This window comes from Emys orbicularis, chromosome 13 (assembly GCF_028017835.1).
Source record: "Emys orbicularis isolate rEmyOrb1 chromosome 13, rEmyOrb1.hap1, whole genome shotgun sequence".
NCBI classification, from domain to species: domain Eukaryota; kingdom Metazoa; phylum Chordata; order Testudines; family Emydidae; genus Emys; species Emys orbicularis.
In genome coordinates, this window is record NC_088695.1 from 19,992,113 (window position 1) to 20,063,804 (window position 71,692).

Consider the following 71,692-nt stretch of genomic DNA (forward strand, 5'->3'; position numbering starts at 1 on the left):
ATGGAGTGCATGGGGCGGAGCTTTGGGGAAGGGGCAGGTTAGATTCTGGGTTGCCCTTACATTCAAAAAGTGATCTTGGGCATAAAAAGGTTGGAGACCACTGATCTAGTCTGACCTCCTACACCATGCAGGCCAGGGACCCTCCCTGGTAATCAAGCTCAGTTACTTGTGGTTGAACCACAGCAGGATTTTTTGGAAGCGACTGTGACACCCTGGGTATCGGTGTCTCTGTTCCCATCTGTACAGTGGGGGCAGTGGCAGGGGCCTACCTCACGGGGTTATGTGAGGGGAAATACATTAAAGAGTTGAGGTGCTGAGATACTGCAGTGATGAGGGCCATATAAATACCTAGCTAAACTGCCAGAGGCAACACAAATTAGTGGCATGGGGGCTGGTTCCTTTCTCTGTTCCCCCCCCCCCATCCTTTTGTCTTGTCTATTTAGATGAAGCTTTTGGGGGCAGGGACTGTCTCTCTCTGTGTGTCTGTGGAGTGCCTGGCACAATGGGGCCCTGATCTCAGCGAAAATCTGTAGGCACTGCTGGGATATGAATTTATTTTTATTAATCAGGGCTTTATTATACAGGGTCTCAGGACCAACCAAGAGTGGGGTCCATCATGCTGGGTGCTGTACAAACACAAAGCAGTAGACAGTCCCTGCCCTGAAGTAATGGCTCATGCCTGGGCTCTCTCTCTGTTCCAGCAGATGACAGCGCTGTGAGTGAGCACAAGGAGGCGAATATTTCTGCGCAGGCCCCAGGGGTCGAGTGAAAGTAGCAACCTGAAATGTCACCCAAAAAGTCCAAGGGGAATGTGGCCAAGACCCTGGAGAAGAAGAAGCCCAAGAACAAGCGTAAGTCAGAGAAGCCAAAGCGCAGCCCCCCGGAGGAGGAGACCCTGGTCTACCAGCCGCTGCCCAAGGGTGACAGACCCAACCTGTGCTCCGAGTGTGGGAAGAGCTTCCTGCACAGCTCGGATCTGGTGAACCACCAGCGCATCCACACGGGTGACAAGCCTTTCATCTGCACTGACTGCGGCAAGAGCTTCCGGCAGAGCTCCACACTCATCACCCACCAGCGCATCCACACCGGCGAGACCCCCTACGAGTGCAGCTACTGCGGGAAGAGCTTCCGCGTCAGCTCCAACTTCGTGCGGCACCAGCGCATCCACACGGGCGAGAAGCCCTACAAGTGCCCCATCTGCGGGAAGAGCTTCACGGACAAGTCGACCCTGACCCAGCACCAGCGCACCCACACCGGCGAGAAGCCCTACAAATGCGCTGACTGTGGGAAGAGCTTCAGCCGCAGCTCCCACCGCAAGCGGCACCTGCGGAACCCGCCCGCCAAAGGCCGGAGCAAGTGCTCCCACCGGAGCGGGGAGGCCGCCGTGGCCAAGGCCAAGGAGATCAAGGTCAAGAAGCGGACGCCGACCATCGAGATTCCCAACACGTGCGCTGAGTGCTGGCAGAGCTTCAGCCAGAACTCGGACCTGGTCAAACACATGCGGATTCACACAGGAGAGAAACCCTTCAAATGCACTCACTGCGGGAAGCGCTTCAGCGTCAGCTCCAACCTGACCCGGCACCAACGCATCCACACCGGGGAGAAACCCTACAAGTGCCCCGACTGCGGGAAGAGCTTCACTGACAAATCCACCCTGACCCAGCACCAGCGCATCCATACGGGCGAGAAGCCCTACATCTGCATCTACTGTGGGAAGAGCTTCAGCCGCAGCTCCCACCACAAGAGACACGAGAGAACCCACTCCGGCGAGAACCCTGACACCTTCCTGCCCTTGTGGCACTACCCCAGCCAGAACTTCTAGAGTCGCCGACCCCTCTGGCAGGGCCCCCAGAGACAGGGGTGGGGTGGGGAGGGTTGTATGATTGGCTGGGTTATGGGGACAGGGGAGTGTTGGGGGACAGCTGGCTTGTAGGATAACTGATTGTTCGGGACCCTGGGGACATGGAAATTTGGTGGCTTAAGAAAGAGGTGTGTGTGTGCATCTGTGATTGTATGTGTTTTGTGTATGTGCTTCATGTGTGCTTTATAGAATTGTAACAATGTAGGGTTAGAAGGGATCTCAAGAGGCCATCTAGTCTATCTCCCTGTGCTGAGGCCTAGACCATTCCTGACAGGTGTTTGTCTGACCTCTTCTTTAAAGCCTCCAGTGACAGGAACTCCACAGTCTCTTAGTAACCTGTTCCAATACTGAACTAGCCTTATAGTTACAAAGTTTTTCCTAATATGCGACCTAAATCTCCATTGCTGCAAACAGCCTATTCTTATTCCACCTACAGTGGGCATGGAGAACAATGGATGGCCTTCCTCTTTAAAATAGCCATTAAAATATTTGAAGACTGTTATCAGGTCCCCCCTTGGTCTTCTGATCTCTGGGTTAAACATGCCCAGTTCTTGCAACCTATCTTCACAGGCCAAGTTTTCTAAGCCTCTTACCACTTGTTGCTCTCCTCTCGACTCTCTCCAATTTGATCCCCTCTTTTTCAAAGTGTGGTACCCAAAACTGGACACAGTATTCCAGCTGAGGCCTCACCAGTGCTGAATAGAGCAGGACAAACACCCCCTGTGTCTTTCATATGATGCTCCTGTTAATACATCCCAGAGTGAAATTTCCCCTTTTTTCAACTGCATCACGTTGACTCTTATTCAATTTGTGATCCAGCATAAGCCCCAGATCCTTTCTTGCTGTACGGTTGCCTAGACAGTTATTCCTCATTTTGTCTTTGTGCATTTCATTTTTTTTCTTCCTAAGTGTAGTTCTTTGCACTTGTTTTTACTGAATTTCATCTTATTGATTTTGGACCAATTTTCTAATTTGTCAAGGTCATTTTGAAGTCTAATCCTGTCTTCCGTAGTGCTTGCAACCCCTCCCAGCTTGGTGTCATCCAGAGATTTTAGATTTTATAAGTCATCATACAAGGCATTAACAGAAACATTGAATAGTACTGGACTGAGGACAGACCTGTGGGACCCCGCTGGATACATATTCCTAGTCTGATATCAAATCATTGATAACTACTCTTTGAATAACGGTTTAACCAGTTGTGCACTCACTTTGTAGTAATTTCCTCTAGACCCCATTTTCCTAGTTTGCTTATGAGAATGTCATGTGGCAATGTGTCAAAAGCTTCGCTAGTCAAGATTTATTATGTCTACTTCCTCCCCCAGCCACTAGGCCAGTAACCCTATCAAAAAGGGAAATTAGGTTGGGGTTTGGCATGATTTATTGTTGACAAATCCATGCTGGCTGTCACTTATCATCCTATTATCCTCTAGGTGCTTACAAATTGTTTGTTTAATAATTTGTTCTATATCTTTCTGGATATTGAAGATAGGCTGATTAGTCTGTAATTTCCTTTCCCCTTTTTAAAGATAAGTGCTATGTTCACCCTTCTCCAGTCCTCTGGGATCTCACCCATCCTCCATGAGTTCTCAAAGATAATTCTAACGGTTCAGAGATTGCTTCAGCTTGTTCCTTAAATTACTTCAGCTATTTCCTTAAGTACCCCAGGGTGAATTTCACCAGGCCCTGGCAACTTGAATACTTCATCTATCTTATCTAAATATTCTTTAACCCATTTTCCCTTATTCTGGCTTGTGTTCCTTCCCCCTTGTTAATGTTAACAGTGTTAATCACCTGGTCACAGTCCACCATTTTAGTGAAGACTGAAGCAAAAATGGCCTTAAACACTTCAGACTTCTATGTGTCATCCATTATTGCTCTTTTTTCTCCATTGAATACTGGACCTGCACTTTCTACCTTCTTACTCTTCTAATGTATTTACAGAACCTCGTCTTATTGCCCTTTATGTCTCTTGCTAGGTGTAACTCATTTTGTGTCTTAGCCTTTCTGATTTTGTCCCTACATGCTTTGTGCTATTCTTTTGTATTAATCCCTAGCAATTTGTCCTTGTTTCTACTTTTTGTACCATTCCCTTTTGATTTTCAGGTTATTAAAGAACTCCTGATGCAGCTATATTGGTATCTTACTATTCTACCTTGAGGTTGCTGTTGAGTCTTTAATGTTGTCTCTTTTAGAAACTGCCTCTATAACTCCTTTTTCCCTTAGATTTCCTTCCAATGGGACCTTACCTATCAATTCTCTGAGTTATTGAAATTTGCTTTTTTGAAGTGCATTGTCTGTATTCTGTTGCTCTCACTCCTTCCTGCCCTTAGAATCACAAAATCTGTCATGCTCACTTTCACACAAGTTGCTGAACTTCAGATTCTAACCAGTTCCTCCCTGAACATAAAGACATAAGAATGGCCATATCAGGTCAGGCCAATTGTCCATCTAGCCCAGTATTTTGTCTTCTGACAGTGGCCTGTGCCAGATGCTTCAGAGGGAATGAACAGAACAGAGCAGTTTTCGAGGGATCCACCCCCTGTCGTCCGGCCACAGCATCTAGCAGTTAGAGTTTTAGGGACACCCAAAGCATGGGGTTTCTGTCCCTGCCCATCTTGGCTAATGGCCATTGATGGACCTATCCTCCAGGAACTTATCTAGTTCTTTATTGAACCCAGTTATAGTTTTGGCCTTCACAACATCGTCTGGCAAAGAGTTCTACATGCTCACTGTGCGTTGTCTGAAGAATTACTTCCTTATGTTTGTTTTCAACCCGTTGCCTATTAATTTCATTGGGTGACCCCTGGTTCTTGTGTTATGTGAAGACGTAAATAACACTTCCTGATTCATTTTCTCCACACCAGTCATCATTTTATTTACATCTATCACATCTCCCCTCAGTCGTCTCTTTTCCAAACTGCACTATCCCAGTCTTTTTAATCTCTCCTCGAATGGAAGCTGTTCCATTCCCCTAATAATTTTTATTGCCCTTCTCTGTACTTCTTTCAATTCTAATATATCTTTTTTGAGATGGGGTGATCTGAACTGCACAGGGTATTGAAGGTGTGGGTGTACCATGGATTTATATAGTGGCATTACGATATTTTCTGTCTTATTATCTATCCCTTTCCCGATGGTTCCTAACATTCTGTTAGCTTTTAAAGCTCCTTCCCATTGCCTGAGCTATGTACAGAGGCTTTGGTCTCTGTGAGACTCAGACCTTTTGTTTTAACGCATCATTGGCCTGTATGATATTAGTTCCAGGGTCTCAGCCCTGTCTCCAGCAGCTCAGGTATCTACATAAAAAAAACACCCCCAGCATCAAGATCAGGACTGACTGGGCCCCTGGGGACAGTGTCATCTGGGAGGTGAAGGCTTTTATGGGGCAGAAACTGAACTTCTGTCTTCTCCCTGGAACCGATTCCTGCAGACCAGGAGAGAAGAGAGCGCATGAGTGGTTGTGTGTGTGTGTGAGCGCAAGTGTGTGTATACATGCATGTGTGTGCGCACTGTGTACATGCATGAGTGTGTGTGTGTGGTTTGTGTGTGTGCATGTGTGTGTACATGTATGTGTGTGTGCATATACATGTGTATGTGCAGTGCATATGTGTGAGTGGTTGTGTGCCTGCTTGTGAGTGTGCAGGTGTGTGCATGTATGTGTGGGTGTGAGAGAGAGAGTGTAGGGGGGGGTGTGTGTGTGCACAGTTTGGACTGCACTGCCAGTGCTGTGCATCACACAGGGCCGCTGAGCCTGGCTCCTCTCCCGAGCACTAATCCCCGTCTCTCTCTCGTGCAGTTTGTCGAATCCGACACGGATCCAGCGGATCCCCCTGGGCTGATACATTTAGAAAAGGGGGGTTGTCACTCCTGCTTTCCTGTGTAAATAGCCCCTCCCCCCAGTCATTAATGTCACTGTCTCTCTGCGCTGGCCCGCGCAGCTGTGGCTGTGAGAGAATCCCCCCAGCTCATCCGTGACACATGGGGCCGAGCTGCACCCACAGGGAACACGGATTGTCATTAACAAAACCTTTGAACCAAACACCAGCCCCAGGTCCAGTTTGTCTTGGTGTCGGAGCTGAGCTGATGAGAGGCCAGAGCCGGGGGCTGGAGATTCCCCGATTCTGCAGCTGGAGGCAAAGTGCCCTGGGGTGGGTTACATTCCCTTCAGTCCATCCCTTGTTACCCTGCTCCCTATATCACAACCAGCCCATTAATTGATATCTCTGCCTCAGAACAGGGAGCTGGGTGCTGCCGTGGTTCTGCTCCCCTGGCTCCGACTACCTGGGTCTCAGTCTCCAGAGTTTGTTCCTCCCCTGGAACTCGGGTCAGTTCAGGGGACTCACAGCTGCACCAGCAGAGTCCTGGAGCCCAGGGTGTGTGTGGGAGGCTGCTCAGAGGTGGAGCAACTTCTCCCAGGGAGGCTGGGCACATGGACCCTCACAGCTGGGATGCAGCATGTCTCCTCCCTGGCAGTGTCTCCAGAGCAGAGGGACAAAGACAAATCAAGGCTTCCCCGACATCATGCAGCCTTAGAAGCCTGGTCATGTCCTAGCCAGACTCTGGCCCTGGCTTTTGACTGGGCATTTGTAGCCCCTTCGGGAGCATTTGCTTTTCTTCATAAGAAACCTGCAGCACTGCAAGATGAGTGGTGTCAGACAGTACCTGTGATGGTCCCTCTCTGGGCTTGCCCAGTACATCTGTATTGGCCTAGGCTAAGAGCAGCTACAGCCGAGCTCTTTTTGGCCTAAGCAGATCCACCGACACATGGCAGGGCCAGTCTGAGGAGGGCAGAGCCGCAGGGAGTCCATTTGCTGAGACCGTGTGGCGCCTAGAGCCTCAGCATGCAGGAAGGGGCGCTGTGCATCCGGAGCTCACTGGGCTGCAGAATGACCCTGGTGAGCAGCACTCATGGAAGGATTGGCACTATCAGCTTCTGTCCCCTGAAAACGCCTGCAGCATTTCCAGCTGGATACAGGGTTCTCCTCTGTGTCCTGTCCAAAGTGCTGGGCTTTGTGGCTGTGCAGCGTTCAGCAGAACTGCTGGCCAGCAGTGCGGGAAGGAGGCTGATACTTCACAGGACTGTCTGAAAGCAGCGTTACGCAGAGTTAGCTGTTTTCTCTGTGAGTGACTTCTGTGCCACCGGGTGACAATTTCTAAGAAAATGTTTATTATTTGAAATGGATTGAATAGTTTTTATGAACATATTTGAAATTGGGATTGTTCGCAACATTTAGAAGTTTTCCATCAGTTATGCAGTAGTTGTGATTTTCTGCTTTGAGCTGTGCCGTTTGTCTGTCTGGATCAGCTATCTATCTATGGCCCCTGTCACCAGGGCCGGCTCCAGGCACCAGCTTGTCAAGCAGGTGCTTGGGGCGGCAGCTCCGGAGAGGGGCGGCACGTCCAGGTATTCGGCGGCAATTCGGCGGATGGTCCCTCACTCCGCCTGGGAGCGAAGGACCTCCCGCCGAATTGCCGCCGCAGATCGCGATTGCGGCTTTTTTTTTTTTTTTTTTTTTTTGGCTGCTTGGGGCGGCCAAAACCCTGGAGCCGGCCCTGCCTGTCCCCATATTGTATGAGTACCTCCACAGTGTTTCAATATAGAGGTAAGGAATATCACATGGTACAGATTCTGTTCCCTGATTGGCGGACTGACCTGACCTTTATAAACTGCTTCCATCCACAATTCATTTTCTTTTGCTGCAAAACAAATTTTGTTCATTCCTCGAACAAATCTCAGCTAAAGGCTTCTGGCCATGAACACTGGTTTGGGCAAAGCTCTATTTGGAGAACTGTTCACAAATAACAGGGCACGAACAAAACAATTTGAAAGCTGGTCTTCAGTTCAAGGAACTATTCGCCTGGTTTTTACACTACTCAGTCTGCTTTAGTCTAATTAAAGATGCTGTTCATTATTTTGGGTCAAAACAAAATACACAGGAAAAGTATAGCTGAATGCACTGGAAAGGCACAAGTGTCTAATGAAACTTGGCCTATATTGCAACAAAACTCTAGCTTGTGGAGGCTGCAAGAGCTACTGAGCTGAAGACATCAGAATAGGAATTATCAGACTGGCTCTGACACATGGTCCCTCCAGCTCAATCTCCAGCAGTGGCCAGAACTAGACACTTAACAGGAAGGTGCCAGAAACTGTGCAGTGGGCAATTATGGAGTGGCCTGCCCATAGGAGAGGTTTCCTCTGGGAACCAGCAGAGTTCACATCACTGTCTGCAGAAGCATCTTCTCTGTGCAGGCTTCTTTGGCTCTTTCTCATGGTGAGTCTGATAATGAAACTGCGCTTATAAGGAAATCAAGCTGTGAAAATACAGTTTTGTTAGAAGAAGTTTCCTCTGACAGAGAAAGAGAGTGTGCAGAACGTGATGCGGGATACGTGTCGTGGCTGGAGTTTCCAAAGGGGCACTGTTTTAAGGTGACAGATACAAAGAGTGAAGGAATACAGCTGAGCAGAGACAGAACACATTCTGCATTTCAGTAGGCAGACAAATTGCTTTGGTAAAAGTTATATCAATTTTCTTTTTTCATCAGTTCAACCCATTTGCCCCATCTTCCCTTGGATAATTCACGGATAATCTCACACAGATAGTGAGGCTCTCCATGGCTCTTTCTTCGGATCATTTCTCTTTCCACAGACACCATTTTGTTCTGCATCCCTTGGCATCAGTGACAAGAATCCTAAACAGGCTCCTGCCTTTGTGTCATTTCAGCAACCCCGAACCTTTCCTTGACACCAGAGTGTTAGAGATTTGGGGAATGTGTTTCTGAAATAACTTGTGCGTCAATTCTCCAACATCAGCCCAGAAACTTTTTGACTTGAGGCAATCCCAGATGATACAGAGACACTCCCCTACATCCTGGTGTCCCCTCCAGCATTTGGATCAGAACTTTGTCTCTATTTTGTTTTGTATTGTTTTGTGTGAAAATATCATTTCTCCAGAAGGAGAAGCATGCTCTATTCTTAGTAGCACAGCATTATAGCCTTCCAATCATCTAGGGAGATTGGCTAGGTCACTTCCTTTCCCCTCCCTAACCTCCCATTATCATGTCCCTGTAACTATGTAGGAACTAGTTCAGACAATGTAGCTATTTGATTTTGTTTTCTTTTAACCAGAGATCTGTTTATCTTGTAATTTCCTTATATGGATTTTCTACTGGGGAGAAATCTACTTTTATATGTCCCCAGTTCTTATGTTTTTGTAAATAATATCTTAATTGTAACACAAAAGACCTGTCTTTTGACTTATATTGCTCTTAAAAACATTCTTTTAAAGGATTGTATCAATGTTATTTTTCATATCCTTCTGCCTTTAAAACTAGGCTGCCTTAGTACCTTGAGAGTAACTGTGCAAGGCTCACTGGGACAGGAAAGCTGCGCTAACGCATCTTACTTTTATAAAACTGTCTGTAAACAGCTTGTTCCTACATCCTACTGCCATGATTTTAAAGTCCAATTCCTTGGGATAGCTCCTATTGTCAGTTCACATGGGTCAGAGACTGTCTTTTTGTTCTGTGTCTGTAGAGCACCTAGCACAATGGGGTCCTGGGCCATGGCTGGGGCTCAATAATGAAGAGTAATAATGGGACAGTCCAGGGCTAGAACCACTGGGAAGCTCTGAATTCTGGACAGGAAGGGTTGATAGCAAAGTGAAACAAAGTCCAAAGTCAACAAACTCTTTCCCCAGTCTCCTCAGTACAGGAGGAGATTGTTGCCCATTCAGTGAAACTGTGGGAGGAAATTCATCTCCAGGAGGAAAGAGGGACATGTTTTTCTGGCATCCTGAGGCATCCGGGGATTCAACTGTTAGATGGATTTGTGGGCAGAATGCACAATAAATTCAGTGTATCGTGTGGATGTCACCACCACATGTCAAACTATCGACTCCCACACCCTGAGCTGTTCTTTGTTACCCTGGTCTCTATTTAGAAATATCAGTACACATGGGTATTGTTATTATGTGATCATGTTATTCTTTTATATTTGTCTTAATGCCCATCCTTTCATTCCCTGCCTCCTTCCTTTGACTATCTTCATGTCCTAGATATGACTCAAATAGGTCCTGATCCTGTGCTGTTAAAGTCAATGGAACTGTTAAAATCAAGCCCATAGATTGTAAAGTCTTTGGGGCAGGAAGCCTATATAGTTTTTAATCTCTGTAAAGCACCATGCCATGTTATGGTGCCATATAAATTATTTATTATTAATGATAGTAGTTAATAATTGTGAAGTCTGGCTGCAGCCGCTGTAGTTAGGATTGTAATCCTTTATTACATTTCCATTATAAACACTGCAACACAAGTAACTTTTGACATTTTCAAAGCTTTGCATCTGCCTGATTTTTTTTTTTTATTATTTTTTTTATTTTTTTAAGTTTTTTAAGATCTGTTCAACTGCTTTGGAGTTATGCGAGGGTGAAAAAAATACATTTTCCCCACTGTTTCCAAAACAATTGTTGTGGCTTTTTGTTAATGTGGGACAACTAAAAGGAGAGACACAGAGAGAACCAACTAACATCTGAAACAGAGTTGGCCAAGAAAAGGAAAACTAGTTTTGTCAAAAATGACTAAATGTCTACGTTGTTTTCATTTTGAAGGACTTGAAATTGACCTTTTTTTCTTTTAGTGAATTTTTTTGCAATTTTTTTTAATAAACTTTTTAATCAAAATTTTATTGAAACCAGGGCCGGCTCTAGGTTTTTTGCTGCCCCAAGCAAAAAATTTTTTAGCTGCCCCTCCCCCCCGCCCCCCTGACCTGGGCGCTCTCTCTCTCTCTCTCCCCCCCCCACCCCCCCAACTGCACCCTCCTGCCACCCCAGCCCTGGGTCACTGGTAACTCGCTCCCAGGGCGGGTCATTCAGCAGGAATTTTGGATGTGCACAGAACACAGACAGGATTGGTTCCCACACGGTTACAGAACTGCAGTAAAGTGGAACAATTTTCAGCTTGTGTGATTGAAGGATATCTGGATGCATATTATAAGACTGTCCTACATAAATGAGGAAAAGTTGAGGTGCCTTTATTATTCTTTTGTTCCATTCTTTGTTTCTATGGGGAAGTTGCCAATGCAATATTACTGTCTTCCTTTTAAACAAATAAAACTAAAACAAAAACAAAAAAGCAATGGCTGTTGAAAATAGCAATTCCAGTCCTAATAACCACTGGGAAGCATTTCTTGCTCAATTTATTCTACTTTTTCTACAGCAAGTTACAGTGGATCAGTATATTTGATTTGGGAGAAATGAAGTAACAGCTGCCCAAATTGAGCTTGAGGGTGTTCAAATCTGGAAGGCAGGTGCTAGATTCCCTTTCTGAATATTAGCTAAATCTGGAAAAGAAAAGTTAATTTCTGCTTCCATGGCTCAGAAGTGTAAATCCTCCTGTGTGCCTGGTACTGTATCTAAAGCTGCCCAGGTCCTAGTAGAGCCTCCCCTCCCTTACTTTTCATTTTAAATTCTAGTGGGATCTCCCTTGCTAGGCTTCAGATAGAGAGGTGCACTGTCCATTTAGTCCACCCAATTCTTTCTTTGGGGGAGAGCCCAGGGCTGGGGCGGCAGGAGGTGCGGGTGTGGGGGGGGGAAGAGCCCAGGGCTGGGGTGGCAGGAGGTGCGGGTGGGGGGAGAGCCCAGGGCTTGGGCAGCAGGGGATGCGGGCGGGGGGGAGAGCCCAGGGCTGGGGCGGCAGGGGGGTGCAGGTGGGGGCCAGAGCTGGGGTGGCAGGGGGTGTGGGCGGGGGAGAGTCCAGGGCTGGGGCAACATGGGGGTGCGGGGGGGGGGGGGGAGCCCAGGGCTGGGGTGGGGGGCAGCAAAAAACCTAGAGCTGGCTCTGTCCCTACCATTCACAGCAAGTTGCAGCATGAGGTTTCAGTTCCACACTCCTTCCCCCTCCCTTTCCTGTTAATTGCAGCCGAGGGAATGCTGGGAAATGTAGTTCTTTCCCTGCTCCAAGGCCAGTTCTATAGGCAGGGAGCTAGCCAAGGAACTACAGCTCCCAGGGCCCCCTGTTGGTTCTCAGCTCCCAGGCTGGATTCTTGCGCCCCTGCAAATTTGCCACCCCAAGCAACTGCTTGCTTTCCTGGTGCCTAGAGCCGGCCCTGATTGAAATGTTTCATTTACCGAAAACTGGGTTTTCATTAAAAAAAAAATTATAATCATTATGATGTTTTCAGTAGTATTTTCAATAAAAATATCAATAAAGTGTTTCATTTTTGTGTAGAAAATGAAAAATGTTGATGTTGAAAATTTTTCATGAAAAATTTCATTTTAGAAAAAAAGGCAATTTTTGTATGGAAAAAAAATTCCATTTGAAAAAATGGTGCCCAGGTCCGATATGAAACGTGGCTAGTTTCCCACGCTTTTCTTATTTTGCAGAACATTGCATTAAAACCAAGTATACAATGCACCTGGCCCCATCAATCCTCTGGGACTAGCTACAGTCCTATGAACCAGGTCAGCGCATTGGCATGAGTAGTTGGATGCATCATCATCATCATCATGTTCCTATTATGCCTCTGGCGTATTAGGGCAATGATGAAGCTCCTCCACTCCTGTCTGTTTCTGGCAAGTCTTTCAATAGTTTCCCAGCTGTACCCCATGTTTTTCAGCTTGGCTTCCACAGCTCTTCGCCATGTTGTTTTCAGGCGGCCTTGTTTTCGCTTGTCTTCAGGTGTCCATTTTATTGCTACCCTGGTGATGGAATCAGTTTCCATCCGAAGCACGTGACTGATCCATCTCCAATGCCTCCTGGCAATTATGGTACTCAGATCCTCTTGGCTGCACTGTGTCAATAGATCTTGGTTTGAGATTGTTCTGGGCCAAAAGATATGGAGGATTTTTCTGAGGCAGGTTGTACAACTGTGTAAACAGAGCCATCTTGGTTGCCACCAGGGATTGAACCGAGGACCTCCAGAGCTAAAAATGTGACCCTACACAGCGTGAGCTATGGGCCTAACACCACCCTGTCATAGACCTGTAGCCCGTGGGCTCTGGCACAGCAGATGATGTGTAGCAGAACGAACGCAGATTACACTGCTCAGTTGAGTTCATGGAGACATGCAAAGGGCTTCTTTTTAAATGGCTCCCAATGCTGCTGAATGCTGTGTGGCCAATGGATAGGTAGAGGCCCTGAGGTGGTTAGCTCCTTCCTACTGCTGATGGGCTGTAATAAAACCTTACAAGCTGTTTAGTAGAGCCTCAAAGCTCCGTTCTGAAGCATCACCCCTGATTTTCAGCCAGGGAAGCAGAGGGCTACGGTCACTTGAGTGCAAGAACCCAGGCTTCACCTCAGTGCTTGCTGAATGGACAAGCCTGCAGAACCAGCCAATTCACCTCTCTACCTGGTGCCGCAGCATCTCCATCTGTAACACAGAGGTAATGCTGCCTCTGTCCCTGCGTTCTAGCAACACCACCTAATTTCCCTTTGCCAACTGCACATCTGGTCCTCATTTCATCAGCCTCCTGAGGGGCTAACTTTATTAACTTTATTAGGACAATTGCCTCCAGGCAGCTGCATGCTGCCCCAACACCACAGGTATGAACACCCATGTAGGTTGGGTTTAGGGGAGGATATTTGGACATGGGGAAGGGCGTGCAGGGCTGGAGCTGAGCAAACAATAGGGTTTTCTGGTCATGGACAAACTGAAAAATCTGGACAAAAAGTCCAATTCAAAGAACTTTATTTTTCAATTTTTTTTATTGAATCGATGAAGAAGAAAAATGGTTTTGAATCAACCAAACCTTTTCAGTTGACAAAACGAATTTTTATTTTGTGTTTTTTCATTTCAATCTGGCCATTTCAGGTGTTTTTCACCCCTTTTTGGTGTGTGTGTGTTTTTTTTTTTTTTTTAAAGAAAAGCTGGCCAAATTTAAAATCAAAGCACCATTAAAAATCAAGTCAAAGCAAAATGTTTCGACTCTTTCAAAAAAAAAAAAAAAAAAATTCTGACTAAAACTGTCTGTTGAATTCAACCCAAATTTAACAAATAATTTGAGACACTGAAAAATGCTTTTTTTGTTGAATGAAAGTTTGTTGAAAATTTTTTGCCCGGCTCTATTCGAGGCTCTAGCGCAGGGGCAGGCAAACTTTTTGGCCTGAGGGCTGCATTGGGTTTTGTAAATTGTATAGAGGGCCGGTTAGGGGAGGGGGTTGTGGCCCGGCCCCCACCTCCTATCTGCCTCCCTGGAACTCCTGCCCCATCGAACCCCCCTGTTCCCTGACGGCCCCTCTGGGACCCCTGCCCCATTCACACATCCCTGCTCCCTGTCTCCTGACTGCCCCTGGACCCCCGCCACCCCATCCAAACCCTCCTCTCATTCCTGACGGCCCCCCTGGGACCCCTGCCCCGTCCAACCACCCCTTCTCCCTGTCCCCTGACTGCCCCCGGAATCCCTGCCCCTGCCTGCCCCCTGCCGCCCCATCCAACCCCCCCTCCTTCCTGACTGCCCCCGGGGCCCCTGCCCCCATTCATCCCCTGTTTCCCTCCTGACCCCCGCCCCCTGACCACCACCCCAAACTCCCTGCCCTCTATCCAACCCCTCCTCTCCCTGCCCCCTTACCGCACTGCCTGGAGCACCGGTGGCTGGTGGTGCTACAGTCGGGCCACGCTGCCACCGCCACCACCACACAGCACAGAGGAGCTCACAGCCCCGCCGCCCAGAGCATTGCGCCGACAGCGGAGCAAGCGAGCTGAGGCTGCGGGGGAGGGGGGACAGCAGGGGAGGGGCCGGGAGCTAGCCTCCCGGGCCAGGAGCTTGGGGGCTGGGCAGGACGGTCCCGCAGGACGGATGTGGCCCATGGGCCGTAGTTTGCCCACCCCTGCTCTAGCGATATCAATGTTCTCATTCCCCAGTGCTCAGAAATCATTAGTCATCCCCTCCCCACCGAAAATCATGGAATTGACTGAAAAATCATGAAACATTTAAAATAACACATTTTGCATTCTTTTCCTTCAGCTTCTGGTTTCTGAGCTGTGAAAGGGCCATGTTTCCAAGCTTTTCATAGATTCCCAGGCCATAAGGGACCACTGTGATCATCTAGTCTGACCTGTAACACAGGCCAGAGAACTGCCCCTAAATAATTCCTCTTTGAACTAGAACAGATTTGATAGAAAAACATCCAATCTTGATTAGCCAGTGATGAACCATCCACCACAGCTCTTAGTAAGTTGTTCCAATGGTAAATTATCTCAATGTTCAACATTTACACCTTTTGTCTAGCTTCAGTCATGACTTGAATACAGGTATTGAAGGGCATGTGCTATTCAGGAAAGACAGAAATAAAGGTAAAGGTTGTGGAGTAGCAATGTATATTAATGAGGCGTTAGACTGCAAAGAAATTAGAAGTGATTGAATAGGTAAGACAGAGTCTGTTTGGGCCAAAATCACTTTTGGGAAGAAAGCTACTAGAGGTTCTCCTGGGATAGTGCTTGGGGTGTGCTACAGACCCTCTGGATTTAATCTGGATCTGGAGAGAGACCTCTTAAATGTTTTAATGAAATAAATATTATTGGAAATTGTGTGACTATGGCAGACTTTAATTTCCCAGATATATATTGGAGGACAAGTGCTACTAATAATAGTAGGGCCCAGATTTTCCTGGATGTGATAGCTGACAGATTTATTCACAAAATAGTCGCTGAACCAACAAGAGATTATGCCATTTTAGATTTGATATTGGTGAGTAATGAGGACCTCATAGAAGAACTGGTTGTAGGAGACTGTCAGGGTTCCTTCCCCACTCTGAACTCTAGGGTACAGATGTGGGGACCCGCATGAAAGCCCCCTAAGCTTATTTCTACCAGCTTAGGTTAAAACCTGGTACGCTGCCACCACCAAGTGATTTAACAAGAAACAGGGAAAGGACCACTTGGAGTTCCTCTTCCCCCAAAATATCCCCCCAAGCCCTTACACCCCCTTTCCTGGGGAGGCTTGAGAATAATATCCTAACCAATTGGTTACAAAGTGATCAAAGACCCAAACCCCTGGGAAAAATCAGTCAGGTTCTTAAAAGAAGGATTTTATTAAAAAGAAAATGTAAAAATCATCTCTGTAAAATCAGGATGGAAAATAACTTTACAGGGTAATCAGATTCAAAGAGCCCAGCGGAACCCTCTCTAGCCTTAGTTCAAAGTTACAACAAAAAAGGGATAAACCTCCCTCTAGCAAAGGTAAAATTCACAAGTTGAGAAAACAAAGATCATAGAATATTAGGGTTGGAAGGGACCTCAGAAGGTCATCTAGTCCAACCCCCTGCTCAAAGCAGGACCAATCCCCAACTAAATCCCCAAATCCCCCACTCAAGGATTGAACTCTCAACCCTGGGTTTAGCAGACCAATGCTCAAATCACTGAGCTATCCCTCCCCCCAAAGCCAATACTAATAATGAGGGATTTCAACTATTTCTATATTGACTGGGAACTTGTCACCTCAGGATGGGATGCAGAGATAGAATTTCTAAACACCAGTCATAGAATATCAGGATTGGAAGGGACCTCAGGAGGTCATTTAGTCCAACTCCCTACTATAGCCCCCAGACAGATTTTTGTCCCAGATTCCTAGACAGCCCTCTCAAGGATTGAACTCACAACCCTCTAGTTAGCAGGCCAATGCTCAAACCACTGAGCTATCCCTCCCCTATAAACTAATAAACTAATATGCCTTGCCTGGCTGTTACTTACAAGTTTGAAATATGAGAGACTTGTTCAGAAAGATTTGGAGAACATGGATTGATGTCTGGTCCCTCTTAGTCCCAAGAGCGAACAACACCAAAACAAAGAGCTTTTCTGCACATCCAGGAGGCTGGAAATTTACTTAAAACAAACAACAACAAAAACTGAGATTATGATGTCATCACCTGCCTTCAGATGCTGTGGCTTCAAAGAAAACACAACCCATGATAGAGTTGGCAGGGTTGCATATGTGGAAGTGGGAGCTTGCTCTGTGCATGGGACGTGTTCCAGCATTTCAGGGATGTGGCACACAAGTGACTGGCTCTCAGAGTGTGACGCCTCAGACAACAGGGTATTGTGGTGTGGGGATATCCCAGGGAGGAAACAGACAGAGCGAGGGGAGGAGTCTTGTCCACTGTGGCCTGGAACTCTAGTTAGGGGCCTCTGGCATCAGGATTCTTGGGCTGTGAGTGTGATTTGAGGGGTGACACCAAACAAGTTGATTCCCTTCTCTGTGCCTCAGTTTCCCCATCTTTAAAAAGGGGCATAGGATGCTTAGGAGCCTGTGTAGAGTACTATGGGATCAAAAGTGCAGAATAAGCCCCAACTGGTATTGTCATGCCATGGCTTATTGGATGGGAGGCTGAGAGGGACAGACACAGGTCACCATGTATCAGGCCTCAGGCTAGCAGTCAGAGGGCCTGGCTTCTAATCCGATCAGTACAGTGGTTGGCCACCATGTGTCAGTAGTTGTGGTACCCAGGCAGCCTCCCAGAGCACAGAGAGAAATCACACAGATTGTATAGAGAACTGGGGAGACTAGGGTCATGAGGGACAGCTGCTGGTACCCCCTAGAGAAGACCTGACAGCACAGCATGGCCAGATGTGACACAGGCAACATTTGCAGCCTTCACAGGAAACCCTGAACAGAAGTCTCCCCAGTCAGCTAGCCCTTATCCCTTGAATCCACAGGAGGAGTCTGGCGAACATGGGTGTGTCAGCATCAGCCACCAACCCCCCCACCATAGACCCCAAATAACCCCCTCCCACAGCCCCTAACCTCCCACCATAGACCCCAAATAACCCCCTCCCATAGCCTCTAACCCTGCCATAGACCCCCAAATAGCCCCCTCTCACAGCCCCTAGCCCCCCACCATAGACCCCCAAATACTCTCTAACCCTTCTGCCATAGACCTCTTCTCCTTTGATGTCATCTTAGGATGCCCTTGGTGTGTTGATATCTCATGAACAGCTGCCACCCCAAGGAAGCCCAGGACAGTGTGTATAGAAACAATCAAAGCCCCTTGGTGGGACCAGGTAGCATGAGTCAGCCCTCTTTGACACGGCGGGGACAGAGGCCAGAGTCTGCTCTAAACCATTGTCAGGGCTTCTTCACTAACAGGCATTGCAGATCTGCCAGGCATAGAGGGGTGGAGAATAGCAAATAATTTGTGAACCACTTCAAGGGGGTGTCTAGAGTCTTAGCGAGACCCAGGAAGATCTTGGAGTCACCTGGAGGAGAAAGCGTCATCGCTGGATTCACAACCCCAACAGGGGAGGAGGGAGAAAGAGCATCAGGGATCAGCTGTTCTGCAGGATCTTCCAGCTGGCCCTGGCCCTGCGGTTGTGGTGGCTGTGCCTGGACAAAGTGGCTGTGCTTGGGTGACCGGGTGGGAGGAGGGGCTCTCAGCACAGGTGGTGGTGGCCTGCACGGGTGAGATTGCTTTTCCATGGGCCCAGAAAGGCCAGCTGTAAGGGTGAGGAACCAATAGCCTCTGGGTAGGGAACTATGGAGTGTGCTCCTTAAATGACCCAAGTCTCTTATGGTTTGGTGAATGGTCCCTAGGGTGGTTCCTCATTAGGATTTGATGCTGGAGAGGATGCGTAGGAATAAACCTCCTCAAATGTTGGCGCTACCTCCTCTGATGCCCTAGGTGCCCTCAGGAAGGGGTTACCAGCTGTGTAGCAGGGCAGGGGGAACCAGATGGTACCAGGTAGGAAGTTTTAGTATGTGGTAATGAGGTCTCCGGACCTAGGAAATGACAGGTGAGCATCACTGAAGGATTCAATGATGTCAGTTCCAGAGTCACAGGGCGCTCCCTGATTCTATGTAGGCAATGGGTCTCGATGGAGTCGGTGCTGTAATGACTGGTGCCATTAGCAACATAGGCACCAAGTGTGTCAGTACCGAGAGTATCAGTGCCGAGGTGTTGGTGCCAGAAAAGGGCTGGTCAATGGCCAGGTGGGTACCAAGGGAACCCAGTGCACAATGAGTTCTGAAGTGTTGGTATTGGACAAGGCTGGTCAGTGGCTGGGTCAGTACTGAGGGCACCGGTGCAGAGTCAGTGCTGAGGTGTCAGCAGAGCACTGAGGATCCAGAGATGAGTCAGAGACATTTGTCTGGTAGGCACTGCAGGAGGTGACCTTGGAGCAACGCACCTGCCGAGCCAGGTCAGTATCGGTAGAGGCCTGGATCAAGGAGGCCTGTGCTGCCTTCTCAGCTATCAACAACAGGGGCCATTCAGTGGAGAAGAGGCTCGGGATCTCGAGGATCAATGGGGCGCTGGCTGAGCTGGGTTTCTCAGAAGGGTGGCCCCCCGACACCCCTGACGTTCGGGTCTGAAGCCCACTCCGCGGAATGCGCCGATATGAATTACATCAGATGGGCACCTCGCACCTTCTGGGTCCACGTAGAAAAGGAGCAGCAGATGGAGAAGTGGTCTGGATATTCCCTTCCCCGGATAAAAACATCACCTGGAGTGCCCATCGTGAAGTGGCACCAGGCAGAGAGCAAGATTTACAGCCTGGGGACTTAGCCAGAAGATCTCAGTGCTAAGAAGCCCCCAGTATGCACACAAAAAAACGTAAAATCTCATGCAGGGGGGAGGAGGGGCAACTGTTTGTGTTCTCTTGCCAATGGCATAAAAAAACACCCTAATTAAACTAACAAAGTCCCTAATTAAGCTAACTATAAATGCTCTGAAGGACAAAGTGTGGTGGGGATTGGTCCTGCTTTGAGCAAGGGGTTGGACTAGATGACCTCCTGAGGTCCCTTCCAACCCTGATATTCTATGATTCTATGGGGAAGCAGATGGACCCAAGTTCTGTCCCATTGCTGAGAGGGTCAGAAAGAACTGAGGAGCAGGTAGACCCGCTCTGCCCTGGACTGGGACACCCGGGGAACAGCAGAGCCCCTGCAGACACTGCTGGCCAAAAGAAACTGTTCTCGCCTGCATGTGAATCGAGCACGGGATCCACATGAACAAAAGCCTAGAGAATGACAGGTGGTGCCAGGATATGGTGCCTTTATCCTGGTGTGATCACTGACGTCTGCACCAGGCCCGCTCCGGGAGCGCTATTGCAGGAGAAAAGCCCACCCTCCGCTGACAGTTAAAACACCAGGACACACACGCAGCCTTACATTTGTGAGTGTGAGCCCCCAAAGGGGTGTGTTTTCCTTCCTTCGTTACGGCAGGATGGGAGCTCCTGTACCACTGGCACTAGGCCTTTCCTGAGCTTCTGTGCAGCCCAGCTCACACCTGGGACAGCCAGGAAGAGTCTTTCCCATGCTACCAGAGCCAGGCTAGCTCCACCAGGAGCCGCTGGGCTGGCTGCAGGAGCCAGGGGCGGCGAGTTATATGGACCCGTGGTGCCCATGCTCCAGCAATATTCAGGGTCTGGGGGCCCGGCTCCACCAATGTTCGGGGCCAGGTCTCTCCCACAGCCCCACCTACCACCCCACGTGCCTCCCCCAGAGCATCCCTGGGGATTATTATTATTATAATTATTATTATTATTATTTATTATCCCCTGGCCCCTCCTGCTGCCCCCATGTCCCTCCCCCAAGCATCCCTGCCTGCACCCTGGGCAGCAGGCAGCTGCCCTGCCGCTCTGTGCTGCACTCCCTCACCGGCTGCTGCTAGCTACAAGAAAGGAACCAGCGCCGGTGGCAGGCTGAGGAGGCTGCTGAGCCTGCAGAGGGAGGAGGGGAGGAGGCACACATGCGATGGCAGCCCCACCCCACCCCCCGGCCCCCACCGTGAGACAACTCGGACTCTGGGGGGGCCTTCCTGGAGTCTGGACCTGAGCAGCTGGGGCTTGGGTGAGTGTCGGACTCATGATACCCGGCCCCCCCACCCACAGTCACCATTCCTGCCCCACGCTTGGCAAGGTGTTGTGAGGCTACGGTGAGGGGCAGCAGCAGGGGAGGAGGCACTCACGTAACACGGCAGCTCCACCCCCGCCCTCCCCCCAGCACCCACCAGAAGGGAGACGAGAGGGCTTCCTGCACCTGAGCAGCTGGGGCTTGGGTGAGTGTCGTGACACCTTGCCCCCCCACTCGCAGCCACCACTCCTGCCCCAGGCTGGGCAAGGAGCAGCCCCATCCCCCATCAAACAACGACGAAAAGTGTTTGCTGCCTCCTGAAGAATATTACAAAAGAAGGGGCTACATTTTGTTTTAATTTTAGAAAGTATTTGCTTTTGAGGCTTATTGATCCAAGAGTGCTGGGTTGTTGTTTCCAGTCCATTTTTACATTTTAAGAAATATATAGATCGGCTTAAAGGCAGGTGGGGGGGGGGGGTGGGACTTGGACCCGTTCTGGGCACTGCCAAAAATTATACAAACCTGCCGCCCCTGGCAGGAGCCTCTGGGTAGAGCCTGGGGCTGGGGGTATGTCTACACTACGAAATTTGGTCGAATTTATAGAAGCCGGTTTTATAGAAATCATTTTTATACAGTCGATTGTGTGTGTCCCCACATAAAATGCTCTAAGTGCATTAAGTCGGCGGACCGCATCCACAGTACCGAGGCTAGCGTCGACTTCCGGAGCGTTGCACTGTGAGAAGCTATCCCACAGTTCCCGCAGTCTCCACTGCCCATTGGAATTCTGGGTTGAGATCCCAATGCCTGATGATGCAAAAACAGTGTCGCAGGGGGTTCTGGGTACATGTCGTCAGGCCCCTCCCCCTCCGTCAGAGCAACGGCAGACAATCAATTTGCGCCTTTTTACCTGGGTTACCTGTGCAGACAACATACCACGGCAAGCATGGAGCCCGCTCAGCTCACCGTCACCATATGTCATCTGGGTGCCGGCAGACGTGGTACTGCATTGCTACACAGCAGCAGCTAATTGCCTTTTGGCAGTAGACGGTGCAGTATGACTGGTAGCCATCATCAGCTATCTGGGTGCTGGCAGACATGGGGCTGCATTGCTATACAGCAGCAGCTCCTTGCCTTTTGGCAGTAGATGGTGTATTACGATTGGTATCCATCATTGTCGTATTCCTCAGTGAGTTCGGTCAGAGGCACCTGGGCAGACATGTTTTGTCTCCTGGAGACTCAGTCCTGCCGGCAGTCCTATTGAACCGTCTTGACGATGATGGCTAGCAGTTGTAATGCAGCATTTTCTGCCAAGCACCCAGAAGATGCCCATGGCTATCAGTCATGCTGCACCGTCTGCTGTCAGCCTAAGATGTAAAAGATAGATGGACCAGATTTGTTCTGTATTCATTTGCTTCCCCCTCCCTCCGTGAAATCAACGGCCTGCTAAACCCAGGGTTTTGAGTTCAATCCTTGGGGGGGGGCATTCTGTGTGACAGTTGTTTGTGTTTCTCCCTGATGCACAGCCACCTTTGTTGATTTTAATTCCCTGTAAGCCATGTCGTCACTCGCTCCTCCCTCCCTCCATCAGACAATAGTTTTGCGCCTTTTTTCAGCCCAGACGCCATAGCACTGGGATCATGGAGCCCGCTCAGATCACCGCGGCAATTATGAGCACTATGAACACCACGCACATTGTCCTGGAGTATATGCAGAGCCAGAACATGCCAAAGCAAAACCAGGCAAGGAGGCGATTGCAGTGCGGGCAATGAGAGTGATGAAGAAATTGACATGGACATAGACCTCTCACTAAGTACGGGCCCCAGCGATGTGCAAATCATGGTGTTACTGGGGCAGGTTCATGCCGTGGAACGCTGATTCTGGGCCCGGGAAACAAGCACAGACTGGTGGGACCGCATCGTGTTGCAGGTGTGGGACGATTCCCAGTGGCTGCGAAACTTTCGCATGCGTAAGGGCACTTTCATGGAACTTGGTGACTTGCTTTCCCCTGCCCTGAAGCGCCAGATACCAGGATGAGAGCAGCCCTCACAGTTGAGAAGCGAGTGGCGATAGCCCTGTGGAAGCTTGCAACGTCAGACAGTTACCGGTCAGTCAGGAATCAATTTGGAGTGGGCAAATCTACTGTGGGGGCTGCTGTGATCCAAGTAGCCAACGCAATCAAAGACTTGCTGATATCAAGGGTAGTGACTCTGGGAAACGTGCAGGTCATAGTGGATGGCTTTGCTGCAATGGGATTCCCAAACTGTGGTGAGGCGATAGACGGAACCCATATCCCTATCTTGTCACCGGAGCACCAAGCCACCGAGTACATAAACCGCAAGGGGTACTTTTCAATGCTGCTGCAAGCCCTGGTGGATCACAAGGGACGTTTCACTAACATCAACATGGGCTGGCCAGGAAGGGTTCATGACGCTCGCGTCTTCAGGAACACTACTCTGTTTAAACGGCTGCAGCAAGGGACTTACTTCCCGGACCAGAAAATAACTGTTGGGGATGTTGAAATGCCTATAGTTATCCTTGGGGACCCAGCCTACCCCTTAAAGCCATGGCTCATGAAGCCGTACACAGGCAGCCTGGACAGTAGTCAGGACCTGTTCAGCTATAGGCTGAGCAAGTGCAGAATGGTGGTAGAATGTGCATTTGGACATTTAAAAGCGCGCTGGCGCAGTTTACTGACTCGGATAGACCTCAGCAAAACCAATATTCCAATTGTTATTGCTGCTTGCTGTGCGCTCCACAATATCTGTGAGAGTAAGGGGGAGACATTTATGGCGGGGTGGGAGGTTGAGGCAAATCGCCTGGCCACTGATACGCGCAGCCAGACACCAGGGCTGTTAGAAGAGTACAGTAGGGTCCGGTGCGCATCAGAGAAGCTTTGAAAACCAGTTTTGTGACTGGCCAGGCTACGGTGTGAAACTTCTGTTTGTTTCTCCTTGATGAACCCTCTGCCCCCCCCGTTCACTCTACTTCCCTGTAAGCTAACCACCCTCCCCTCCCCCCTTCGAGCACCGCTTGCAGAGGCAATAAAGTCATTGTTACTTCACATTCATGCATTCTTTATTAATTCATCACACAACTAGGGGGATAATTGCCAAGGTAGCCCGGGAGGAGGGAAGGACAAGGACACACTGCAGTTAAAAACTTTAAAACTTTAACTCTTATTGAAGGCCAGCCTTCTGATGCTTGGGCAATCATCTGGGGTGGAGTGGCTGGGTGGCCAGAGGCCCCCCCACCGCGTTCTTGGGCATCTGGGTGAGGAGGCTATGGAACTTGGGGAGGAGGGCTGTTGGTTACACAGGGGCTGTAGCGGCGGTCTCTGCTCCTGCTGCCTTTCCTGCAGCTCAACCATACGCTGGAGCATCGACTCTTGCCTTCTGTCAGCAAGCTGACGCCACCTATCCTCTTCAGCCCGCCACTTGCTCTCTTCAGCCCGCCACCTCTCCTCTCGTTCATATTGTGCTTTTCTGCACTCTGACATTGACTGCCTCCACGCATTCTGCTGTGCTCTGTCAGCGTGGGAGGACATCTGGAACTCCGAAAACATATCATCCCGAGTCCGCCGTTTTCTCCTTCTAATCTTCACTACCCTCTGCGAAGGAGAAACATTTGCAGCTGGTAGAGGAGAAGGGAGAGGTGGTTAAAAAAGACACATTTTAGAGAACAATGGGTACACTCTTTCACGTTAAATTTTGCTGTTCAATTACACAGCACATGTGCTTTCGTTACAAGGTCGCATTTTTCCTCTTATATTGAGGGCCTGCCGGTTTGGTGTGAGAGATCACTCATGCAGTGCCAGGCAACAGAATTCGGCTTACAGGTAGCCATGGTAAGCCACAGTCTTTTGGCTTTTTTAACCTTCATAACATGTGGGAACGGTTTCAAACAGCAGCGCCCCCATTTCCCATACCAAGCACCCGTTGGGTTGGCCATTTAAAATGGGTTTGCAATGTAAAAGGAGGGGCTGCGGTTTCCGGGTTAACATGCAGCACAAACCCAACTCCCCCCCCCCCCCAATTCTCTGGGATGATCACTTCACCCGTCCCCCCACCGCGTGGCTAACAGCGGGGAACATTTCTGTTCAGCCGAGCAGTAATAGGCACCTCTGAATGTCCCCTTAATAAAATCACCCCATTTCAACCAGGTGACCATGAATGATATCACTCTCCTAAGGATAACAAAGAGAGATAAGGAATGGATGTTGTCTGCATGCCAGCAAACACCGGGACCATACGCTGCCATGCTTTGTTATGCAATGATTCCAGACTACGTGCTACTGGCCTGGCGTGGTAAAGTGTCCTACCATGGCGGACGGGATAGGGCAGCCCTCCCCAGAAACCTTTTGCAAAGGCTTTGGGAGTACATGAAGGAGAGCTTTCTGGAGATGTCCCTGGAGGATTTCCACTCCATCCCCATACACGTTAACAGACTTTTCCAGTAGCTGTACTGGCCGCGATTGCCAGGGCAAATTAATCATTAATCATTAAACGCGCTTGCTTTTAAACCATGTGTAATATTTACAAAGGTACACTCACCAGAGGTCCCTTGTGCGCCCTCAGGGTCTGGGAGCACGCCTTGGGTGAGTTCGGGGGTTACTGGTTCCAGGTCCAGGGTGATAAACATATCCTGGCTGTTGGGGAAACCAGTTTCTCCGCTTCCTTGCTGTGAGCTATCTTCATTGTCTTCATCCTCATCTTCCTCGTACCCCGAACCCGCTTCCCTGTTGCATGATTCTCCATTGATGGAGTCAAAGCACAGGGTAGGGGTAGTGGTGGCTGCACCTCCTAGCATGGCATGCAGCTCCACATAGAAGCGGCATGTCTGCGGCTCTGCCCCGGACCTTCCGTTCGCCTCTCTGGCTTTGTGGTAGGCTTGCCTTAGCTCCTTAATTTTCACGCGGCACTGCTGTGCGTCCCTGTTATGGCCTCTGTCCTTCATGGTCTTTGAGACTTTTTCTAATATTTTGCCATTTCGTTTACTGCTACGGAGTTCAGCTAGCACTGATTTGTCTCCCCATATGGCGAGCAGATCCCGTACCTCCCGTTCTGTCCATGCTGGAGCTCTTTTGCGATCCTGGGACTCCATCATTGGTTACCTGTGCTGATGAGCTCTGCGTGGTCACCTGTGCTCTCCACGCTGGGCAAACAGGAAATGAAATTCAAAAGTTTGCGGGGCTTTTCCTGTCTACCTGGTCAGTGCATCTGAGTTGAGAGTGCTGTCCAGAACAGTCACAATGAAGCACTGTGGGATAGCTCCCAGAGGCCAATAAAGTCGAATTCCGTCCACACTACCCCAAATCCGACCCAGAAAGGCCGATTTCAGCGCTAATCCCCTCGTCGGAGGTGGAGTAAAGAAACCGGTTTAAAGGGCCCTTTAAGTCGAAAAAAAGGGCATCGTCGTGTGGACGTGTCCAGGCTTAATTCGATTTAACGCTGCTAAATTCGACCTAAACTCGTAGTGTAGACCAGGCCTGGGTTATACAGGCAGTCGATGACTGGGATGGACCCTCTTGTCCCAGCACTGTGCACCCGTGTTTGGGTGGCTGCAGAACCGAGTCCCTGCGCCGACACGGCTCCCCCTGTACTGGCTGGGGGTGCCTGTGTGTCTGTGTTTTCTGGTCCATAGCCCATGTAAAAGGAAACAGACGGATCCGGCTCTGACTCCGGGCCTGCGGCGTTTCAGGCGGGGGCGATTTCCCCAGCGGTGGCCGCCAGGTGGCTCTGCCGCTTGCTCGGGCGGGCCGGGCGCTTGCTCCGCGCTCTTGGTGCCTCCGCTCAGCGGGCTGGGGCGGAGCTTCCCGGGTCAGCCGCTGCGCTGCCTCCATTAGCGGTGACCCGAAACCCTGCCCCGAACCGCTGCTGCTCCCCAGCCGGGAGAGCCCTTCCCTAGCTCCTGGGGCAGCCCCGGGCTCTGCCGACACCAGCCCCTGAGCCGGAGCCTGCAGGTGAGGGGAGAGACGGGGGGAAAGGGCTGGGGCCGGGCAGGAAAGTGACTCTGCACCGTCGGCCCCTCCTCGCCCCAGCTCTGCTCCCGGGGGGGGTCTGCGAGTCCCAGAGCTGCTGCCCTCCCTGACCCCCCCCCCCCCCCAGGCTCTGCCCCCCTGAGCGCCTGCAGGAGCCGAGCCAGCTCCGGGAGAGCGAACGCCCCGGGCCGGGCCAGGGACCGAGTCTCCCAGCCCGAGGGGAGGGGGCAGGAGGGAGACAGGGGGAGAGACTGGCAGGAGCAGTAAGTAGGGAGGGAGGTTCCCGGCTCGCAGCCCTGCCCAGCTCCATTCCCTGCAGCGCCCCGGGGCAGACTGACTTTCCTGGGACAAGGTGAGGAGCAGGAAGAGGAAGAGCTAGTTCCTGCCTCTACCTAGTCCCCGCGCTGCTGGGGGGATGTGCTGCCCTGGCTGGGGACATTGTCAGGAGGATCATCCAAAGCAGCTCCTTCGATTCTTTTCCAGTGTTTGTTTCAGAGACTGTGCCTGTGGAGCCAGGTTACAAATGTGTCAGTGGTTTGAGTCTGGGTGAGAGGGGCCAGATCTGCACTTGAATGAATTCTAATATGAATTATCAACGTTGCATTGTGGTGCAGCTTTTGCCCTTCCCTCTCTGAGGTACCTTTCCCCCCCCCCCCCCCCCCCCCAGGAATGACTCTCTTTTTGTCTCAGCAGGTGAGTGCGAGCAGGAAACATCTTCGTTCACATGTGCTGGTAAAAAAGCAACTCATGACAAGATGCCTCCCAAGCGATCCAAAGGAAATGTTTCACAGGGACTGAACCAGAAAAAGTCCCTCAAGAATCAGAGGAAATTGGACAAGCTACAGAAGAGCTCTCTTGTGCAGAGAGAGGGTAAATCAGCCATCCGTGGGAGAGCTGTGAGGAAGAGCAAAGACACCATCATCTGCCAGAGAACATACGCAGGGGAGAAGCCCAACATCTGCATTGAGTGTGGGAAAAGCTTCACCCAGAGCTCAGACCTTATGAACCATCAGAGAACCCACACGGGGGAGAAACCCTATAAATGCATTGACTGCGGGAAGAGCTTCAGCGTCAGCTCAAACCTGAGTCGACACCAGAGAACCCACACGGAGGAGAAGCCCTATCCCTGCACTGACTGTGGGAAAAGCTTCACAGACAAGTCCACTCTGACCCAACACCAACGCGTCCACACGGGTGAGAAGCCCTATAAATGCATTGACTGTGGGAAGAGCTTCAGCCGCAGCTCCCACCACAAGAGGCATCTGAGGAGCCCTCCAGAGAAGAGGCAGGACAAATGCACCCACTGGGAAAGCACCACTATTGGGAAGGTGAAAGAAACTAAAGTGTCTAAGAAGAAAACACCAACCATTGAGATCCCCAACACATGCGCTGAGTGCTGGCAAAGCTTCAGCCAGAACTCCGACCTGGTCAAACACATGAGGATCCACACAGGAGAGAAACCCTACGAGTGTCCCGATTGCGGAAAAAGATTCAATGTCAGTTCAAACCTGATCAGACACCAGAGGATCCACACAGGAGAGAAACCCTACACGTGCTCTGACTGCGGGAAAAGCTTCACTGACAAATCCACTCTGACCCAGCACCACCGGATCCACACAGGAGAGAAACCCTACATATGCACTTACTGCGGGAAAAGCTTCAGCCGCAGCTCCCACCACAAGAGACATGAGCGAACCCACACCGGGGAAAACCCCGTGTCCTTTCTGCCCTTGTGGCCCTACCCCACCCAGACATACTGAAATGATCCCATTGGTTCTGGGCAATGGGAACTGAGGGCCCAGGAATTAAGTGGGAGATTTTTCCCAAGCTCCAGCGTGATTCAGTAGCACAATCCCCATCAGCTTCCAATAAGACATAGGGTCCACTGTGCTTGCGTCACTTCTGGGCATGAGACCTAGGTTCCTAAATCAGTTAGGTGTTGCAGTGCCGCGTAGAGTTAAGTCTTGACAACTGTAAAAATTTGGGTCTGAAATCCCACCCAGAGCGAAGGGAGCTCTGTGAGGGGTTTCATTAGAGCATTAGGGAGTAAACTACCCAAATTCCATTAGTATTATTTGTATTGTGGTAGCGCCTAGCAGCCCCAGTCATGGACAAGGAACCACAGTGTGAGGCACTGTACAAACACAGAACAGAGAGATGTCCCTGCCCCACAGAATCAACAGGATCTGGGTGCCTAACTCACTTAGACCCCATGAACATCCAGAGTTTCATAGAGTTGAGGGCCGGAGAGGACAATTAGATCATCTAGTCTGACCTCCTGTATATCACAGGCCATGAATCTCACTCAAATACTGCTATATCAAGCCTAATTATTCATAGATTCATAGATTCTAGGACTGGAAGGGACCTCGAGAGGTCATCGAGTCCAGTCCCCTGCCCGCATGGCAGGACTAATTACTTTAGTTAAACTAAAACCTTTCAACGCTTAAGAGGCTAATCTGTTGTGAGCCAGAGTAGAGAACAGGAGAGACCAAGGGGCCCCTGCCATGGCTGGGAATTGATTAGATGAGAGATGCTGGGATGATTCCCAGCAGGCGATTCACACCCCATGCCGTGGAGGAATGCAAAAAACGCCAAGATCTCTGCACCTGGGGGGAAATTCTTACCCAACCCCAAATCTGGTGATCAGTCTGACCCTGGGCAAGTGAGCAAAACCTACCAGCCAGGCATCTAGAAAGACAATTCTCTGAACCACTTCAGAGCACTGGCTTACCTCATCCTGGGTCTTGTTGCCAATTTCTGATGCTTCAGGGAAAGGTGAAAAAGAAACCCAGATACATCTGGCCAATGGTGCATTGGAAAAAACATTCCTGTCCCCTGCAGGGGAGCGTCTGAAGCCCTGAAGCATGAGATTTGGTTATTGTCATTACATAGTACAGCCAGTGTGCAGGGCGGGGGTGGGATAAAAAGCCTGTTCTTTGGGGCACATCTTTCAGCTGGGAGCTACTTCTTAGAAGAATATATGTGATTTTACATGATCATTGGCCTGTATGGATGAGTTGAGGTGGACAGTGGAGCCCTGTTCCCAGCCGGGCTGGTGTGTACAACATGATTGGATACCCCAGAACTGGCACTCGCTGGTCCCCTTGCACAGTGTCAGCAGGGAAGGCAAGCACTCAAGAAGCCCAGCAGATCTGAACTCCCCTGAGCCCCAGGGAAACCCTGTAGACTTCAGCTGGAGCTATGAAATCAGGGTTCAGTCTGGGTTTAGCCTGCACTTCTGCTACCTGTGGTGAGGATATGAAGGGGCTGTTGAGCCCAGCTCCTCTCCCCAGCACTGATCCCCATCTCTCGTGCAGTTGGTCAATTCTAACACACATCCAGCAGATCCCACTGTGTTGATGCATTCAGAAAAGGGGGTTTCTCACTCCTGCTTTCCTGTGTAAATAGCCCCTCCCCCCCAGTTAACTTTGCTGGCTCTCTGCGCTGGCACCTTCAGCCAGTCTGTGACACATCACCCCAAACTCCAGTTTGTCTTGCCGTCGGAGCTGAACTGATAAGATGCTGGAGCCAGGGGACTGGGGATTCCCCCTTTCTCCAACTGGGAGCAAACTGCTTTGAGGCAGGTTATATTCCCCTCAGTCCACCCCACCCACCAGCCTTCGTTACCCTGCTCCCCGTATCACACCCAGCCCATTAATTGACATCTCTGCCCCAGAACGGGAAGCTAGGTGCTGCCGTGGTTCTGCTCCCCTGGCTTCGACTCCCTGGGCCTCAGTCTCCAGAGTTTGTTCCTCCCCCTCCCCTGGAGCTTGGGTCAGTTGAGGGGACTCACCACTGCACCAGCAGAGTCCAAGAGCCCAGGGTGTATGTGTGAGGCTGCTCAAAGCTGGAGCGGCTGCTCCCAGGGAGGCTGGGCACATGGACTCTCCCAGCTGTGGCAGAGCCTCTCTCTCTTGTATATACTACATGTGTAGTTGCCAAGTATGTTAAATGCATTATGCTTTATAGAGAACACATTCTATTAAAAAAGCCTCAGGCGCCTTGGAAAATCCCAGCCTGAGATTCTGGACCACTGTGAGAACAATGAACAGGAATCACTCAAGGATGAGATGGTATGTAAAATATCCCCTGTTGTAATTTTCAGCACTAGCTTGTAGGGAGAGCGGGATGGTAGCAGAGAGTTGCCAGGGCACAGGGATAACACCTGTTCAAAACCCTGACTTGTCTGCTCACCTGCTCAGCCCAAATGCTCCCTTCATCTAGGTCAGGGGTTGGCAACCTTTCAGAAGTGGTGTGCTGAGTCTTCATTTATTCACTCTAATTTAAGGTTTCGCATGCCATTAATACATTTTAACGTTTTTAGGTCTCTTTCTATAAGTCTATAATATATACCTAAACTATTGTTGTATGTAAAGTAAATAAGGTTTTTAAAATGTTTAAGAAGCTTAATTTAAAATTAAATTAAAATGCAGAGCCCCCCGGACCGGTGGCCAGGACCCAGGCAGTGTGAGTGCCATTGAAAATCAGCTTGCGTGCCACCTTTGGCACACGTGCCATAGGTTGCCTATCCCTGATCTAGGTATTTTTTATTTTGCATAGATGCCACTGATGCTATTCTAGTGACTGCTGACGCTCTGATTTTTCCTGCTCTGCTGATGATCTGTTTGTGTCTGTTGCAGGTGCTAACATTTGCCTTTTTTTAAGTATCATCATTAAATGGGAAACTGACTCTTTTATCTGCTGTTTCCTGCCCCCATTACCCACCCCGCCCCCCACAGTTGGTTCCTAAAGCCAAACCCCAGGCCCTAGAATGTTAATTTCCTTAGAAAATACAGAGGGAGCAGTTGGGCCTTTCCATGTCTAGTGGCCTAGCCAGCTGAAGCTTCAGTCACACTTTACCGTCATATGGGAATTTTCATTTGGCTTTTCCTTGCGTTGAGGCTGCAGGTTGAGAGGGGACAGCTGACATGGGATTCAGCTTGTCCAAGAGAAGGTTCATTGATTCATAGAGCTTGCGGCCAGAAGGGACCATTAGCTCATTTACTCTGACCTGTCTAAACAGGCCATTAAATATCAGCCCTTTAGGGCCCAGTATTTTCTCCCCATGAAGGTGCTTAAATACCATAATCAAGTCACCTCTCAATCTTCGTGAGCTAAACAGATTGAGCTCTTTAAGTCTGTCATTATAAGGCATTTTCTCCAGCTGTCCAGTGATTTTTGTATCTCTTTTCTGCACCCTCTCCAATTTTTCAGCATTCCTTTTAAAATGTGGACATCAGAAGTAGATGCAGTATTCCAGTGTCGGTCTGAGAGGTAAAATTAACTCCCGACTCCGACTCGCTACTTCCCTGTTTATACACCCAAGGATCACATTGCACAGGGAGGTCATGTTAGTTGCTTGTGGCACCTTAGAGACTAACAAATTTATTAGAGCATAAGCTTTCGTGGGCTACAACCCACTTCTTCGGATGCATCCGAAGAAGTGGGTTGTAGCCCACGAAAGCTTATGCTCTAATAAATTTGTTAGTCTCTAAGGTGCCACAAGTACTCCTGTTATTTTTGCGGATACAGACTAACACGGCTGCTACTCTGAAACCTGTTAGTTGCTTGTCTGCTATAACCCCTAAACACTTTCCAGAGTCACTGCTTTCCCAGATAGAGTCCCCTATTCTGTAGGTCTGGGTTACATCCCTTGTTCCTATCTTTATAACTGCACTGTGCTGCATTAAAACACACTGTGTTTGAATGGGTCCTGTTTAACAAGTGATCCAGATCACTCTGCATGACTGCCCTGTCCTCATTATCTACCACTCTGCAGGTCTCTCTGTCAGCTACATCCTGTATCAGAAGTGATTTTATATTTACTACCAGATCATTTATGAAAATGTTGAATAGTTTTGGGCCTAGATCCCCTCCCTGTTGAACCCCTAGAAAAACCCCCATTTGATGGTCATTCCCCATTGACTACTTTTTGCGGTCTGGGGGGGATTGGTCAGGGAATGGGGGCCTTTCCCATCCAGGGCCTCAATTTCAAGCCAGTTGCTCTGGTTGACTTAGGGGGACGGGACAGAAACATTGAGGCCTTAGAGTACTAGTTTCAGTCAGTGCAAAAATCAACTTGCAGGTAGCAGATACTTGGCTGCTCCAGAAAAGCAGCTCTGCTACCATAGTGATAAGTGGGGCACAGGAATGTATACAGACTAGATCAGACCCCTAGGACCTGCCCTACAAGTGGGATTAGAACCCAGAGCAGGTACAGGATTTAAAATAAACCAGGAAATGAGCGACTCCTCTTCAAAAGAATGAAATTCCCCCAAGTAAACATGAGGATGAGCTGCCAGGACAAGGGCCGCTGAACTGCACCTCTCAGCCCCTGAGAGATTGTCGCTTCTCTCCTCCTCCTTGGTTTTCATCTTAGTTAGTCAGCTGACAGTTCCCCTGGGGCTGGGGCCTGGTGCTTTCCTGGCACCTAGCCAGGTTCCTTCACAGCTTTGGGGGCAGGGCAGAGCACAGCTGCACTCCCGTCAATTCACAACTGGCATGTTGTCCCTTAAGGACCATAGTTGATGTGTATTAGAACAATCCCGAGGCTGCTCTAGCGTATGCAGATGCAGTTTATGAAGCAAGGAGCCATAACAAGCTCTCTGACAGCCCCATCACCTTCCTCTGGCTCTCCAGTGTTGAGTTGGAGCTGGAGAAAATCTGGCTCTGAATATGTAGTTGGGACCTTGGAGTAGGATTGTCCAGCAGGTAGAGCTCTCGATTGGCCCTTCAGAGGCTTGGGATCCATTTAATAAAGAACATAGGGCAGATCCTCACTTCGCAAAGTCAGTATGTTGTTTTTAACTTAGATCATGGTAGCACACAGCAACCTGAAACAATATCAGAGCCCCACAGTGTGTGGATGTAGTGACAGATGCCATGTTGCACAACTCTCACAATTTTATTGTGAGTCTTGGATATTTGGTGATTTCTTAAATCCCCAGCTTCTGGAGTCATGTGAACATGGGAGACTCTCAGCTTTCTTTTAAAAACGTGTCTGGCCCCATGGGTGTAGCAAAAAGCTTGAAAACATGACTAAGAAGTGTGCCAGAAAGGTTCAAAACCAGAAGGCCAAGAAAGATAGTCTAAAATACTGCTGCTGATTTTTTTAAAAGTAATATTTTAAACCATTATCCTGATTTTGGGACATCTGATTCATGATTTTTAATGCTTTAATCGAAGGAGGGGGTGGGGAAACTGAGGCACAGAGCAGTGATCTGACTTGCCTGAGGTCACACGCCAGGCCACCGGTAGAGCCAGGAAGAGACCCCACCGCCCTAGGCCCATGCCTCAGCCACTAGCTCCTTTTGCCTTACTGGAGTGTGTTGCTCTTCTGCCAATTTATACCAGCTGAGGCTTTGGCTTCCTGCACTTAAGTACACTCAAAACTATAAACCAATACACAAGCTCTAGCCTTTTCCTGTCCTGCCTCCCTGTGTCCACACGCCTCAGCATGTAAACTAGTCGCTGCAGCTCTAGCCTGTCCAGATCACTCCCAGACACCGAGTAACTGGGCTCTGCTAGGGTGCCTTCCAATCTCCAAGCACCGTGCACATACTAGCTGAGTCAATTCATACAGCCCTGGGTTTGCAGGTGAAGGGCTCCACAGCAGCCACATGGTGGGGATCTCAATCCCCTGCAGCCCCTACCTGGCTTAACTGGTGCAGTCTGGCCACCATCTCCCAGGGCTGCAAATGCTGAATAGAACAATTCCCAATGGTTTCACCTGCCCACTAAATGCACCATCACTCACTGCTGCTTTGCTGGATCCTCTCCCCTGCCAGCATTGCTCTCTGCCCCCAGGCCAGCCTCCCCGGGTGGGCTCAAGCTTGGCACAGGCCCTGGGGCATGGCAGGACTTCTGTGGAGTGGGTCTGTTCTCAGCATGGCATCACTCCCACGAGCCTGGGGGTCTCTGTGCTGCCACGGGGCTGCCTGCTACTAGCAGTGGTGGAGCTGTGGGGTGGGAACGCTTCTTGGCGCTGTAGGGTGATGGCATGACAAATACCAGCTTTGTCGCAGCTCTCATATGTACTAATGGCTGCCTGTCTACTGGGCCAGGGTTAGGGATGAGAAGGAAGGAATAAACCAGGAAAGTCACAGGGGGAAGCTCAGTGGATGAGGAGAGAGGGGAATTTAGGTCTGGTGCTAAATGACCCTGCATCTAACAGCTAGTGGTTGGGAGATGGTTTATATTTCAGCAGCAGCTGACAGCCCATAGCAGGCTGGTCTTGGTAGGGCTCTGAACTGGGCTCTAGGAGAGTCCAGCACCAGGTCCCTGTGTGCCCTGGGCAAGGCCCTTCGTCTCTCTGGTCTCAATTCTCCAGCTGTGAAAGGGGAAATGATCCTTCCTGTGGCTGCCTGATGTATTTAACCCGTAAGCTCTTCAGGGCAGGGCCTGTCCATCCGTATGTGTCCGTGCAGGGCCCAGCACAAGTCACTGCTGATGTAATACAAATACAACATGAAATCACCAATGTGCTTTGCCCCTTGGCTACTGCAGTGTGAGAGCACTGCTACACAAACTCAGGGATGGCAATGCAGGGGAATGCAGCACCAGCTTTTGTCATAGCCTAAGCTTTCATCAGAGACCTAACACACACATCCTGGCCCAACCTACCCCAGCTCAGTGTACACCACCCGTGAAATACCAGCTCAGATTAGGTATGCCCCAGCCTCCATCAGAAAGGCTCTGAGAAGGCAACACTGAGCTCTCCTCTGCCAGCTAGCTGGATAGGGGAAAAGGCATAGGGACCAGACTTATGAACACACCCACTCTGCCTACGTATCCAGCAGACAGAGCTGTGTTGCCAAAGTCATCAACTTTGGCAGGTGTTGGGTTACAAATCACTCTAGTACTGAATGCAGGGGGTAATGTAATCTTATCTTTATTATATGAGTAAAGGAGAGCAGAACTGTGCTTAGCCTGTCCTGATTGAGGGGGTCACCCTCAACTGGACTGAACTCGCTAAGCAGGGGCCTCAGATGCCAGATCGCTGTGGAAGTGGAGGAGGTGGGGATAGGTGTTCCTGGTGGGAGGAGTAAGCTTTGTCTAAGAGCCCTGGACATGGTTTAACCTGCCACTTTCCACTGTTCAAAGACAGCTAATTAGGGCTCCATTAGGAGTCTTTTGTTTTGTTAAGTGATCACTAGTGCTGAAACCACTTCTTGTGGGACAACATTTCTGCCCAGACTGCTTCAGCAATGAAGTTCACAAACACAGAGCTGGGTAGAACTTCGAGACTGACCTGAAGAGATCACAGTAGAGAAGCAGGTAGCAGCAGAAGGTGATGGTGTGCATCAGCAACGGCTGGTGGAGCAGTAAGCAGTTGGCAGGGTGGCCAGCAGAGCAAGTGTTGGACACTAGAGTGAGTAAGGTGCTTTTTCTCTCTCTTCCCCCACCCACCTGTAGGTGGGAGGTGAACTCACTCAGATGCACCTCTGAACTCTGGGTCTTCACTGACTAAGGACAACCACTGTGAGTGGTGTGTGGTGGAGAGAGCAGGGAAGGGCACGTTAAAGGAGCTTTTGGTTGTTGAACTCAAGAACCTGAGGTGAAAGACACTGCCCCACGCACTCTGGGGTGAGTGTTTTGGCCTTAGGGGATGAACGCAATCCGGAGAGAGGAGGCAAATTCTAGGGAGATGGAGATAAACCATTGCTCCTCTGGAAGTGTCTATCTCCTGCTCTGAGTGAGCTCACATCTCCCCGTGTCTCCTAATTTGTGCTGGTGAGGCTGTGAGTCCCCTGTGCCCATTGAAGGGGGACAGGAATGGAGAGACAGAACAAGGGTATCATGAGTGGGGCTTGGGTTTTTTCTGTCACAAACATTTTGTCAGCTGCATTTCCCTCTCCAAGTGCAATTTGATCCTCATCCCAGACCTTCTCCCTCACAGAGATGGGGTTACAGCATGGAGTGAGAGAGATGTTAATAACTGGGGTAAAACAGGAATGATAATCCCCCCTCCTTTTCTAAGCTAATTGACCAGGGGGAACCCCTGCATTCATGCTTCAAATACACAAGCAGTGCCTAGAACTGAATCCCTCTCTGTTCATGGCTGGAGTGTAACACGCTGACCCACAGCTGCCCTGTCCTTCTTCAGTAGCTAGTACATAGCGAGAGGTTTGAGAGTCCCTACTAGGTGTAAACCAATGGCACTGATCCAGCAATTCATGTAGCAATAGTAGCATGTGCTTTTTAAATGCAGCTGTCCAGATTCAGCCCTGCAGATGGATCCCACGGGGAAGGGAAGGTATTGTACAAACTTCCCCATCACACACCTGGTCTGAATGACAGCCCAACACTATCTGGGTAATACTATAGGGCTCTGGCTGAGCTCACGACCTGTATGTGCTTGCACAGATGCTAAGCAGCGAGCCAAGCACCAGCTTGCAGGCTTGAGTCCTTGGCTTTTGAAAGTGCCTAGGCATGCTGCTGAGGGCACCTCTGGACATGTGCTCTGTGGGTGCAAGAGGAAGAGATGTGATGAGAGATACAGAGAATACAGCACTGAGGACATGGCTGGATGAGAGGAAGGATGGGCTTGTGACTACGGCCCTTGTGTGGGATTCGTGAGCTGTAGGTTTAGTTCCTGGTTCTGCCCCTGACCCTCGGGTGCACCTGCACTGCAATTAAACCCAGTGGCTGGCCCATGTTGGCTGACTCTGGCTCGCGGAGCTTGGGCTATGGGGCTGTAAAACTGCAGTGTAGACAGTCAGTCTCAGGCTGGAGCCTGAGCTCTGGGCCGCACAAGTGGAGAGGGCTGCAGAGCCTGGGCTCTAGCCTGAGCCCGAACATTTACACCACAGTTTTGCAACCTGAGCCCTTCAAGACCAAGTCAGCTTACCGGGACCAGCCACTGGTGTTTAATTGCAGTGTAGACATACCCAGGGTGTGTCCCTGGACCAGTCATCTCTGAGATCCCTGTCTGAAGAATGGAGATAATAATGTTGAGCTGGCTCTGGGTGGGATATGAGCTGCTCAGATCCTGTGGGGATGAGGGTCATACACAGATAGAGGGTTAGCATATCTGCAACCTGCAGCTCATGGCTTATGGCCAGCAGGGTGGGGATGGGATTTGACATTAGCATTATTAACCAAGATCCGGGTCCCATTGTGCCAGCTGCTGCATAGATACAGCGTGAGCAATGGTTCCCGTCTGACAGAGTTTACAATCCAAAAGACAAGGCAGACCAAGGGCAGGAGGGTGAATGGTCACACAGCTGGTCAGTGGCAGCAGGAAGTCTCAGTCCAGTGCCCCATCCAGTAGACCACACTTAGCTACCAACCGCACACAACAACAACTAGCTCTTATACAGCACATCTCATCAGCAGCTCTCAAAGCACTTACAAATGAAGTTGGTGTCATTAACTCCATTTTACAGATGGAGAAACTGAGGTACAGAAGGGGCAGCATCTTGGTGGCAGAGCCCAGAGCAGAACCCAGGGCTCCTGAGCCCCAGTACAGTGCAGCGCTCTATCCAGTACGAAATACTGCCTCCAAAACCCTGCACTTGCAGACAGTGGGGACAGATCAGAGACAAGGGAACCTGGGGCAGCTACTAGAAGCATGTCAGTCATTCAGTTCCCATCGTAGCACTGTCAGCACCCCAGCGTCCAAGGGCTATTCGGGACAGCAAACAGAATTTCTCAAGGATAGTGTCTTCACAGCACATTAATAAACACAGGGAATTATGCAAAATTAATGCAAATAACCTTCTTTTATTTATGTTCTTAAGGTATTTTGGGGTGAGGAATACATCTCCTTTTAAATATATACTTTTATTCAAATTATTGGGGAGGAACTCATTTAGCATTGAACAGTGAGTGCAAATCAATATGCATACAGCACCAAAAACCATCTCTGGTGGCTGCATGTCTGTCATTATTTTCAAAGACTGGTGCCCAAACTTAAGCACCTAAATCCAGATTTTGGCACCTACATAAATGTATGGCATTAGAGTGAGATTTTCATAGAAAGGGAGTATACTGATCAAGTTTGCAAATGCGCAAATACAGAATGAGGGATAACTGGCTTGGAAGCAGCACGGCTGAGAAGGATCTGGGAGTTGTGGTGGGTCACAACCTCAACATGAATCAGCAATGCAATGCTATTGCAAAAAAGTCAAATGCAATTTTGGGTTAATTAACAGAGGAATAGCATGCAAGTCATGGGAGGGGATAGTAAAGCTCGATTCAGCACTGGTTAGGCCTCAGCTGGAGTACTGTGTCCAATTTAGGTCACCAATGTATAGAAAAGGATGTAGATAAACTGGAAAGGATCCAGAGGCGAGCAACAAAGATGATCAAAGGGATGGAATTCAAGCCATATGAGCAAGGGTTGAAAGAATGGGGTATGTTTAGTTTGGAAAGGAAGAGATTAAGGGGGACGTGATAGCAGTTTTCAAATACTTGAAAGGCTGCCATAAAAAAAAAAAAAAAAAAAGATGGAGAAAAGTTGTTCTCTTTTGCCACAGAGGGCAGGACAAGAGGCAATGGGTTCAAACTGCAGCATAGCAGATTTAGATTAAATCTCAGGAAAAACTTGCTAACTGTAAGAACAGTAGGACAATGGGACAGACTGCCTGGGGAGGTCATGGAAGCTCCTTCACTGGAGGTTTTCAAAAGGAGGCTGGATAGCCATCTGTCTTGGATGATTTAGACACAACACATCCTGCATCTTGGCAGGGGGTTAGACCAGATGACCCTTGAGGTCCCTTCTAACCCTATGGTTCTATGACCTCGTTTGTCATCGAGTCCAGTCCCCTGCTATCGCAGGCAGCCCGATCAGATAATCATATTCATAAATTTATCGAGCTCCATCTTCAAACTAGTTAGGTTGCCTCCACTCCTCCTATTGTGAGTCTGTTCCAGAACCTCACTCCTCTGGTGGTTAGAAATTCTCTAATTTCCAGCCTGAAGTTATTCACTGCCAATTTATCCCCACTTGTTCTTGTGCCAATATTGTCTATTAGCTTCAATAGCTTTTCTTCCTCCCTGCTGTTCACTTCCCTGCTATAGTTATAGAGAGCAATCACATCCCCTCTTCTCAGCCTTTGCTCAGCTAAGCTAACCAAGCCAAGCTCTTTGATCTCCTCTCGTAAAACAAGCTCTACATTCCCCTGATCATCCTCGTAGCCCTGTCCCAGTTTGAATTCATTTTCTTGAATAAAAGCACCTACAGGGATTAGGAGCACAAATTCCACAGAAAAATCAGACTCATGCTTAGACCCTTTAGAAAATCTCACCGTTAGGCCCTTAATTTTAATCATCCAGTTTTTGAAAATATTGGCCTTAATTTTCAGGTCATTTTCTTAAAACATTTCAGAGACCAGCCATACAGGGGATTGTGTATAAAAAGATTTCAGAATCTAATCACTGCTAGGGCATGTTTTTCTGCAGCCAGTTTGCTGAGAGGCCGTGTAAATTGAAGGCCAGGAGGCCCCGTAATGCAGAGCTTCCAAAGAGATAATTGGCCTTGTACCCCAAAATGGCTTTGCTGTTTTCTCACCCCCATTCCTCCAATAGAGCTTTCCTTGCTGATGGCCTGTGGACTAGAGACCATTGAGGCCAAGCCAGTGGCAGGAATGTAGATGACCAAATCTTTATACAAGTTAATGCCCATAAACTGAAACACTCTGTCAGCAGCAGCATTGACATGTGCCAAGGGGTTCACAGCCAATGGGGTGTTTTAAACTGGACAATAACACTGCCCTTTTCCAGGGAATACTCAACAATTTCCCACGACAGATTAAAACACTGCCAAAAATATATATACATATATGCACACATATACATATATACACACAGATATATCACTAGACGGATAATGGTAATTACAGTGAAAACCATGGGGCCACTCTCCTCACACCTGCTCATTGCAGTTGGACAGAAAGACGCAGCAGAATACAAATGTAGAGCTGAGAGAATAGTTGATTTTCCAGTTTAGCGATTGAACCAAAAAAAATCAGGGGGGAAAATGCCATTTCTGGCCAAGCAAAACATTTTGTTCAAACCAATGCAATTTTTTTTTCATTTTCATTTAATTTTCAAGTGTTTTTACCCTTTTAAAAAAATTAAATCCAGCTAAATTTCTAATGAAACATCACTTTGAAATGAAAAAAGTCAAAATGTTTTGTTTTGAAAATTTCAAAATAAGCCATTTTGACTAATTTGTTTTTATTCAGCTGAAACTATTTGCTGAATGTGACCTGAATTTGTTATTAGTTGCCCCAAACTGCATTTCATGGTGAACTATTTGACTGAAACCTTTTGCCAAGCTCTATACAAATGTCCATGAACCACAACCAAGACCAAAGCCAGGGAGGAATGAGTTCTGAGATGGTGACTGGCACCGGTGCCCACTGCTGTGCTCTGCACCTGTCTCATACCCATTCCCATGAAAGCGTATTGTACAATTGGTCTCCACGAAGAAAGACAACGTAGGCTCTCTATGTCAATGAGGCGGGCATGGGATGGTTTCTACCACCAAGGACATTAAGTAGGTGGCATCAGTGGTCAGAGTCCCTCCATGTTATCTTCCTCCTTCTCCTCATCGTCCTCTTCCCGCTCTTCCTCCTCCATGTTCCGCGTTGCTTTGTCCCTGGCACCGGCCGCATGTTCTGGCACCCGGTACTCCCGGGGGAGCAGGTGCTTGTTCATTTTGATGAAGGCCAGGCTCTCCACGCTGCTGGTAGAGAGGCAAGTCCGCCTGTTCCGCATGATGGTCCCCGCCATGGTGAAGAGCTGCTCAGAATAGAGGCTGGAGGGGGGGCAGCTCAGGTGCTGCACAGCAACCTGGAAGAGGGGCAGCCACACATCCCGCTTGAGCTGCCAATACATCAAGGGCTCAGCGCTGGCCGACAGGACCACGGTGTCCTGCAGGTAGCCCTCCACAATCTGGGCCGCCTGGGCCTTGGCTGAGTCCAGTAGCACTGGGGCCACGCTGATGAGGCCAAAGTCCTCCAGGCTGTCCCACAGGTACTTGCCCCGGTCTGAGGCACTGCCCTCGCGCTGCTGCTGTGTCTGTCTCCGACTGGTGCCTTGGTCCCAGACATCCCGGATGTTCTTGGCCACCTCGTTGATGAGTCTCTGCGTCCAGCGGTGCAGACCGCCCTCCCCTTCGGGCACGAAGGAGGCCATGTTGTTCTTGAAGCGGGGGTCCACATAGGTGGCCAGGACATAGTGCTCCTGAGCGCGGATCTCAGCGATTTGCCGGTTGCCCCGCAGGGTTTGCAGCAGGCTGTGGGCCAGCGCCTGGCCAGTCTCCTCGCTCTCACCCTCGTACTGCTGCACCAGCGAGAGCAGCTTCTTCTCCAGCAGGCAGATGAGTGGGATGGCCTGGCTGATGCTGGCGTCAGTCCCACTCACCAGCTTGGTGGCGTCGTCAAAGGGCCGCAGGATCTGGCACAAGATGCGGATGAGGGGCCAGTCGGCCTGGGCCATGTGCAGCCCACCGGCCCGCTGGGCCTGGGCAGAATGGCGCAGGCAGAAGGCCTGGACAGCGGCTCGCTGCTCATACAGCCACTCCAGCATGTGCAGGGTGGAGCTCCACCGCACCGCCACCTCCTTCTTCAGCTGGTGCCGCGGCAGCGGATTCTCCACCTGCAGCTCCCAGAGCAGGTGACGGGCAGCGTAGGAGTGCTCAAAGTGGGCACAGACCTTCCTGGCTGCTGCCAGCACCTGGTCCACCTCCTCATTGCTGTGCAGGAACTCCCGCACCACCAGGCCCAGGCAGTGTGCCAGGCAGGTGACACGGGGGAAGCTGCCGTCACGCAGCACCCGCTGTCCATCATCTGAGGCCACAAAGCCCGACGAGAGGGAGAGGGGCATGAGCCACTCCCTGATGACCCCCTGCAGCCTCTCCAGCACGTGCCCGGTGCCGTGCTGCTTCTCCAGGCCGCACATGTAGAGAGTGGCATACTGGCGCAGGATGCTGCTGTTGCTCATGCTCACCCAGTGGGCACTGATGGACATGTAGTCAGTGGTTTGCCCGCTGGTCCACATATCCACCGTTAGGTGCACGCGGCCGCCCTCACAGCCCCCCAGTGCCTGCAGCACCGCAGTCTTTACTGCACGGCACAGCTCCGGCACTGCCTTCTTGGAGAAGAAGGAGCGACTGGGCACCTGCCAGCGGGGGGCGGCTGCCGCCATCATCTCCCTGAAGCCCTCGCCCTCTACGTGGGAGAAAGGTAGGAGGTCCAGGGCCAGCATCTTGGCGCAGGCAGCGTTCAGCGCCAGAGCCCGGGAGTGCGCCCGATGGTACTTGGTGCCCCTCTTCAGGCTCTCATTGATGGACAGGTGGGTGTAAGAGCCCCCAGGTCTCCTGGCGATGCTGGGGGCCCGGCCAGTGCCACTCTGCTCCCTGCACTTCAGTGCAGCCCCACGTGGTGTCAGGGGGGGCTCTACCACTCCGGGCTGCTGGCCTTCCATGTTCTTCTGGCGCATGTAGACAATGCTGTGGTTGTGCTTGATGTGGTTGCCAAGCGACGACGTGCCCAGGCGCTTGGGATCAGTCCCACGCTTAACCATCTGCTGGCAGATCATGCAGGTGACACGGGTCGGGTTCCCAGGGTCAATGGAGAAATACTCCCAGACCCATGATTTCTGCCGGTGGTATCTTCCAGGCCCTGGACCCTGCGTTGCCACCGCACGCATGCAGGATGCGATGGGGCCGATGCTGTGGGAATTGCGCTCTGCTCTGCTGTTCCCTGTGGTTTCCCCCACTCCAGCACTGAGGTCTCCCCCGCTCCAGATGGGCAGCTCGTCCTGCTTTTGGACACTGGTGAAATATGAGGCTATCAGCATCTGATGCTGGGCTCCCCCTTCCTGCGTGCTAGGGCATCCCACCCCGTCGCTGCCCTCCTTCTGCTCCTCCATGTCCTCCGGGGTAGCCGGCTCCATGGGAGCTTCCCTGTCCACCTCAGAGGAGTAGTCTGAAAGCGTGTCGCCCCCTGATGAGCCCGCCTCCCCGGCCATGCTGGCTCCATCCTCGTCGGCCTCAGACTTGACAACCTGCAATACCTCATCTGGGATGAAGAGGGGTCCCCCAGTGCCTGACTCCCCTATGACACCAGACAGAGCAGGCTCAGCTAAGCAGTATTTCTGTGTGGTGGATCGTGGTGATCGGCAGCTGGCAGACATGCATGGCTGTGACGACAATCCTAAGCAAGTGCCAATGCTGAGGCTGGCTGCATGCTGCCTGGGGCTTAAGCGTGGCTGTTTGGCAGAGGAGTTTCTCCATCCTCTGCTGCTATGATTATTTCTCTTCATTGTGTGCTAGCGAGCGGTAAAGGCTGATATATAAAACAACCTAAGACCCTGCTTAACACCAATGAGGAACAGGGACAGGACTCCCAAATCCCCACTAGAGCCCTGACACTGAGACACTCTGACCAGACCCTGGACGCACATGAGATTACGGGGTGCAAATGTAGCAAGAGAAAGTTACATTGAAATCCTGCACCCAGCCAATAAATCTGACAGCAGCCTCAGTTATCCAGAGATGACGCCCCAGAAGTGAGGCCAGCGGTGCCTTACGGTAGAGGTTTAAAATGATCTACCTTCCTAATCTTCTCTTCTACCCTGCTAACCTGTTCCTCTCCACAAGTCATTCACAACAGCTTCTTCAAGCCCCTCTCCTCGTCACAAGTTATTCCTTTGGTGCCTGGTGGTATTTTCCCAATTCCCTGGCAAAATACCATGTGTCTAATCACCAAGCTGACCTTGGCTATCAAATATTGCTGCAAACTATTCACCATCCAGTCAAAGAGTTACCAAAAAAAACCCCCCAAAAACATGTAAAGTGAATTCACACAGGCAGTAGATCAGAGGAATTTGCAGTTTGCTGTCTCCAACAGGAAGAGAGTTTGAATAATTTGCTGAGTAAATAATATGCAAAGAGTTATTCTCCATGCAGGTCCTCACAAATTGTACACCAGGCAAGCAGCAAAGAACTCATTATCTGAGGCCACTCCTTGGCCTCTTTGCTGAGACAATGGATCCTGTAAATGGTTTTCCTGTGTGGATGCCTATCCTGCTAGGAACTGCACTGAGACTATCCAGCTCACATCAAAAGGGCCACTGAAATAAAAAGCAGACCCCACCCCCAGCTCACTTCCCGCCATATGCTGTTCACTCCCACAAATCCTCCCACAATCCACGAGTTCCCTTCAAGAACCTGCTCCCTCCGCCTATGATCTATCTGACAAACAAGTCATCCAGCTCCCGTGCTAACTAGCTATCAGCACTGAACCCACAAACACAGCTCCATCCTCTCTGCCCCATCTCCCATTACCCTTCCTACCCACAAATGATCAATGTTTCCATTTGAACGGGGGGGGGGGGGGGGAGTGTGTCTCTGATCTCTATGTGGAGTTAGCTCTAACTGAACAATTTCCCTCAGTGAGTAGCTACACAGGGCTCCTCTTCCACATAGGTTCTCTGAGGCTGGGTAAGAGCTGATTTGGCATTGACACTTTTTGCACGCTCAGGTCTGTCATGGATCCTCTCTCCCATGCGGCTCCTCGGACAGCAGGTAAGGTCCGAGCTCTGAGTGAAGCCTCGCCCCTCAGTCAGCACACGTGCTTTCTCTCTCTTCCTTGTGGGATTTGCTGGTAGAAAATGATGTCTCTGAGCTTCCTGATGTTTCCTTGAGTGTGAGTGTGTTTACCCTCTCTCTCCACTGGAGTGGTTCCTCTGCTGTCTTCCCTGCCTGTGCTTATTCCTGTAAAATTTCCACCGGGGTGGACTCTGGGAAACATTCCCTTTGGATCTGCTTAACAACATTTCATGAGGTTCTCCCTTCCTCTGAACATTTAGATCAAGATTATCCTCCTCCTTCTCCCTCACGATCCCACCATCTGCTGGAAATAAAAAATAAAGAGAGTCCAAGTGTCAACCACTCTGCCTCATTTGAAATCCTTGGCAATAAAAACAACAAACAGCATCACAATAAAAACAAGTGTCAATAATCTATTTTGGTTCATGTGTCAGGGTTCAGCTGGCATAAAGCTCATAGGGATGACTTTGAAACAACTCATTAATAAAGGAGAGAAACTAAGCACAGGTTTCTAATTTCTCACTTCTGCTAAATAAAAGGGCTTTAGGGGTCATGGTGGAAACCAAATGAACATGCACTCCCAATGTGGCTAAAAGGCCTAATGCAATCTTTGAGTAAAGGGACTATTGAGTTGAAGAGGTGATATTACCCCAATATATGGCATTGGAGAGACCACCATTGGAATACTGTCTCCAGTTGTGGTTATCCACATTTTTGAAAACTTGGAAAGGATTCAGAAAAAAAAGTTACAAGAATGATTCAAAGTCTGGAAAACCTACCTTACGTTGAGAGACTTAAGGAGCGGAATCTGTTTAGCTTATCAAAGAGAAGGTTATGAGGGAACTTGATCATGGTCTATAAGTAGTGACATGATGAGAAGATTTCGGATAACAGAGGGCTCTCTAATCTAGCAGACAATGGCAGAACAAGGTCCAGTGGCTAAATGTTGAAGTGAGACAAATTCAAACTGGAAATAACATTTTTACCAGGGTTATTAAGAGCTGACCCAGGGAGTTGGTGGAATGTGGGTTACTTGGAATCTTTAAATCATTGGGCTGGATGCAGGAATCACACAGAAATTCTCTGGTTGGTGTGATGCAGCAGGTCAGAGTCATTAGACAACCATAGTGGTCCCTTCTGGCCTCAAAAATCTATGAAATGTTAAGTATCTGGTGTCAAATGAAAAGAGCTGGGCCTTGGGCTAACATTTTTAAAAATAATAATTGACATTATTTTATACAAGTAACAATCATACAAACATGCTTCAGTGTAAGCTGTTTTAAACACGTCAAACTCCCAAAACAAGAGACAAATCCCAAAGACTTCAATGGTAGATTCTGACTGCTCAGCTTTTCCGAAAGTCACACCACTAAGTATGGTATGGTAGGCACCTATGTTTGAAAATTCTGGCTTGATATGTTTAATTGTTACAAGAGATAGATAGATAGATAGATTTTTGAGAGAAAAAAAAGTCAAACATGAGGAAACTACCAGCTTTATCACCTTAACTGATTCTCTTTGTTCTTTGAACCAGCTGGGATTTTAACTAAATTACTCTTGGTATTAACTTTTAAACACTGTTACATTAGTCAGTAGTTCAAATATTAAGTTAAAATGCTTACATTTTGTCTGGGACTAAAAATATTTTCTAAAGAAATCTTTTTGGAAAGTCTATAATTTCTCCTGCTGCCCCTTCCAGTCTTTCTCCTTCCCGCCTAGACTCGGTCCCTGGCCCGGCCCGGGGCGTTCGCTCTCCCGGAGCTGGCACGGCTCCTGCAGGCGCTCAGGGGGACAGAGGGGGGGGGGGGGGGGGAAGGTGTCAGGGAGGGCAGCAGCTCTGGGACTCGCAGACACACACACCTCCGGGAGCAGAGCTGGGGCGAGAAGGGGCCGTTGGTGCAGAGTCACTTTCCTGCCCGGCCACAGCCCTTTCCCCCGGGTCTCTCCCCTCACCTGCAGGCTCCGGCTCAGGGGCTGGTGTCGGCAGAGCCTGGGGCTGGTTCCAGCCACCGGAGAAAGTCCCCCCGGCTGGGCACAGAGGGGCACTAGGGAAGGGCTCTCCCCGCACACACCCCACTGGGGAGCAGCAGCGGCTCAACCTGGGCTCTCAGGTCACTTACGGATGCAGCAGCAGCAGCGTCTGACTCGGGAAGCTCAGCCCCGATAGATAAAACAGAGAGCGAAAGAGAGAGCAGCCTCCCCTGCCTTAGCGACAGCCAGAGCCCTCTGGTGGCCACAGCTAATGAAACCCCCTCCCTGCGCTCCCCCGGGACAGAAAATCTAGCCATTGTCCTTCCCTCCTGCCCGAGCAGAAAGAATCCTCCTTTGCGATTGAACCAGAGACAGAGCCGCAGAGAAACCTACCCCCGACTGCTATCCAGGACACCTCCGGGCAGCCTCAGTCTCAGGAGCCCATGAGCCTCAGAGCCCTTTTATTTGCTGCTCCGCTCCCTGCAGCAGTCTCAAATCCCTGCAGGATGCTGCACCCCCGCTGGTATAGTGTAGTAAACTGCTCCGCATAGGAATGTTAGATTGTAAGAAACTGGGGTAACTGCTACCCCTGTGCCCCAGCCTGTGCCGGGTTTTGCCCTCTGACACCCTCTGCCAGAGCCTCACTCCTGGGCTTAACTCCGCCTACTCCCTCCCTCATCCCTGATTTTGCCATTTAGCCCCTCTCCTAATGCTGCCTCCAGCTGCTTGGCCCCTTTGACCAGTAAATGTCCACCCCCTTCTCAGACGTTGGCCACCCCCCTGTTTTGATTCGCCCTTTTGCCATTTTTTAATCCCTGTCAAAAGCAGTCTGCAGAATTTTATGGCTAATAATGTCAGGGTGAAGGGCAGTGGCGTCAGCAGATGAACTGAGCATGCTCAGTACACAGTAAGTAGCACATTCCTATGCAGAGCAATTTACTACACTACACCTGGCTCCTGGAATCTCCCCTGTGCTCCCCCACCCACCGCTCCTGAGCAGGGAGGCTTCATGGCTAGTGCAGGCAGGGTGCTTCATGGCTGGCAACTTACAAACAGTGTCCACAGGGCAATTTCTTAGGGACATCCAGTCAGCTAAAGCATTGTTTTCAAACTGTGGGTCGCGACCCAGTACTGGGTTGCGGAGTATAAGGCCCTGAGTCGCAGTGGCTCTGGTCAATGGCTCTGGTCAGTTAAAAGTCCCGTCAGCGGTGCTGCCCGGCTAAGGCAGGCTAGTCTCTACCTGTTCCAACACTGCGCTGCACCCCGGAAGCAGCAACAGCAGGTCTGGCTCCTAGGGGGGGGGGGCACATGGCTCCACGCACTGCCCCCACCCCAAGCACCAGCTCCCCATTCCCATTGGCTGGACATGCTGGTGGCCGCTTCTGGGGTGCAGCACGGTACGCGGTGCCAGGACAGGTGGGAAGCCTGCCTCTGCACCCTGGCTGCACCACTGACCGGGAGCCGCTGGAGGAGGTAAGCCCATGCCCTAACTCCATACCCCAATCCCCTGTCCCAGTCATGAGCCCCCCCTCAAACCCAGAGCCCCCTCCTACACCCCAAACCCCTCATCCTGGCCCCACCCCAGAGCCGGCATCCCCAGCCCAGAGCCCTGGCCCACTCCCGCACCCCAATCCCCTGCCCCTGCCTGAACCATTCCAAACCCCTCATCCCCTGCCCCACCCCAGAGCCTGCACCCCTAGCCCAGAGCCCTGACCCTCCTGCCGCACCCCAATCCCCTGCCTCAGCCCAGAGCCCCCTCCCACACCCTGAACCCCTCATCCCCAGATCCGTTGGGTCACGGGCATCAACAATTTTCTCCAACTGGGTCTCCAGAAAAAAAGTTTGAAAACCACTGAGCTAGAGCTAGTGGGCATTTTTCGGTAGTGGTCTCCCCCTCGCAAAAAAATGGCTTATCAAAGAAAGTTTAATAATTTTTGATGAAATCGGAGAAACAAAAGATTTGATTTGATGGACCCAGAATGAAACATTTTCTAGTTTGGGTGTTTTTTTTCGGGGGGGGGGCCTTTTGCTCCCCTTCCTGTGTTTTTCCAAATGGAAAAGAAAAGGGGGTAGGGAAAAGAAAGAGGGAGAAAAACAGAAAACTGAAAAGCAAAAAAATTCTGTTTCAATCTGAATCGAATCAAAAAAAATTTTTTAATTGTGAATCAAATTGAATTAAAAAAATTCCAGAAAACTTTTTGGAAAAAATATCTATTTCTTTCAGATTTTTTTCGTGGAAGATATGTACTGTTTCAGACCAGCACTATTATTAAATTAAAATATAATATTAAAATAAACTTTATTAGAAACCACTTTCACTAGCCCAGATTTGTTTCCTGGCTCAGGACATTTTTCACTTGCTTTTTTCCCAACTGATTTGCATGGCTATTGCTGCGGTATTTCTCATTTCACCTGAGGGAGGCATGGAAAGAGCACTTTAGCAGTGAGCCACAATAATGCGTTGTGGTGTACAGTGTACTATTGTAACATCGACAGATGCCAGTCGTTGGCAGATGGGATTGAACCAGGGATCTCTGGAGCTTAGTGCATGAGCTAAAAGCCAATTGGCTGTTAGCTAAGGCTGTAGAGCAGACTCATTAATTGCTCTCTTCTAAGTGATCTCGGTGCCACTAGATGGGACAGAACACCACACCCAGGAAGTGTGTGGGTTACACTATCTGGCCCTGCTGTTTGGGGGCCTGTTAGGAATTGTGTGGTGTTATGGCATTCAGCGAACCCAGCCAAATGCCACCTAGGATAGAGAAAGGTGATGTATTTCTGGTACAGCATGCAGCTGTGCTGGCTGTACCCCCTGGTGGAAAAAGTTCAGGTGCTGACAGATTGCCCAATACCGTCAACCAAAAAGCAGATATGACTCTTCCCAGGCTTGGCCAGCTATTACAGGCAGTTTATATGGGACTTCACCACAATAGTGGCCCCCCTTACTGACCTGGTGAAAGACACCAACCCCAAGGAGGTGCAATGGTCGGAAGCCTGTGACAAGGCCTTCAGGACCTTAAAGGACCAGCTAATCCAGGGTTCAGTTCTCTTCCACCACAACTTCACTAAGCAATTCATTTTGCAAACGGACACGTCAGAAGTGGACCTCAGGGTTGTGCTGTCTGAAGAGGCTAAGAACATCTGTGAGGGACTCACAGGACTTGTGCTCTCTCTCGGCTCCATACAGTCCCTGGGTGGAACCCCCTGTGACGGGTTCGGTCACAGAGACCCCCTTGGGACTGTCACCTGATGTGCTGATATTACCTCTGAGCCCATTTTCCCTGCCAGTTTGGGACTCCAGAGCCCTGTCTGGTTGAGCCAGATATGCTAACCTGCTGCAACACAGATGCAGGGTCTGAACAATGCCCCCAAAGCTGCAAACTTAACTGAAAACAGCTCAGCAAGTACTCCTGTCTCCAGCAGCCAGACACCCAGCTCCCAATGGGATCCAAACCACAAATAAATCCCTTTTACTCTGTATAAAGCTTATACAGGGTAAACTCATAAATTGTTCACCCTCTATAACACTGATAGAGAGATATGCACTTTGTATCTCTATAGGTTCCCACCCCTCCTTCTAAATGGAAAAGCACCAGGTTAAAGATGGATTCCAGTATCATGTGACATGTTCACATGTCCTGTGAGCCCCCCTCCATTCTTCCAGGACTGGCCCGCATGTATGCAGTGGAGCTTGCAGCTAAACAAAACCATCTACACTCAATTGTCCTAGTCAATGGGAGCCATCAAGTTTCCAAGCCACCGTTAATGGCACATACTTTGCATAATTACAATAGGACTTCAGAGATATACTTCATATTTCTAGTTTTAGATACAAAAATGATACATACATACAAATAGGATGAACACACTCAGTAGATTATAAGCTTTGTAATGATACCTTACAAGAGACCTTTTGCATAAAGCATATTCCATTTACATTATAGTCACATTCATTAGTATATTTCCATAAAACATATGGAGTGCAACGTCACACCCCCTTCAGTGCAACAACCCTTCTTTGGGGTCCACTCTGTCTCGGGGGTTAAGCCAGAGGCCCCTCCACCTCCTGGAACTGCACCTCTCTGAGCCTTCAGCACTCCTGTCTCTTGGCATGGGCCCCCTCAGGGAGTCTACACGCACAGGGAATAATGCAACCCCGCTCTCTAGACCTGAGTGACTCTCAGCCAGCGTAAAACAGAAGGGTTTATTGAACATCTGAACACAGCATAGGAAACTCTCAGACCCTCAGGCCTGGCATCCCTCAGAACACTACATCTAGGTCTCTCCAGCCTCCAGATGGGCTCTGGCTGCTCTCTCCTCCCAGCCCAGAAACCCCCTCTTTTCTGCTGGGCATCTGATATCACCGTCCCCCAAGTCCCGCCCAGGCCTGCCGACAGCAATTCCGGGCCCCAGGACAGAACACTCAATGGGCCCCAGCTGGTGCCCAGCGAGCTGCCGGCTGCACTACTGGGCACATTCTTCCGGCATGGCCAGAGCTTCCACATGCCCACCCAGCTGCCTTCGCCACCGCCGGTATCACCCCGCGGGAGCCTAGGAGATAAGGCACCGACTTCCAGATTTCCCAAGGGATACTTGACCCTCCGCTCTGTCCTAGGCCCCTTCCCCCAATGCCCCACCCCTGCCCCACCTCTTCCCACCCCCATTCCGCCCCCTCCCCTGAGGGCACCCCATATACAACTGGTGCCTCCCCATAGTGGGGGGGGCATGATCTAAAGGGCAGGTCACGTGTTCCCCCCCCCCCTCCGTGTCCAGCCCAGGGCCACCGTGCTCTCCCTGCCCCATGTTACCTGCAGGGGGAGACACTTTATCCTCCTGCTGTGCCTGCACACACACCCCGGCACATTCTGCCGCTCTCCCTAGTGGGCAGGAGCCCCGGCAGGGAGCAGGAGGGAGCCACTTTTAACGCTGGCCCTTCCCGGTCGCTGCTCTGGCCCCTTCCAGCTGCAGCCCTGCGCGGTGGCTGCCTGAGAGAGCCTGGCTGGGGAGGAGACGGCTTCTGCTCTCCGCCCGGCTCGGCTGCCAGGGACTCTGGCACCCGAGCCCAGGCAGGGAGTGGAAATCACCTCCCCAGCCAGGCTTTCTCAGGCAGCCACTGCGCAGGGCTGCAGAGCAGCATCTCACTGGTCCCGTCCCTTCCACTCCCGGCATCTGGGCCATGCGTCGCCCAAGCCCACCCCCGCCTCTTCCCACCCCCTACTCCTCCTCCTCCCCCCTTTTAAATCATCCGGGCCCCTGGGCAATTGCCTCCTTCCCCCCTGCCCCCCCGTCGGCAGGCCTGGTCCCGCCTCTGTCCTTTGTCTTCTGTCCCAGGTAAACAGGTCGTTTGGGCCTCCTCTTCTCTCAGCCTCTCCTCTCATCCATCCTTTGTTTCCCCACTGGCTGGGTCCAATCTCTGCAGACCATTGTCCTCCCACTGGCCAGAAACAGCTGTGACTCCCAAGCTGGGTCTCCCGGTCACCAGTCACTGTAGTGTCCATTCTCTGGGCCATTCACTGGCCTTCTGTAACAACAAGCTCCCTGTCCCACCACCTCGTTAAATCAGTAACACACAGGGAAACTGAGTCCCACACCCTCTGCATGCAAACCATTGAAAACAACAAGAAAACTCCCTACTTCATCACAACATCCGATCCTATACATGAGTAGAAAGCTGTTCCTTCAGGAGGTGAAGTACTCAGCGATCGAGAAAGAGGTCCTGGCTGTGAAATGGGCCATAGAGACACTTCACTATTATCTCCTAGGTAACCCTTTCCTGCTTGTCACAGATCATGCCCCTCTCCATTGGCTAAACTCCATGAAAAGACACCAATGTCTGGATCATGGGATGCTATCTTTTAGTTCAGCCCTTTGACTTCCAGATACTCCATTGCTCGGGAAAGGCACACAAGAATGCAGATTTCTTTTCTTAAGATGGAGGACAGTGGGAGGAAAAGGACCCACCTCTGGATCCTAGCCTAAGGGGGTAAGTGTGTGGGGTATATAAGCCCCACACTGGGGAACCAAGAGTTAATGAGCAGCTCTGGTCCCAGAAGACCTTGCCTAGTCACACCTGCTGGGCATGCTCACAATGGAAGCAGAACTCATAAGAGGGCCTCCCAGCTCAGTCAGGGCAGACAGAGCAAGGGAGCAGTCCTGCACTCTTCGCTCTTGCAGAGATGCTGCAGGATCTTCACATCACTGGGACCAGACCCCTCTGCCAAGCAGCCTAAGGCCCCCGTGGAGAATGAGAATGGTGGGCCATGATTGAAAAAGAAGAGCCTCCAGATCACTGTCAGTGAGAACCTGCCCCACCCTGTGGGTCCATAAGCCGACACCTGTTGTGAATTTGGAGGGGTAAGATGGCCGTGGCAGTAGGAAGTGATCCAGGGAGCAGGCTTGGTGGCATCTGCCCCATGCAACATATCTCACCTGCCAGTTGCAGGGCCCTGGATTACAACCTATTGGACCAGGGAGGGCCCGTGTTCCCCAATCACTGACCCCACAGACTCTCACCACTGGGCGATACGGGCACTGACTCTCACCACTAGACCATACTGTCAGACTCAGACCCAAACTCCCTGACAATCCTCCAGGATCGCTATTAGCATTTCAACATCGCCAATGGTAATTCACCAGTCAGGAAATAAAGTTCTTGCTTGTAGCTTTCTGAACAGTCCTGTGTTTTTAAATATGCGATTTTCCCTGTTGGCCACGCAAGGTCGGTGTCATCTGGGTTCTGGTTGCTGCATGTCATGGTAATGCATAGGATTCTAGCAGCTCTGCTCTTGGGCTGTGTTTTGGAGATGAGTTGTTGTAGTTCTTCATCTTCCAGGTCTTTCTTTCTTATTTTTCATTTCCTTTTCCTTTCTTTTCCCAGCTAGTCTCCTTCTTGGACCTCAGTTTATATAGTGAAACTTGAGTCCGGGTAAGCTATACCTTAATCAATCATTTTACTAAAGTATTACAAAATAATTCTTTGACCAATCCTAAAATATTGCAAAATAATTCTTTACCCAATCATATCCCACCACCTTAGCTGATTTAAATCTTCCAAAATTAGTTATTTAACTGACAGAAACAATCAAAGAACCAGACAGAAACCAGACAGATAAACAATAGAGAAGTGGCAAACAAGAAAGAAGTAGAGATTTCACAACCACAACTGTTGATAAGTCATTCCTTGCTATCAAACAAAGTTTTCTTTAAACATCTTAAAATTTGTTTCTTTATCTGGTGATGGTAGGTACTATTAGGAGGGGCACCTTCTTAACAGCCAGATATTACATTGTTTTAATGTAATTTAGGTGGAATGTGAGGATGTGACTTTCTTCTTCTTGGCTCATGGCTGCTGCTCTTCTAAGGGTATGTCTACACTACAGGATTAATTCGAATTTATATAATTCGAATTTAGGAAACCGATTTTATAAATTCGAATGTATTCGGCCACACTAGGCACCATTAATTCGGTGGTTTGCGTCCAAGCTACCATAGTAGCATCGATTTCCAGAGCGTTGCATTGTGGGTAGCTTTTACATAGCTATCCCATAGTTCCCGCAGTCTCCACCCCCCTTGGAATTCTGGGTTGAGACCCCAGTGCATGATGGGGCAAAAAACATTGTCGCAGGTAGTTCTGGGTACAGCCTCCCCCTCCCTCCCTGAAAGCAACGGCAGACAACCATTTCGCGCCTTTTTTCCTGAGTGAACTCTGCAGACTCCATTCTGCATCAAGCATGGATCCCGTTGTGCTCCAGAACGCAGTCTCGAACATTATAAACACCTCGCGCTTTCTCGTGGAGTTTATGCTTACACAGGACCAGAAAAAAGAGGCGAGGAGGAGGAGGAGGCGGCGATTGCAGCGCAGCGACCAGCGTGATGAGGACATGGACACGGACACAGAATTCTCTGAGACCGCGGGCCCCGGTGCTTTGGAGATTATGATGTTAATGGGCCAGGTTATAGGCTTTGAACGCCGATTCTGGGCCCGGGAAACAAGCACAGACTGGTGGGACCGCATAGTGTTGCAGGTGTGGGACGATTCCCAGTGGCTGAGAAACTTTCGCATGCGTAAGGGCACTTTCATGGAACTTTGTGACTTGCTTTCCCCTGCCCTGAAGCGCCAGAATACCAAGATGAGAGCAGCCCTCACAGTTGAGAAGCGAGTGGCGATAGCCCTGTGGAAGCTTGCAACGCCAGACAGCTACCGGTCAGTCGGGAATCAATTTGGAGTGGGCAAATCTACTGTGGGGGCTGCTGTGATGCAAGTAGCCAAAGCAATCACGGAGGTGCTGCTACGAAAGGTAGTGACTCTGGGAAATGTGCAGGTCATAGTGGATGGCTTTGCTGCAATGGGATTCCCTAACTGTGGTGGGGCAATAGATGGAACCCATATTCCTATCTTGGCACCGGAGCACCAGGGTACCCAGTACATAAACCGCAAGGGGTACTTCTCAATGGTGCTGCAAGCACTTGTGGATCACAAGGGACGTTTCACCAACATCCATGTGGGCTGGCCGGGAAGGGTTCATGACGCTCGCGTCTTCAGGAACACCAATCTGTTTAAACGGCTGCAGCAAGGGACTTACTTTCCGGACCAGAAAATAACCGTGGGGGATGTTGAAATGCCAATTGTTATTCTTGGGGACCCAGCCTACCCCTTAATGCCATGGCTCATGAAGCCATACACAGGCAGCCTGGACAGGAGTCAGGAGTTGTTCAACTACAGGCTGAGCAAGTGCAGAATGGTGGTAGAATGTGCATTTGGCCGTTTAAAAGGTCGCTGGCGATCCTTATTGACTCGCTCAGACCTCAGCCAAACCAATATCCCCATTGTTATTACTGCTTGCTGTGTGCTTCACAATCTCTGTGAGAGCAAGGGGGAGACCTTTATGGCAGGGTGGGAGGCTGAGGCAAATCGCCTGGCTGCTGATTACTCGCAGCCAGACACCAGGGCGATTAGAAGAGCACACGATGAAGCGCTGCGCATTAGGGAAGCTTTGAAAACCAGTTTCATGACTGGCCAGGCTACAGTGTGAAATTTATGTTTGTTTATCCTTCCTGAAAACCCGCCCCCTTTATTGACTCATTCTCTGTAAGGAACCCACCCTCCCCCTTCCCCCAGCTTGCTTTCAAAGGAAATAAAGTCACCATTGTTTAAAAATCATTTATTCTTTATTAATTGATTATAAAAAGAGGGAGAGAACCTGAGTGGGGTTTGGGAGGAGGATCAGCGGGAAGGAAAAGCCCAGTAAAAAAAGGTTAAGAAAATGGCAGCCTTTTGCTTGGGCTGTCCACTGGGGTGGAATGGGAGGGTGTACGGAGCCTTCCCCCCCGTGTTCTTACACGTCTGGGTGTGGAGGCTATGGAACATGGTGAGGAGGTAGGGGGGTTATACAGGGGCTGTAGCGGCACAGAACCTGAGTGGGGTTTGGGAGGAGGATCTGCGGGAAGGAAAAGCCCAGTAAAAAAAGGTTAAAAAAATGGCAGCCTTTTGCTTGGGCTGTCCACTGGGGTGGAATGGGAGGGTGTACGGAGCCTTCCCCCCCGTGTTCTTACACGTCTGGGTGTGGAGGCTATGGAACATGGTGAGGAGGTAGGGGGGTTATACAGGGGCTGTAGCGGCACTCGGTTCTCCAGCAGCCGTTCCTGAAGCTCCACCAGACGCCGGAGCATGTCTGTTTGCTCACGCAGCAGCCCCAGCGTTGCTTCCCGACTCCTCTGATCTTCCTGCCGCCACCTCTCATCTCGAGCGTCTCTCCTCTCCTCACGTTGGTCCCTTCTGTCCTCACGTTGGTCCCTCATGTCCTCACGTTGGTCCCTCATGTCCTCACGTTGGTCCCTCCTGTCCTCACGGTCACTGGCTTCTTTCCTATACTTGCAAACCGTCTCCTTCCACTCATTCAGATGAGCTCTTTCATTCCTGGTGGATTGCATGATTTCGGAAAACATCTCTTCTCTCGTCTTTTTTTTACGACGCCTTATCTGGGATAGCCTTCGGGAAGGAGGAGGGAGGCTTGAAACACTTGCACCTGCTGGAGGGAGTGAAAAAAGGAGAGAATTTTTTTAAAAGATACATTTTTCAGAACAATGCTTATACTCTTTCACGGTGTATACTATTCACATTACATAGCACATGTGATTTCTGTGCAAGGTCGCATTTTGCCTCTTAATATTGAGTGCCTGTGGCTTTGCTGCTAGAGATCACAGACGCAGGTCGGGGCAACAGAATTCACCTTGCATGCTGCCATGGTAAGCCACTGTCTTTAGGCTTCTGCGCCCTGCTTTCCCACATACCAAGCAAAGCCCGTTGTGCTGCAGTTTTCCTGTTAGCTTGTTTTCTGCTGCTGAAGGTTAACACCCCCCCCCCCATCCAATTCTCTGGGATGAGTGCTTTCTCCCTCCCCCCACCGCGTGGCTGGTATCAGGGAAGATCCCTGCAGGAACCAAACTAACACCACCACCCCCCACCCGCCATGAATTCTCTGGGATGAGTGCTTTCTCCCTCCCCCCACCGCGTGGCTGGTATCAGGGAAGATCCCTGCAGGAACCAAACTAACACCACCCCCCCCCCCCCACCCGCCATGAATTCTCTGGGATGAGTGCTTTCTCCCTCCCCCCACCGCGTGGCTGGTATCAGGGAAGATCCCTGCAGGAACCAAACTAACACCACCCCCCCCCCCCCACCCGCCATGAATTCTCTGGGATGAGTGCTTTCTCCCTCCCCCCACCGCGTGGCTGGTATCAGGGAAGATCCCTGCAGGAACCAAACTAACACCCCCCCACCCCCACCCGCCATGAATTCTCTGGGATGAGTGCTTTCTCCCTCCCCCCACCGCGTGGCTGGTATCAGGGAAGATCCCTGCTAGCAAAACGCGAAAAGCTCTGGGCCAATCCTCCCCCCCCCCCCTTGCACTTGGCTAAATGCAGGGAAGGATTTCTTTTCAGCCACAGGCAAACAGCCCAGTAGGAACGGCCACCTCAGTCCCCTTAATTAAATTCCCTTATTTCAACCAGGTTACCCTAAGCGATATCACTCTCCTGAGGATTACACAGCAAGATAAAGAACGGATGTTGCTTGAATGCCAGCAAACACCGGGACCATACGCTGCCAGGCTGTGTCAGGCAATGATACCAGATTACTTGCTACTAGCATGGCGTGGTCAAGTGTCCTACCATGGAGGACGGAATAAGGCTGCACTGCCCAGAAACCTTGTGGCAAGGCTTTTGGAGTACCTCCAGGAGAGCTTCATGGAGATGTCCCTGGAGGATTTCCGCTCCATCCCCAGACATGTTAACAGACTTTTCCAGTAGCTGTACTGGCTGCGAATGCATCCCAAGTGCTCAGGGCAAATTAATCATTAAAAATGCTTGCTTTTAAACCATGTTTTCTATTTTAAAAGGTAAACTCACCTGAGGTCCCTTCCATGGGGTCATGGTCTTGGGTGCTGGCTTGGGAGGCTTGGGAGGGTACTTCAGTCAGGGTGAGAAACAGTTCCTGGCTGTTGGGGAGAACGGAGAGCTGGGTGCTCTCTGCCAGCTCGTCCTCCTCCTCCTCCTCCTCTTCCCCTTCCACGGAATCATCAGGTGTACCTGATGAGATTATCCCCAGCTCGGAATCCACAGTCAGAGGTGGGGTAGTGGTGGCGGCCCCCCCTAGAAATGCATTTAGCTCAGCGTAGAAGCGGCATGTCCGCGGCTCTGACCCGGAGCGACCGTTTGCCTCCTTTGCTTTTTGATAGGCTTGTCTGAGCTCCTTGACTTTCACGCGGCACTGATCTGTGTCCCTATTGTGGCCTCTCTCCATCATGCCCTTGGAAATTTTTTCATAAGTTTTGGCATTTCGTCTTTTCGAACGCAGTTCAGCTAGCACTGAATCCTCTCCCCATATAGAGATCAAATCCAGTACCTCCTGTACGGTCCATGCTGGTGCTCTTTTTCGATTATCAGCCTGCATGGTTACCTGTGCTGATGAGCTCTCTGTGGTCACCTGTGCTCTCCACGCTGTGCAAACAGGAAATGAAATTCAAATGTTCCCGGGTCTTTTCCTGTCCACCTGGCCAGTGCATGCGAGTTCAGATTGCTGGCCAGAGCGGTCACAATGGTGCACTGTGGGATAGCTCCTGGAGGCCAATAACATCGAATTGCGGCCACACTAACGCTAATTCGAATTGACAAATTCGATTTTGGCGCTACTCCGCTCGTCGGGGTGGAGTACGGAAATCGAATTAAAGGGCCCTTTAATTCGAATTAAATGGCTTCGTTGTGTGGACGGGTCAAGCGTTAATTCGAATTAAGGCAGCTAAATCCGAATTAAAGCCGTAGTGTAGACCAGGCCTAATATGGCTGCAGAAAAAGGCCTCAGACCTTACAGTCCCTTCCTTAATGACACTTTTACCAAAACCATCATTACTATTACAGGAGTCCAATACTCAGACCTTCTGAGCTTGGGCTTGCCTCCTGGGTATAATTAACAAGAGCCTTATTTGACTTTGTATCACAGCTTCCTGTATTATCCAAACAGTTCTTTTTATCCAGCAAGCCAAAGCTATTATGCTCACTAACAAAGCCAATTGGATTCCAATGATCACCACAATGGGGTGAACAATTATATTTAGAATACCAGTTGCAGAAGGTGACCACCCTAATAGTGTTTCCCACCAAGAGTGATGGCCTGCATCTGCAATAGTTTTCAGTACTTGAGTGATTTCTGTATTATGTTGTACTTCAATATGTATTTGTTCTCCTGTCTGTGCAACATATTGTAAATATGAATGTAACATAGGATGGACCAACAATTTTCTTCTCATGGCCATATTCATACCTAAGGTTACAGGCGTTACATTGTGATACAACTGCGGTTTAAACTTCAATTAGTTTACAGTCCATACAGGTACATAGTTCTCAAAATCACAACTTTTAAACTGTGTAATATTGCAAAAACATCTATTAACTAAATAAGTCATAAAATACAATTCATTATCATCTATTATTACCATTGGTCAACGACTCCTAACACAAACACATCCCCTTCCTGCATACACAAGAGCTGACTTTTGTTCAGTGAATATATCAAACATACATCTTTGAGTATCTTTGTCTTTAACATCGAAACATTCATTTCTTTCTTGTAAATTTTGATCCTCACACACATATCCCAAATTTTCATGGGCCACACACTGAAACATGTCAATAGTTTTGTATTGTTGATGTTCTTTATGTGCCTAGGAGTGATGATCAGCGGAATACAAAACCAATTTTTTTGTTAACTAGATTCCCATAGGTACCATTGGATATATATCAGTAGTGAGACTGGGGTGTACAGTTACTACATATGCTCGTAGAGTCATTTGATCTTTACCAATTTCCACCATGCCATTAATTGTTTCTCCCCTTCTGTAACATTTTCCCACACAACTTTTTTATCTCTAAAGGCAAATTGCCTTGCATGCCTTCCCGGATTATTTGAATGACCAATTGTTGACTTATTTGCTAAAGACACATTTTCTTGTATTGATCCCATACTCTCTGCTAAAAATAACAAATCCTTTTCACATTGCTGTTGCCGTACTGACAGTATTTTAGAAAATAATTGTTGCCCCACAGGGCGGGCTTTAGGGCAATTCAGCCGATTCCCCGGAATCGGACCCTGCGCCCCTAAGAGGGCCCCGCAACGTCCCGAAGGAGCTGCCGCCAAAGTCCCGGCACTGTCGTCATTGGCAGCTCAATCGTTGCCGCTGTCTTCGGCGGCATTTCAGCGGAGGGTTCTTCCTCCGCAGCAGAGACTGAGCTGCCGCCAAAGACAGTGGCGGGACTTCGGCGGCAGCTCCTTCGAATCGGGCCCCACGGTGCCTAAAGCCGGCCCTGTTGCTCCATTCCTCATTTTGACAAGGATGCGCTGATGAGTTTTCCCAATTCTTGTATCTCACCTGTAACATAACTTGGTTTGTTTGCCCATACCTCTATATTTGTAGCATCCAGTATCCCAACTCCTAATCCTGTTCCACCCAAAACAGTTTCCAATACTCCTCTTGGGGTCCCTTTCCTTATGGATTTTTCAATATACCATAATTTTAACCATTCTGCCCACCCCTTATGGAGAGATTGTATATATGGGGCCCATTGAGGTACGACCTAGGACACATTTAACCTGGTGAGGTCCAGTTCAATTTGCTTTAGACATCATATTGGTGATATAATAACTTGTTCCCTATGATCCAATTTACCACATGTGGTCCATTTAATATATGTCTTCTTGATTTTTGCATATCGGGTTCAGTGGTAATTCTTTCAAAATTTAATTTTATCCAGATGTTTTTCAATATATATTCACCTAGTGGGGCAGGGATATTATGAAAATTAGTTAATGTGACAGGGCAAGGCCAGATGGCTGTAATAAAGTAGTGGGCGACAGATATATTAGTCACAGGCTAAACAAATCCCTGTTACCAGGATAAGCAAATGGCAGCTGCTCCAGGTCAATTAAGACACCTGGGGCCAATTAAGATCTTTCCAGAAGGCAGGAAAGACAGCTAGGTTGATTGGGACACCTGAAGCCAATCTGAGGCTGGCTGAAACTAGTTAAAAGCCTTCCACCCACTAATCCCACTAAATGCTAAATGCGCCATAGGGCTAGCAGAGGCTAGGTACCTGTGATACCTAGCCTGTGATATTGTAGGCAGGGGCATAGTGAAGCCCCAAATGAATAAGCTAGAGGCGATTCTAAACTGGCCCTGACCGACCCGAAAGAAGCAGGTCCGCGCGTTCCTAGGCGTGGTAGGCTACTACCGACATATTATTCCCCACTTGGCCACTAGAGCAAGTCCCCTAACGGACCTGGTGAAGGCCAGAGGTCCAGACATGGTGAAGTGGACCTACGCAGCAGAGGGGGCGTTCACAGGCCTTTGGACGGCCCTCTGTAATGACCCCGTACTCATAGCCCCGGACTTTAACAAGGAATTTATTTTACAAACATAAGCTTCTGAGGTAGGGTTGGGGGCGGTTCTGTCACAAATGGTGGGAGAAGAGGAACACCCGATCCTCTACCTAAGCAGAAAGCTGCTCCCAAGAGAACAGAAGTATGCAGTAGTCGAGAGAGAATGCCTTGCTGTCAAATGGGCCGTGGAGACACTGCGTTATTACCTCTTAGGCCGGCAATTTACTCTTGTGACGGACCATGCACCCCTCCAGTGGATGCAGCGGAATAAGGAAAAGAATGCAAGGCTCACCAGGTGGTTCTTATCCCTCCAAGCATTCCAGTTCTGCATACGGCACAGGGCTGGATGCCACCACGGCAACGCTGATGGTCTGTCATTAGCACACTGCCTGGCATCCCAAGTTGCCCAACTCTATGGTGTTGAACGGGGGAGGGGGGAGGGGGATATGTGACGGGGCAAGGCCAGATGGCTATAGTAAAGTAGTGGGAGACAGATATATTAGCCACAGGCTAAACAAATCCCTGTTACCAGGATAAGCAAATGGCAGCTGCTCCAGGTCAATTAAGACACCTGGGACCAATTAAGATCTTTCCAGAAGGCAGGGAAGACAGCTAGGTTGATTGGGACACAATCAGGGGCTGGCTGAAACTAGTTAAAAGCCTTCCAGTTAGTCAGGGGGGTGCGCCTGTCAGGAGCTGTAGGAGGAAGCTGCGCTGTTGGAGAGACTGAGCAGTACAAACAAGTGTTTTACAAGTGGAGAACCAGTGTTGAGAAGTCCAATTCAGTCAGGGTGGATGTGGTCCACTCCCAATAACCGATGAGGAGGTGTCAATACCAAGAGAGGGAAAATTGCTTTTGTAGTGAGTCAGTCACTCCCAGTCCCTATTCAAGCCCAAATTAATGGTGTTAAGTTTGCAAATTAATTGTAGCTCTGCAGTTTCTCTTTGAAGTCTGTTTTTGACGTTTTTTTGTTAAAGGATGGCTACTTTTAAATCTGTTATTAAATGTCCAGGGAGATTGAAGTGTAGGTGTACTTGTAAGGTAAATCCCTTCTCTTCATGTGCCAGTATATTTATGCCTGTATCTGTAATTTTCACTCCATGCATCTGAAGAAGTGGGGGGTTTTACCCACGAAAGCTCATGGCCAAATAAATCTGTTAGTCTTTAAGGTGCCACCAGACTCCTCATTGTTTTTGTGGATACAGACTAACACGGCTACCCCTCTGATACTAGATTGGGATGGGGTTTTTGGTGATAGCCCGCCGGCCATTATGTTATCTTAATGGAAAAATCCCTTTGCCCAATACAAGTAACAGCTGGTGTGATTGAATACTGGTGGATCAATCCAACATTGTACCATCATCCAGAAATACATTTTCTGCATGAATGTCGACAGGCCTGCAAATTGGGTTGGCTACCAGACAAACATGTAACATAAAACACACACACACACACAGTTGCAACAGCAGCTTCTTTATCATGATGCCTGTGTTACTTGTGCTCTTCCCCTGGGGCAAGCCTTTTCTTGGAACTCTGAAAGACAAAATAAGCATTTTTCTAACCCCTGCCTCTCTTGGTGGGGCTAATTAGAGGTTATTGCTTGAAATTTCTTTTCTATGGTTTAAGCTGTGAAGAATGGAACCATTTTAGCCATGGCTTGTTTAATTTCTTTGACCAGATTGCTACCTGGTATACTGTTGGGCTGGCCTTTTCCGCAAAGTTCACTGGGCCTTCCCATTTCATACCCAAAGAATGAGCTTGTTCTGCAAATTTTTGATATAGCACCTGCTCTCCAACCTCCCACTCAATAGGCTTTTTTACCCAGCCCAACCTTTTATCTATCTATTTTACATTAAGGCCCAATTGTTCCACTATTTTCTTGTGGATTTCTGTTAATGCCTGTAAAAGGGACTGGACCCACTGGTCATTAGTGTTGCAGGAGCACCAGTGATCTGTATGCTATGTATAACCTGTATGCTCAAAAGGTCTGTTACACTTTCCCCCCCTTTTGTCTCCTCTCCCTCTCTGAATACCTGTGAAGTGGCTTTCCCCCTCCCCCTCCCTCCTGGAATGCTTGTGGGATGAATGGGCTGGTTGAACAGCTGGAAGATCAGAGGAGCTTCCAGGTAGACAAGGTGTCTGGGACTCTAATTAGGCATCACTCACACACCCAATGCATGGACGCTGCATGGACACTGCCCGAGGTGGAGTGTGACCAACCAGATGCAGCCAAGTCATCTCCAGTCGCAGGCCATGAGGAGCAGGTCCTTAAAAGGGGAAGGGGCCACGTGCTCAGGAGTGCACTCACAAGCTTGTACCTCCCGTGAAGGCCCTTCGCCCGGATTGCCTAGCCAGTGGTTCGCTGCGTTGCATTTCATCGTGCCTCGGGAAGACTTACCTTCATCGCACCGTCCATCGCTGTGCTGCGGGACACTTACCTTGAACAATCCTGACATCTCCAGTGCCTTGCCTGTCCTGGGAGCGTGAGTATGCGAGTGTGAGTGTGACACCCCCTCCCCTTCTTTTGAGCTTAGCTATCAGTATAATAAACATGCTGCTTTCTGCCAAACTCTGGTGGGTCATTAGTCCTCCCTAAGCTTACTAGCTGGCCCAATTTCGGGTAACAATTAGCACTTTGGGTTGCCACCTATCTGGAATATCTACATCTAGCCACCGCTGTTGAGGTGTTCTCATATCCCTTCCCGTCATTGCTACAAAGAGAGTATAACTATGTCTCACTGGGACTGACCTTAAGGCCATTACAATCGTAGGCAGTTTTTCATCCCAATCTTTTCCATTTTCTTTTACCATTTTTCTTAAAAGCATTCTTTAGAGTGCAGTTAGTTCGTTTAATTTGTCTTGAGGATTGGGGGTGGCCCATAATGTGGAACCTTTGCTTAATGCCTAATATTTTACACAGTTCCTGCACAGTTTCCCCAGTGAAGTGAGGCCTTTGGTCTGAATTGACTTCCTTGGGCAGTCCCCACTGGCTAAACCAGGGGTGGCCAACCTATGGCTCCGGAGCTACATGCGGCTCTTCAGAAGTTAATATGCAGCTCCTTGTATAGGCACCGACTCTGGGGCTGGAGCTACAGGCACCAACTTTCCAATGTGCTGGGGGGTGCTCACTGCTCAACCCCTCATTCTGCCATAGGCCCTGTCCCCACTCCACCCGTTCCTGTCCCCTCCCCTGAGCCTGCTATGCCCTCGCTCCTCCCCCTCCCCCTCCCCCTCCAAGCCTTCTGCATGCCATGAAACAGCTGATCGGGAGGTGCAGGGAGGGAGGGGGAGGCACTGATCGGCGGGGCTGCTGGTGGGTGGGAGGTGCTGGGAGCGGGGGGCGGGGAGCTGATGGGGGACTGCTGATGTATTACTGTGGCTCTTTGACAATGTACATTGGTACATTCTGGCTCCTTCTCAGGCTCAGGTTGGCCACCCCTGGGCTAAACACTACATTAAACAATTGCTGGGCTGTAGTCAAAGCTGGGTTAGTCTTTGTTGGGATGGCTTCTATCCATTTTGTAAAGGGATCTACTAAACAATACTTTTGTTCCTTGGGGTAACCAGGAGAGGTCCAATATACTCTATCTGTAACTGGGCTCACAGACCCTCAATCTTTTGGTTAGCAATGGGACCCTTTTGTACCTGTGGGTCTGCATTGACCATAGCACATTACAAACAATTATTACACCACCACTTTACATCTTCCTTTAGGTTGAGCCACCACCCTGTATCTTTGACCCTTTCCAGAGTTTTGTCCACCCCAAAATGCCCTTGCTCATGCACATATTGAATCAATTCAGTCCTGACTTACTTAGGCACTAACCACCTTTTAGGCTGTTCCCCAAGGTCTGAGTCATGTTCAGTGACCCACAGTAACTCTTTGGGATCTTTATGTACATGCCATTTTCCTCTGATTGTTTATTGCTTCAATAATTGTTCAATTTCTTCGTCCCCTTCCTGTAGAGCTTGCAGATCCAATGTCTCTGGACTTGTCACCTGTTTTCATACTCTGGTTGCTGCACTGATTATCTCCTCTTCCTTGCTTTGTATTAACAGGGCCCCTTGTTTGGCTAAAACATCTGCCCTGTTATTCCAAAATCTTTCCTCACTCCCTGGTTTCTGATGTGCTTTCACATGTGTTACATAAGTGTCTCCCTTTATTAAAACTGCCACTTGCTCCTAGCTTCATGAGCTACTGGCTTTCTATCTCCTGTGCACATATGTCTAGCTGCTCAAACGGATAGCCACACTACTACTGCTCTGCACACCCAGTCTGAATCGGTAAATATTGCCAGGGTGGCTGCCTGATCCTCCACCTGTAACACCTTTAGTACCACCACCACTTCTGCGGTTTGTGCTGAGTGTGGCTTTACTGGTCCCTTCAGTTTCTGGTTTGTATTTACATTTACGACTCCAAATCCTGTTTTAGCTCTCCCAGCACTATAATAGCTAGACCCATCCACGAACCAGATTTGTGCATTTTTCTCCGGAGCTTTCTGTAGGGTAAATCATGATTTCACTGGCCACTTCACCTTTTTATACTCTGGAATGGGACACTCATGCTCCTGCCCTTGCATTATAAGGCATTATACAGGGGATAGTACCTTTCCTTTTCTACAGTTATCCCTAGATTTACAAGGGTCAGAGTCCATTGTGCCAGCCTAGGATTAGATACCTGCCCCTCCTGAGCTTTTCCTGATATTATGTATTTCAGTGGGGACTGTACTTTGGGTCCTCCAATTATATATTCCCAATGCTGCAAGGCCCATGCTAAGGCCAAGCACTCTTTGTTACAGGGTGTAAAATTTTGCTCCGTGTAATTCTGTGTTTTTGACCCATAGGCCACAAGTTGTGATTTCCCTGTGCTTTGCTTCTGTAATAGTACTGCTCCCAGCGCTACATCAGTACTAGGCAATTGCAGGATGAATGGTTCTCCCACCTTTGGATATGCTAGGGTGGGGGCCTGGGCCAAATCCTGTTTCAGGGTCTGTAATGCCTTTGCTTGATCAGGCCCCACTCCCATTGTCACCCTTTCTTTAGGAGAAAATACAGTGGGCGACTCTTGTCAGCATACATTTCAATAAAATCTCTCAAAGTTCACTGTTCCCAAAATGGCTCTTAAGGATGCCACATCAGTAGGGGCGGGAAATTTTCCAATCAGTTCCACCTGTTGTACACCTGGGGTTCATTCTTCCTTTCCCAATAATGTCCCGTAAATATTTTACCTCTTGCTGTACCAATTGGGCTTTCACTTTGCTAGCCTTGAATCCGGTATCTTGGATGATTTGTAACACATTCTCAGTGATCCTACCAACTTCCTCTCTATTGTTCCCATAAACCAATATATCATCAACAGAGGAAATTACTCTCTTTGGTCTTCAGGTGTCATTTTTTCCGACATCTTAACCACATGGGAGTGACAAATTGTGGGTGCATTATGAAAGCCCTGGGGGACCCTTGTAAAACACAACTGTTGTCCCTGTAAGTGAAACCAAATTTGTACCAAGACTCAGTGGGTAAGGGAATGGCAAAGCAGGCATTTGCGAAGTCTATAACAGAACCATTGTGTTCCTGCTGCCACTGCAGCAACTACATGTTGATACTTATCCACTACCGTAGCAGTAGCAGGTGTTACTGCATTTAATGCTCTAAAATCCACTGTCAATCTCCAGGTATTCCCATTCCTTTTCAGTACAGGCCAAAGTGATAGATTTTATTCCTTCCTCTGTCTCCTGAGGATACTTGTATTGATCCTGTGGAGGGGAGAGGGGTCAACCCCTCTGATTAAAACCTCAGCATCAATTTTCCTACACTACAATTTATTTTCAACCCATACCCCAGAAAACATTTCCAGCCATGAGTCCCCTTCTTCTGCTTGCCCTCCTGGGGCCTTTATAGCCACACACCTATGTATAGCAGTCGTACAAGGGGCCTACCATCAATCGAACGTATGCCCCGCCCCCTGACCCCCTCAGGCACCGCCCCTGACCACCAGGCCCTGCCCCTGGGGTATTACTTCTGGAGTTGAGATGGACACCTGACCGGAAGCAAAGGGTATCATGTTACCCCTCTAAGAACTCCTCCCACCGCCCTCTACCAATCAGGATGGGTTTTGCCCCCCATAAAACTGCCCCGAGAGGAGATTTGACCAATCAGAGGGAGTTCCAGGGCGGGGGTGACCCACCTAGTAGAGGGTCATATGACCCCTCTAAGAGATCCCTCTACCACCCTCTACCAATCAGAGTGCTGCACCACCCCGGGAAGTCCCAGCACCGCACAGAAGATGCCATTTCGTTCCAAGAACATGTGTTTTAGAAATCGTGGAAAGGCTGAGAGGAAACATGGACTCCTTCACCACCCCCATGAGAACTTCGGACTTTGTTTTAGCTCCAAGGGCCTTCGACCACCCGCGGAGAAAGCACTACATCAGTGACAGTTCCGAGGAGGAGGAGGGAGCAGCCAGGGGAAGCCCTTTGGCCGAGCCGTTGATGGATATGCTGGAACCCGACGCCAAAACACAACCACTTGTGAAGCAGACCGATGAGCATGACAGCCTCTCATTGTCCATCCCTATGGAGGAAGGCGACTGTGGCTTGTGGGAATCACTTGTGGACAAAGTGAACAGAAAAGATGTTGCTCAGGTAAATGAATGATTAAGAAGTGACGGTCGAGGATAGGGTGTAATGGGGTTAGGCACCAACCCAGGGTTGCATACATCTAAAAACAAGCAGTGGGGGGTTTACATTGGTTTTTTTCTGAAAATCTCTCGACAGCTCGATGATGCCTTTTTAGAGGCCTTTGAGAACTTACACATGGGTAGCCCTGTGGGAGTAAATATATCATGAATCAGCTGTTTTTGCTCATGTCTGAGACACAGATCTCAGAAGAAAAATCTGGAAAAGGACAAAATAGAAGAATGAACCAGCTCAGACTCCCTAATGGTAGGGGTCATGGCATCCATTTTCACAGATGGCTATAAAAGGTCATGTTAAACCAGGCGATTAATAAAACTTGTTTAAATTTGTCAATATGAATGTGTCCCCTCTATACTCGTGTTAGTAAAATATGGTACAAGAAACAGTCATGTCTACGCAGACGGCTCTGTTAAAGAAAATATATTACACCCCTGGGGAAGTTGGGAGCTTCGAGGGGTGAACCCTCTTTTTCAAGTGGCCAAAAAGCATAGTAAAACTTTAAATAGAAGACAGGTAACAGCTTTGCTTTCAGACCAGGATGCTTACACTTTACACAACCAGCTCGAATATGTTTTAAAAGAAACAAGACCATTGTTCCAGATGTGGATGCGCAATGGCAGGCAGATTTGGTGGATATGCACCAGTTCTCCAAACACAACAGCGGTTTTAAGTACATCTTAACAGTGATAGACATTCTATCCAAATGTGCCTGGGCCTTAGGCCTAAAAGACAAGACAAGTTGTCAGGGTTCCCTCCCCACTCTGAACTCTGGGCTACAGATGTGGGGACCCGCATGAAAGACCCCCTAAGTTTATTTCTACCAGCTTAGGTTAAAAACTTCCCCAAGGCACAAATTCCTTTCCTTGTCCTTGGATGGTTTTGCTGCCACCACCAAGTGATTTAAACAAAAATTCAGGGACGGGTCACTTGGAATCCCTATTCCCCCAAAATATCCCCCCAAGCCCCTTCACCTCTTTTCCTGGGGAGGCTTGAGAATAATATACCAACAAATTGCCTTTAATGTAAGTACAGACCAGATGCTTTATCTTTAGGACACTAAAATTAATCAGGTTCTTAAAATAAGAACTTTATTATAAAGAAAAAAGTAAAAGAATCATACCTGCAAAATCAGGATGGAAGGTAACTTTACAGGGTAATAAAAAGATTTAAAACACAGAGGACTCCCCTCTGGACTCAGCTTCACAGTTATAAAAACAGGAATAAAACTACCTCTTAGCATAGGGAAAATTCACAAGCTAAAACAAAAGATAACCTAATGCATTTCCTTGCCTTACTTACAATTTTTGTAATCTTAGATTAATCATTTCAGGTATGTTTTCAGGGGATGTTGTACCTGCTTGGTCTCTCTCTCCGTCCAGAGAGGGAACAAATAAAGAGAGCCCAAACAAAACCTCCCCTCCCTGCCCCCAGATTTGAAAGTATCTTCTTTCCTTATTGGTCCTTCTGGTCAGTTGCCAACCAGGTTATTTGAGCTTCTTAACCCCTTACAGGTAAAGTGATTCAGTAGCTCAGTGGTCTGAGCATTGGCCTATTAAACCCAGGGTTGTGAGTTTAATCCTTGAGGGGGCCATTTAGGGATCTGGGGTAAAAAATCTGTCTGGGGATTGGTCCTGCTTTGAGCAGGGGGTTAGACTAGATGATCTCCTGAGGTCCCTTCCAACCCTGATATTCTATGATTCTACAGCTGCCAGGGAGGGATTTTATGCTACTCTTTCCTTTATATTTATGACATAAGTGGTGAGGTATCCAAGGCCTGTAAAGCAATTTTCAGTGAAGGTTGCGTGCCTCAAAAATTATAAACCGATCAGGGGAAAGAAAGTTTAAACAAACCTTTAAGCACATCGTTAAAGCGATATGGCATTCACCATTTTGTTACCAATAATGAAGTCAAAGCAAGGGTTGTGGAGCGATTTAACAGAACTTTAAAAACTAGGATGTGGAGATATTTTACAGCCCATAACACCTACATCAACGTGTTACCTGACTTTATAAAGAGTTACAACCAGAGCTTTTACAGAACTATACATACCAGACCCGCTGATGTTAACCCTTCAAATTCTCTGAAGGTATGGAAAACAGTTTACGAAGACGGTTTTAAAATAAAACTGGTTGTTGCACCTTTTAGAAAAGGCGACCATGTGAGACTATCTAAAACCAAAGGAGCTTTTGAAAAAGGGATGTGTGACAGGGTCAGGCCAGATGGCTACAGGAGAGTGATCCTGTTGGTATCCAGGAAGTGGGCGGGCGAAGCCCGGCCACTGCGAAAGGACCTCCCCCCAGCCTAAGGGGAGGATCCACAGGTCTGTGATACCAAATAAATACGGGGGACAACTAATGAAAAAAACAGGAACGGGAGTGAGGTCATAGGGCTAAATGAAGGGAACCTGATGGGGACACCAAGCAGAGAACCCCGGAGAGCGCCCACTGCTCCTCGAAGGCATCAAGGGAGCCAGCGGACGCCGCCCAGAGGAACTCTGCCGGGATGCATGAACGGACGGAGGAGTGGAAATAGGTCCCACAGTCACAGGAAATCCCGTCGGCCAACCTCCTCTCCCTGGTTTTGTAGATGGCTAGTTTGGCCAGGGCTAAGAGGAGGTTGATAAGGAGATCCCGCGACTTTGTGGGGCCACGGATGGGGAGTGCATAGATGAACAGGTGAGGGGAAAAGTGCAACCAAAAACGTAATAATATATCTAAGAGGAGCCAGAATAGGGGCTGCAACCTTGCGTACTCTAGATAAATGTGCGCCAGAGTTTCCTTCATGCTGCAAAAGGGGCAGGTGTTTGGGATAGGGGTAAACCGCGCCAAGTACACGCCCGTGCTCACGGCCCCGTGAAGGAGCCGCCAACTGATATCCCCAGCGGGCCTTGGCACCAGGGTGGAGTAT

The 71,692-nt window shown here is 49.4% G+C and overlaps 1 protein-coding gene across 1 annotated transcript; it reads left to right on the forward strand.

Annotated features, from left to right (window-relative positions):
• Positions 1-784: 784 nt before the first annotated feature.
• On the forward strand, positions 785-28,380 carry LOC135887571 (zinc finger protein OZF-like). The gene is made up of 3 exons (XM_065415297.1): positions 785-1,766; positions 27,563-27,880; positions 28,055-28,380. The coding sequence occupies exons 1-3, from the start codon at positions 785-787 to the stop codon at positions 28,378-28,380; spliced, it is 1,626 nt and encodes a 541-aa protein (XP_065271369.1).
• The last annotated feature ends 43,312 nt before the right edge of the window (positions 28,381-71,692 follow it).

Excerpts from the sequence above, each read along its gene's own strand:
- LOC135887571 (XM_065415297.1), top strand. The coding sequence starts at position 785 with ATGTCACCCAAAAAGTCCAAGGGGAATGTGGCCAAGACCCTGGAGAAG. Across the intron at positions 1,767-27,562 it reads ACACGAGAGAACCCACTCCG|GGGAGAAGCCCAACATCTGC; the intron begins GCGAGAACCCTG and ends GAACATACGCAG. Across the intron at positions 27,881-28,054 it reads CAGCTCCCACCACAAGAGGC|ACATGAGGATCCACACAGGA; the intron begins ATCTGAGGAGCC and ends ACCTGGTCAAAC.